The 71,551-nt window shown below is 40.4% G+C and overlaps 6 protein-coding genes across 8 annotated transcripts; all 6 read left to right on the forward strand.

The window, feature by feature from the left end:
- The first annotated feature begins 4,661 nt into the window (after positions 1 to 4,661).
- Positions 4,662 to 8,244, forward strand: LOC307261942 (interleukin-1 beta-like). The gene is made up of 5 exons (XM_080042661.1): positions 4,662 to 4,715; positions 5,140 to 5,383; positions 6,284 to 6,448; positions 7,135 to 7,268; positions 7,694 to 8,244. Exons 2-5 carry the CDS (start codon positions 5,164 to 5,166, stop codon positions 7,964 to 7,966), a joined length of 792 nt encoding a protein of 263 aa, XP_079898787.1. The 5' UTR covers positions 4,662 to 4,715; positions 5,140 to 5,163; the 3' UTR covers positions 7,967 to 8,244.
- A 576-nt stretch (positions 8,245 to 8,820) lies between these two features.
- Positions 8,821 to 11,195, forward strand: LOC307258941 (zinc-binding protein A33-like). The gene has a single exon (XM_080038631.1). The coding sequence runs from the start codon at positions 8,942 to 8,944 to the stop codon at positions 10,370 to 10,372; it is 1,431 nt and encodes a 476-aa protein (XP_079894757.1). The 5' UTR covers positions 8,821 to 8,941; the 3' UTR covers positions 10,373 to 11,195.
- Positions 11,196 to 12,062: 867 nt separating this feature from the next.
- LOC307256725 (interleukin-1 beta-like) lies at positions 12,063 to 14,806 on the forward strand (the record flags this gene model as incomplete). Its single annotated transcript, XM_080035809.1, has 4 exons — positions 12,063 to 12,270; positions 13,170 to 13,334; positions 13,982 to 14,115; positions 14,534 to 14,806. 4 exons carry the CDS (start codon positions 12,063 to 12,065, stop codon positions 14,804 to 14,806), a joined length of 780 nt encoding a protein of 259 aa, XP_079891935.1.
- Positions 14,807 to 16,080: 1,274 nt separating this feature from the next.
- On the forward strand, positions 16,081 to 18,377 carry LOC307266926 (zinc-binding protein A33-like). The gene has a single exon (XM_080049061.1). The coding sequence runs from the start codon at positions 16,202 to 16,204 to the stop codon at positions 17,630 to 17,632; it is 1,431 nt and encodes a 476-aa protein (XP_079905187.1). The 5' UTR covers positions 16,081 to 16,201; the 3' UTR covers positions 17,633 to 18,377.
- A 1,720-nt stretch (positions 18,378 to 20,097) lies between these two features.
- Positions 20,098 to 27,360, forward strand: ckap2l (cytoskeleton associated protein 2-like). Of its 2 annotated transcripts, none has more exons than XM_080042548.1 (9): positions 20,098 to 20,185; positions 22,145 to 22,211; positions 22,309 to 22,363; positions 22,499 to 23,697; positions 24,076 to 24,271; positions 24,859 to 25,017; positions 25,488 to 25,548; positions 26,137 to 26,299; positions 26,833 to 27,360. In XM_080042548.1, the coding sequence occupies exons 1-9, from the start codon at positions 20,146 to 20,148 to the stop codon at positions 27,143 to 27,145; spliced, it is 2,253 nt and encodes a 750-aa protein (XP_079898674.1). In that variant the 5' UTR covers positions 20,098 to 20,145; the 3' UTR covers positions 27,146 to 27,360. The 2 variants fall into 2 exon arrangements, with proteins under 2 accessions (XP_079898674.1, XP_079898673.1); XM_080042547.1 differs by lacking the exon at positions 20,098 to 20,185 and adding an exon at positions 21,716 to 21,807.
- A 5,237-nt stretch (positions 27,361 to 32,597) lies between these two features.
- LOC307258639 (uncharacterized protein) lies at positions 32,598 to 38,362 on the forward strand. 2 transcript variants are annotated; one of them, XM_080038264.1, is made up of 5 exons: positions 32,598 to 32,687; positions 35,814 to 35,945; positions 36,317 to 36,426; positions 36,773 to 37,015; positions 37,761 to 38,362. In XM_080038264.1, exons 2-4 carry the CDS (start codon positions 35,834 to 35,836, stop codon positions 37,010 to 37,012), a joined length of 462 nt encoding a protein of 153 aa, XP_079894390.1. In that variant the 5' UTR covers positions 32,598 to 32,687; positions 35,814 to 35,833; the 3' UTR covers positions 37,013 to 37,015; positions 37,761 to 38,362. The 2 variants fall into 2 exon arrangements, with proteins under 2 accessions (XP_079894390.1, XP_079894391.1); XM_080038265.1 differs by having other exon boundaries at positions 37,764 to 38,362.
- The last annotated feature ends 33,189 nt before the right edge of the window (positions 38,363 to 71,551 follow it).

A 71,551-nucleotide genomic window follows, 5' to 3' on the forward strand; every position in this document is an offset into this window, starting at 1 on the left:
TAGTATTTATGACTTGTTATAAAGTCTTTTCCAGGGACCACTTTTTCAATTTACCTAAACATTAACCTCAACTTTTTCAAATGTATACTTTAATATCTCCCCAAAGTCTGCCAGATAGGCAAGTGCAATGTGATGTGTTTCCATTTCAGAAAACATTATTTTTATTGAATATTTCGATTTGATCAAGATAGAAGAATAATTAGTAAAAATCAAAATAGCTTGTAATATTTAAACTCTTTATTTTGAGTTATTCAGTGTGTCTACAATTGTCCCTGCTTAATGTAATGAGTATTTTTACTTTATCTTTCCTTACCGGCGTGTAGACATTCCTGGATGGAGTATTTACTCGCCTGAGGGCCATTGAAACCAGATAACATCAACCGCCTTTTAGTCAAACACGCAGTAACATGAATGACACGCAATGATGTAATGTCTGCTCTCTGTGTATTGCTGCCAGCGTAGCGTAGCAGGTTAGTGGCACAGACATGTGACGTGGGCCGGATAAGGACGAGGAAGTTAGATGTAACCATTTTGGGAAGAGGGATCAATTGTGAAATCCTAAAAGCTGCTGCTGCTGCTCCTCCTGTTCTGTTACATCACTGGGAATTTTGTTTGTCAAACTGGTTCTGCAGGACTTTAAATGGCTGGGCCCATTTTGCGTCGTGGTACACTTATCAATGTAATATTTGTAATTATTTGATTTATTATCAATAATTATTATTATTACGAATAATCAAAGGCTATGTATGAGCTCATTCATACATAAACACATACATGTATTAGGAGAGAGACTAACAATCTATATCAATTATTAAGTTCACGGAGTACTGTACAGGAAATACATAAAAAAACGGTATTCCATCATCAATGTAAGCCTTACCTCAAAAACTGTCTGTATGCATAGTATAAATTGAAGTCAAATTGATTTGTGAAGCATATGGGTTTTAGACACATTAAGGCAAGTCACCAGACACACATACAGTACATAGGGATAGAACGCTGGTTTGGTCCACGCCAAGGAGAGGTTACATGGGAAAACGATTAAACAATTTTTTGGTATTCACCAAATACACTGAAATAACTATCAATAAAAACATGTTTTACACATATATATATATATATATATATATATATATATATATATATATATATATATATATATATATATATATATATATATATATATAATAAGTTATAGTAAGTTGGTAAGTTCTTGGCCTCCAAATACTATAGGCCCCCATCTATTGGCTGGGCCCTAGAAAGCTTTACAACTTTCTCATCCTCATGGGCGGCCCTACCGAGTTATGAATGGGCAGACTCTGTGTGGGCAAAAAGAACAAGATGGATGAGTAAATAGGATACAGTGTGTGGAATTACCCAGAATCTAATGACAAGGGATCGGATTAAACTTTCTTTTGTCCGTTAAAATAGGGCGTGTACAATGTAGAAACCTGCCGTTAGAAGACAGAGAATAGAGAAGGGTTTTAGATCTTAATCACATGGACATCTGTCAGCACCTTGTTCTTACTGTATGAAATGACATCCGCCACAAAACAACTCCCCCACAGGGCACAGCAGGGGATTTTCAGGTGAACCAACACCCTCTAAAACCTGCCTTTGGCTCACCCACACTGAGGTTTTTACACCAAAGGGTTTTAATATATCATTAGCCTCATAGCATAATTGCCTACATCATATTTACTCTACTCTACTTTTACTCAACATCTACTCTCTTCTACATCTACTCTACTCTACATCTACTTCTCGTTAGCCTAATAGCATAATTGCCTAAGTCATATTTTAAGGGTTATAGAGTAGGGTAAAGTAGATGTAGAGTAGAGTAGATGTAGAAGAGAGTAGATGTAGAGTAAAAGTAGAGTAAAGTAAATATGATTTAGGCAATTATGCTATGAGGCTAACGATATGAAGCTTTCCTCATATCATACATTCATAGAAGAAAAAAAGAAATGGTGGAAAAAATGCTGAGTTGCGTTTATTAAAGCTCCAGTGCGTAACTTTTTCACATAAATGAACGTTGGTCGTAGAATAAAGGCAGTGGCAGAAGAAATACTGAGATGTGTTGATTAAAGCTATAGTATAGTGAGTAACTTTTTCATATAAATGAATGTTGGTTACGTTCAAGCCACCGTCAAAAGGAGTTGACACAAAGTTGATTAAGCTTATCAGCTCCACAAAACTCTCTCTGTATTTTTCAGTATGGCAGCATTTACAAACTGGTGTCGCTCCTCCGACACTGGCGCAGGAGCTCAGAATAATCCCAAGAAATGTTTCAGTTGTTGATTCTACTGCTAAGAAAAAACCTGGACGTACAGCAGAAGGTATAAAATCCATTTACGATCCCCGAATGCTTCACTGATGTAGACGCGCCGACAATGTTGTTGAACTCACGCGCTATGGCTTTAAGTAAAAGCAGCGACATTTCTATAGCCTAATTTAAAAAAAAATTACAAGTAGTAGCTATAATGTAAACTGTAAAGTATGTGTTAAGTCTATACGACCAAAAATAACGTGATTCTGCATCCTTCCGCCTTTCAAGAGGATTACAATGACTTCTATTAACTATGTCCAATCACCTCAAAAATTTATAGTTTTTTATTTTTTTATTTTTTTTTGCCATAGCAGTAAAGTGAGCAGTAAAAGTATAAAATGATGAACCATTTCTTTGTAGCTTAGCATTTCAGCAAGGACAACTTAATATATATTTAAATTTAAATAACTCCATGATGTCCTTTCTGCTTTTATTCAGTTCTTCAAATATAATTTAAAAAGACAACTGTTAAGAGGATGTGAAAACGCTGATTCAACATTGAGATGACCACTTCCTGATTCCAACAGGTGAGGCAATGTTAGTCAGAAGCAATTAAAGGAGAGTGATTCACACAGAGGAAGAGCAACAACGGCCTAGAGTAGTTACAACACACCCTTAGTATCATATTGACACACACACACACACACATACACACACACACACACACACACACACACACACACACACACACAATATCTCAACATTACATTATTATATATTGCCATCAAATTTGCTACAAGCATTTATAACAAAATAACTATAAAACTAACGAGAATTTTTACTTTTTTTTCTTGTCATAAAAATAGAGTAAATTCAATATAATTAAACCTCCAATAACCATATACATAAAAACACAACTTTGAATCAGCCAAACTATATAGGCTAAGCACAGTACATAAACAACTGAGAAGGCTTTTCACATTTAGACATAGGCTACAAAAAAAAGTTTGGCTACACATTATTATATGATATGAATAAAAATCATAAACAGTATATATTGCTGCAGCCCTTCCCTAACCAGACAATCCCCATCAGAATAGGTTGCGTGCAGCTTCCCGCCTGTATCACAGCTCAACAAGGAAGTTGAGAAATGTCAGATTAAGCCGCAGTTAGGCAACTGTATAAACAACAAGTGCGTTTACGTGAGAATGTTGTGAAACAGCAGACCAAGAAAATTTAGCATTTCATATTATGAGCTTGTACCTGTTTACAAGAGGCAGTGTGTATTTTTTGGTATTTGTCAAGGATGAAACATCTTTGAGTAAACTGTGACTAATCAAAATGTTGCTTCAATCATTTTTCCGAGGTTAGTATTATTATCAATTATTATTGCTAATTAAAATACCAGATGTTCTCACTGAAAAACATATTTTTCTTTTAAGAATGAATTTAGAAGTGATTGGCCTAAGAGTAGACTTTACAACTAGTAATGTGAGAAAAGTGCAAACGCCCCAGTGGTTTCCTTTTTGAAATAAGCTAATTAATAAGAGAAGATTGATCTCACTTTTGTATCTGTAGCCTACGTCATATAGCCATATATATAGCAGCACGCAGCTGGGAAGCTTAGCTACCCGATGCTAAAATATTTAAGTCAAGCAATGAGGCAGTACTACCTATCTATCTATCCATCCATCCATCCATCTATCTATCTATCTATCTATCTATCTATCTATCTATCTATCTATCTATCTATCTATCTATCTATCTATCTATCTATCTATCTATCTATCTATCTATCTATCTATCTATCTATCTATCTATCTATCTATCTATCTATCTATCTATCTATCTATCTATCTATCTATCTATCTATCTATCTATCTATCTATCTATCTATCTATCTATCTATCTATCTATCTATCTATCTATCTATCTATCTATCTATCTATCTATCTATCTATCTATCTATCTATCTATCTATCTATATATCCATCCATCCATCCATCCATCCATCCATCCATCCATCCATCCATCCATCCATCCATCCATCCATCCATCCATCCATCCATCCATCCATCCATCTATCTATCCCTAATCTATTTAATATTACCATTTATAATTTGAAAACTCATACGTGATGTTATGTCATTGTGCTTTTCAGGAACATAACCCTACTCATAAAAAAACACAGTCAACATATTTATCAGCGTATGAAATGGTGTAGAGTCCGTGCCCACTTTGCCTCCGCAGTGTGTAAGTACATTATTTCATCATGGCCGTCACAGTGAGCGCAGCAGTGAAGGCCATCCCACTTCCTGTCTGCGAGGGGGAAATTTCCTTTTGACTGTGGCGAGTGTATATAAAGCCTGCAGGTCACAACAGGCAAGGCAGAACAACATTGGATCTTAAACCAAGCATACTTACACAACTTCTAATCTACTGACAGGTAAACTCACCTTTTCTTATCAATCTTCTGCTGCTGTCTTGTGTCATTATAAACTGCTAGAAGACTTATTATGTTGCTGTATTTGTACATTTAGTATTATTGTAGGCTAACAGAGCCTTATATTCAAGTGTTTATATAGTGAGTCATAAATCACGGTAGCAGCAGGCAGAGTTGTAGGCACTGTAGCCTTAACAACAGGGAGTAAAAGGGTAAATAATAGAAGAGAGATAGAAGTAAAGTATTCCTCTTAATACTTTTCTATTTAGTTTATCGAATATGTGTTGTGACATGCTTTTTATTCTTCTTATTTGGGAACTTATTCGAAAAATAAATTGTGCATTTTTTTCTCATTTTTGACATGTCTCAAATAATTGTATACATTCATTCAATGACCCTACAAATTGCTTTTTGTCTTGTCCTGCAGAAAAATCTTAATTCAGAAAAAAAGATGGAATCCGGGATGAAATGCAGCATGAGCAGCCTGTGGAGCGCCCAGATGCCCAAAGGCCTGGAGCTGGAGGTCTGCCATCATCCCCTGACCATGAAGCGCGTGGTCAACCTCATCGTTGCCACGGAGAGGCTGAAGGGCGGCAGGTTCCACTCCGCCATGAGCACCGAGTTCAGGGACGAACACCTGCTGGACATCATGATGGAGGGCATCGTGGAAGGTACAACATCAATCTATTCAGTTTCATTCTTTTTTTGCAATGTACAATCAACATTCATTCTTAGCATTATCCCCTCTCAAGTTAAAACCGCTTCGGAGGGGGTCAGAGCGCAGGGGCAGCTATTAGTACAGTGCACCTGGAGCAGTGCTGGGGTTAAGTGCCTTGCTCAAGGACACAATGGTAGAGATGGTGGGAACCGTAGATGTAATACCAGCCACCACTAGTATTACTACTAACACCCTCCTGTCTGGTTGCCCGGGGATTGAACCAGCGACCTCATGGTAACTGGTTGGCCATCTTTCCTTCAGGCCATCCTACTATTAAAGTACTATTTTTAACTATGTGAATGGAAAACAATACAACTGTATCAACTTTAGTGCCTGTTGCTTTAAGCCCCTTACACATTGTCCGACAGTTTTTTCACCTTATTTGGTCTACTCACAAACTGATCACAACATTAGAGTTTAAACTACTGTAGATGATCTGTTGTGACTGTATAGTTGTAATGTTTATAGTTTTCAATGTGAAAAAGTGATTGGGCTTTCAAGAATCACTTGATCAAGAAGAGACCAGATCTCAGGCCTCCTGATTCAAGATGGTTTATTTGTCACATGCACAACAATTAAAGCAGCAGTCGTTGGCAATGAAATTCTTGAGTCTCAGGCTCCTCTCAACAATGCAATATAAAAGAGGAAATGTATAATAAAAACACACAAGTGAAGAGAGCATCTAAGATCAACTAAACAAAGTAGTGCAAAGACAGTGTAGATACAACTGTATAAGTGAAGAGATAAGGTGCACCATATATCTATAAGTAGAATGCTAAATAATCCTGCTTATTTCCCAATAAAAGAAACAACAGTACTAATCAATTGTGCCTCTTTATGTTATTCTCCTCAGAGCAAGTAGTGTTTGAGCGCGGATCAGCCCCGTCAGTTCAGTACAGCAAAACGGGCGAGCTGCAGTGCAGTGTGGCGGACAGCGAGAAGAGAAGCCTGGTGCTGGTCAGAGACAGCATGGAGCTCCACGCAGTGATGCTGCAGGGAGGAGACGAGGGATGCAAAGGTAACAGCATGTTTTAATATACAGCCTATACATGGGACACAATGGACTAAGTTAGGAAATCACTAAAAGAAGTTTTGAATTTAGGGATTTGGGGGTTTGTTTTTGATCATCTGGCAACTGATGGATGGATATAATATCAGAAGCTGCTTAAAAGTGTGCGCTGAAAGAAAAAACGGTGTTAATACACAGCCTAGTTTCTGTAAACGGGCATGTTGCTACGTCGGGCACCCTTTATTTACATACCCTTTATTGATTTTGACAACAACCGTTCTCCAGAATTTAATTTTTGTTGGCATTTTTATGCTTTATTGATAGTGTAGAGACAGAGTTGAAATGGGGCAGAGAAGGGAGTGACATGCAGAGAACGACCGCGGGCTGGAATCGAACCGCTGCTGGCCGAGGCCCATGGGGGGGGGGGGGGGGGGGGACGCCCTACCAACTGAGCTAAGGGCGCCCCACTGAATGCACCTTTAAATAAATGACCTTTGTTACCTTCCACCATTGCACCAATGTAACTCCTTATTTGATCATATTGATTGGTTACTATCCTCATTGCATACATTTGGATGTGCCTACATGTGTTGAAATGCACAGAAAGTACCTCTTGACTGATCCCAGAGTCTGACATATTCTTCCAGCTTTCATTAAACTAAACTAAACCCGTATCTTCTCTGTTCTCTCCTCAGTTCACCTGAACATGTCGACGTACTTGGACCGTCAACCTCAGGCTGAGGCCAGGACCGTGGCTCTGGGCATCATCGGGACAAACCTCTACCTGTCCTGCCACAAGGACGGGGACGAGCCCAGTCTGCATCTGGAGGTAAAACTCTTTCTACATGAATGAACCTCGCGTAAAGATGACACACCTTGTAGTACATGTTGAAGGGGAGACTTATTATGCATAGTCAGTATCCTCGCCAGGGGATAGTGGCTAGATCTACCTGTTTATCTAAATTGTTCTAATCTTAAAGAGACAGTGCACATGTATAAAGTCAAAGTCAAAAATGATTTCTATAGCATATTTAAAAACAACATCAGTTGACCAAAGTGCTGTACAAGATACAATACAAAATAACATATAAGATACATGAAAAAAAAAGTTAGAAGTGTCACAGTCTCAACTTGTGTTAAAGGCCAATGCAACAAATATATAGTAGCCTATAGATGAATTACTTTTAATATGTCTAACACCTTTTGCCCAGTGTGTTAGTAAAACCTTCTGACATGAATCTTTTCCCTCCTCAGGAAGTGAAGGACAAAAGCAAACTGTCTGGGATCACCTCGGACAGCGACATGGTGCGGTTTCTCTTCTACAAGAAGAACACTGGGGTCAACATCTGTAACCTGGTGTCCGTCCTCTTCAGCGACTGGTACATCAGCAGCGCGGTGGAGAACAACAACCCGCTGGAGATGTGCACGAGTAGCGAGGAGCGCCACCGCATCTTCGACATCCATCAAGTCACATCGCCCGTCTCACTGCCAGTGGAATGCAGATGTGCGTCTGAAAGTCAAGCTTGAAGTTCTTAAGAACATTTTAAAATACACAGCTATTTTGATTTGTGTTTTCTAAACCGCAACCAAGACACACTTCTCTTTTTTTAAAAAGAGAGTGTCTAGTACGAGTGCCTATTTACTGTATGTACCAAGTACAGCAAGTGAAATGCTTATTGTATTGACATAGTCAAGTTTCACCACAAGGTGGCATAGTAATGCCGCCTGGTGAGCACCCAGTGTATTTATTGTGCTGAATGACATGACCAATGTTAATACTGTTATGTATTAATTTATTTATATGTATGCACTATTTAATATGTATTTATTTTGATATCTGCTTACTGATAATTATTTAAATCATGTGCAACAAATCTTTAATAAAATCTTTATAAATCATTCGGATGAGTGTTTGATGTGATCACTCAGGATTTGGTAAATGACACAACTGAAATATAAGTTCAAAAGAAGCTGTTGGAGCCATAGTTCACACAAATACAGTACACATCTGTAATAAGCAATTTTGTTTTGAACACCTTTTTCGCCTGTGTTTTTGTTAGGGAGGCAGCTAGGAGTCCTGTATTTTCTTTTGCTGTATTTTGTTAATAGGCAAGTTAGTCTGTTCAAAAAGAGATATATTTAGTTTGTTGTTTTGGCATTTCTCATTCTGAAGTCAATCCATCTTATTATTAAGAATAAATAGTTTGAGGGCGCTCCCGGTATAGTAGTTATACCACACGCTTAGCTATCCTGACTGACACCGCCATCTGCTGGTGACAACATGACATCGCAGCATTTCCTGGAGTTAATCATTTACCACGTGAACAGAGGTGAATGAAAGTGAAAGTAGATTTTAACATTGTTGTTCGGAGGTTCGGAGCCGGGTCGCCATTACAGGGAGTGACATCTCTGCTGGAAAACACACTTGGAATATATTGAGTTAAATGGTGAAGAGACTGTAATTTGGTGAGTCCTGTTACTGAAAGATAAATCCAATATCAAATGGCTGAGAAAGTTGCTCTCGTGGAAAGTTTCCTGAACTGCCATGTGTGTTCAGAGACGTTCAGAGATCCTGTGTCTCTGAGCTGCAGCCACAACTTCTGTTCAAGCTGTCTGAAAACATTCTGGGAACAAGCTAAGAACAAAAACTGTCCCATTTGTAAAATAAAATCCTCAATAGAAGAACCAAGTGTCAATGTGTCACTGAAGGGACTGGCTGACTCTTTTGCTGGGAGGCTGAATATTGGTTCAACTGAGACTGAACAAGAGAAGCAGAAAGAGGAGGTTGTGTGTGATAAACATCCAGAAGTCCCTTATTGGTTCTGTGAGGACGAGCAGAGAGCTGTGTGTCCTGTCTGTGAGTTTTCTCTCCACCAGAGTCACAAGGTGGTTCCTGTAGAACAAGCAGTCAGTGGCCTGAAGGACCAGCTGAAATCTGACTTAAAGTCTCTACAGGACAAGAGGGACAAATACAAACAAGTGAAGGAATCCTATAATGAAGTGGTTGAACACTCCAAGAAGCAGCTGTTGTCCACAGAGAGGCAGATCAGAGCAGAGTTCAACAAGCTCCAGCAGTTCCTGAAAGAGGAAGAGGAGTCCAGACTGGCAGCTCTGAGGGAGGAAGAGGAGCAGAAGGGGAAGACTCTCGGCAGAGAGATGAAGATGATTGAGGAGCAGATCTCCTCTCTGTCAGACAGTATCTCTGCTGTTGAAGAAGAGCTGCAGAAACACAACGTGCCATTCCTCAGCAGTTATAAAGCCACTCAGACCAGAGCCAGAGTCCAGAGCTCAGTGTCAGATCCACAGCTGGTCTCTGGAGCTCTGATAGATGTGGCCAAACACCTGGGCAACCTGTCCTTCAGAGTCTGGGAGAAGATGAAGGAGAAGGTCCACTTCAGTCCTGTCATTCTGGACCCAAACACTGCACACTCCATTCTCTATCTGTCTGATGATCTGACCAGTGTGAGACAGGGAGACACAGATCAGCAGCTTCCTGACAATCCAGAGAGATGCACTAAGTATCACACTGTCCTTGGCTCTGAAGGCTTCAGCTCAGGGAAACACAGCTGGGAGGTGGAGGTGGGAGACCATCCTTACTGGCTTGTAGGTTTGGCTAAAGAGTCAGTTGACAGGAAGGGGAAGTGCGGTGTTTCACCAAAAAATGGGATCTGGTGTTTTGTGTATTGCAGTGGAAAATACACTAATGGAGCTCGTAAGACCGTCACAGTGAAGAAGAGTCTCCAGAGGATCAGAGTCCAGCTGGACTATGACAGGGGGGAGGTGTCCTTCTACCACCCTGAAGACATGACTCACATCTGCACTCACAGAGACACTTTCACTGAGAAACTCTTCCCTTATTTCAATATTGGAAAGGCTGGTGATGCTAAAACTTCTGACATCTCTGTGATGTTCAGGGAGGATGGTGAGGTCTGAGAGATTCAAGAGGATATTTATAATGGTGATGGTTATCTGTAAGTAGCAGACAATTCCAGTTTGTTCAGAATCTTGTTATTTGATAGCCTGGAAATCCAGACCTGCCGCTAGGCGCTGGCAAATTAAATTTGCTGCACCTGTTGTTCAAGATATGGGTCTGGATTTCCAGGCTAGTAATTTGAAAGAACAGTGTTGAGATCCAAGTTTAAGAAAAAAAAATGTGTATCTCTTTCAGCAAATGTATAAAATATATTCCTTGATTGTTGTATAATATTCAATATATTTCAGAGACACAGAATGAGAAAGTAAAGCTTACATGGAGGCATAATCGGGTGTGGGAGAAGCGTTCTTGTCAAAATGATGTTTGTATTGGTTTTTGATTACAGTTTCAAGGATGAGCAACAACCTTAAGTTTGCATGATCATTCTTTATTTTCAAATTATTTTTATTTATTTTTATAAATCATATAACAACAGAAAGGCTCATCATACCTTGTTTATTTCTGACTTTCAATAATTCAATAGTAAAAGAAAAATGTTAATGTCAATATGTACCTGTTATTTGTTTGCCATTATTATTATTTCAGTTTATTCACACGAACAAACATTCTAACATCTACTTCTCAGTTTTTGCCTTTTTTGAGTTAAGGGAATTCTACAAAATCTAAATTGAAGTTAAATATCATTTAATAAGTTCATCAAACATAAACTTTAGGCTTGTGTGGAGGGCTGCGACGTAGAAGACTATTATAAATCTGTTTTTTTTTTTTATAAACTTTATACCTTCAAATTTAGCAAATGTTTGTAATGTATGTTTCTCATGTCAGGAGATAATCTGTGTTCCAATAATATGTAATAAAAATGTTGACTTGAAAGACGCGTCCTTTGCATTGTGGGTGTTTTTTTTTAATATGGTAAGCAGTGGTCACCCCATCTTAATCTCCGGACTCATGGTGTAGAGTCCGTGCCCACTTTGCCTCCGCAGTGTGTAAGTACATTATTTCATCATCGCCTTCACAGTGAGCGCAGCAGTGAAGGCCATCCCACTTCCTGTCTGCGAGGGGGAAATTTCCTTTTGACTGTGGCGAGTGTATATAAAGCCTGCAGGTCACAACAGGCAAGGCAGAACAACATTGGATCTTAAACCAAGCATACTTACACAACTTCTAATCTACTGACAGGTAAACTCACCTTTTCTTATCAATCTTCTGCTGCTGTCTTGTGTCATTATAAACTGCTAGAAGACTTATTATGTTGCTGTATTTGTACATTTAGTATTATTGTAGGCTAACAGAGCCTTATATTCAAGTGTTTATATAGTGAGTCATAAATCATGGTAGCAGCAGGCAGAGTTGTAGGCACTGTAGCCTTAACAACAGGGAGTAAAAGGGTAAATATACAGGTATAAAAAAATAAATAGAAGAGAGATAGAAGTAAACTTGTAACTTCTGCTTTATTCCTCTTAATACTTTTCTATTTTGTTTTATCGAATATGTGTTGTGACATGCTTTTTATTCTTCTTATTTGGGAACTTATTCGAAAAAAAGAAATTGTGCTTTTTTTTTCTCATTTTTGACATGTCTCAAATAATTGTATACATTCATTCAATGACACTACAAATTGCTTTTTGTCTTGTCCTGCAGAAAAATCTTAATTCATAAAAAAAAAAATTAAAAAAGATGGAATCCGGGATGAAATGCAGCATGAGCAGCCTGTGGAGCGCCCAGATGCCCAAAGGCCTGGAGCTGGAGGTCTGCCATCATCCCCTGACCATGAAGCGCGTGGTCAACCTCATCGTTGCCACGGAGAGGCTGAAGGGCGGCAGGTTCCACTCCGCCATGAGCACCGAGTTCAGGGACGAACACCTGCTGGACATCATGATGGAGGGCATCGTGGAAGGTACAACATCAATCTATTCAGTTTCATTATTTTTTTGCAATGTACAATCAAAATTCATTCTTAGCATATCCCCTCTCAAGTTAAAACCGCTTCGGAGGGGGTCAGAGCGCAGGGGTAGCTATTAGTACAGTGCACCTGGAGCAGTGCTGGGGTTAAGTGCCTTGCTCAAGGACACAATGGTAGAGATGGTGGGAACCGTAGATGTAATACCAGCCACCACTAGTATTACTACTAACACCCTCCTGTCTGGTTGCCCGGGGATTGAACCAGCGACCTCATGGTAACTGGTTGGCCATCTTTCCTTCAGGCCATCCTACTATTAAAGTACTATTTTTAACTATGTGAATGGAAAACAATACAACTGTATCAACTTTAGTGCCCGTTGCTTTGAGCCCCTTACACATTGTCTGACAGTTTTTTCACCTTATTTGGTCTACTCACAAACTGATCACAACATTAGAGTTTAAACTACTGTAGATGATCTGTTGTGACTGTATAGTTGTAATGTTTATAGTTTTCAATGTGAAAAAGTGATTGGGCTTTCAAGAATCACTTGATCAAGAAGAGACCAGATCTCAGGCCTCCTGATTCAAGATGGTTTATTTGTCACATGCACAACAATTAAAGCAGCAGTCGTTGGCAATGAAATTCTTGAGTCTCAGGCTCCTCTCAACAATGCAATATAAAAGAGGAAATGTATAATAAAAACACACAAGTGAAGAGAGCATCTAAGATCATCTAAACAAAGTAGTGCAAAGACAGTGTAGATACAACTGTATAAGTGAAGAGATAAGGTGCACCATATATCTATAAGTAGAATGCTAAATAATCCTGCTTATTTCCCAATAAAAGAAACAACAGAACTAATCAATTGTGCCTCTTTATGTTATTCTCCTCAGAGCAAGTAGTGTTCGAGCGCGGATCAGCCCCGTCAGTTCAGTACAGCAAAACGGGCGAGCTGCAGTGCAGTGTGGCGGACAGCGAGAAGAGAAGCCTGGTGCTGGTCAGAGACAGCATGGAGCTCCACGCAGTGATGCTGCAGGGAGGAGACGAGGGATGCAAAGGTAACGGCATGTTTTAATATACAGCCTATACATGGGACACAATGGACTAAGTTAGGAAATCACTAAAAGAAGTTTTGAATTTAGGGATTTGGGGGTTTGTTTTTGATCATCTGGCAACTGATGGATGGATATAATATCAGAAGCTGCTTAAAAGTGTGCGCTGAAAGAAAAAAACAGTGTTAATACACAGCCTAGTTTCTGTAAACGGGCATGTTGCTACGTCGGGCACCCTTTATTTACATACCCTTTATTGATTTTGACAACAACCGTTCTCCAGAATTTAATTTTTTTGGCATTTTTATGCTTTATTGATAGTGTAGAGACAGTTGAAATGGGGCAGAGAACGGCCGCGGGCTGGAATCGAACCGCTGCTGGCCGAGGCCCATGGGGGGGACGCCCTACCAACTGAGCTAAGGGCGCCCCACTGAATGCACCTTTAAATAAATGACCTTTGTTACCTTCCACCATTGCACCAATGTAACTCCTTATTTGATCATATTGATTGGTTACTATCCTCATTGCATACATTTGGATGTGCCTACATGTGTTGAAATGCTCAGAAAGTACCTCTTGACTGATCCCAGAGTCTGACATATTCTTCCAGCTTTCATTAAACTAAACCTGTATTTTCTCTGTTCTCTCCTCAGTTCACCTGAACATGTCGACGTACTTGGACCGTCAACCTCAGGCTGAGGCCAGGACCGTGGCTCTGGGCATCATCGGGACAAACCTCTACCTGTCCTGCCACAAGGACGGGGACGAGCCCAGTCTGCATCTGGAGGTAAAACTCTTTCTACATGAATGAACCTCGCGTAAAGATGACACACCTTGTAGTACATGTTGAAGGGGAGACTTATTATGCATAGTCAGTATCCTCGCCAGGGGATAGTGGCTAGATCTACCTGTTTATCTAAATTGTTCTAATCTTAAAGAGACAGTGCACATGTATAAAGTCAAAGTCAAAAATGATTTCTATAGCATATTGAAAAATAACATCAGTTGACCAAAGTGCTGTATCAGATACAATAACATATAAGATACATGAAAAAAAAAGTTAGAAGTGTCACAGTCTCAACTTGTGTTAAAGGCCAATGCAACAAATATATAGTAGCCTATAGATGAATTACTTTTAATACGTCTAACTCCTTTTGCCCAGTGTGTTAGTAAAACCTTCTGACATGAATCTTTTCCCTCCTCAGGAAGTGAAGGACAAAAGCAAACTGTCTGGGATCACCTCGGACAGCGACATGGTGCGGTTTCTCTTCTACAAGAAGAACACTGGGGTCAACATCTGTAACCTGGTGTCCGTCCTCTTCAGCGACTGGTACATCAGCAGCGCGGTGGAGAACAACAACCCGCTGGAGATGTGCACGAGTAGCGAGGAGCGCCACCGCATCTTCGACATCCATCAAGTCACATCGCCCGTCTCTCTGCCAGTGGAATGCAGATGTGCGTCTGAAAGTCAAGCTTGAAGCTCTTAAGAACATTTTAAAATACACAGCTATTTTGATTTTTTTTTTCTAAACCGCAACCAAGACACACTTCTCTTTTTTTATAAAAGAGAGTGTCTAGTACGAGTGCCTATTTACTGTATGTACCAAGTACAGAAAGTGAAATGCTTATTGTATTGACATAGTCAAGTTTCACCACAAGGTGGCATAGTAATGCCGCCTGGTGAGCACCCAGTGTATTTATTGTGCTGAATGACATGACCAATGTTAATACTGTTATCTATTAATTTATTTATATGTATGCACTATTTAATATGTATTTATTTTGATATCTGCTTACTGATAATTATTTAAATCATGTGCAACAAATCTTTAATAAAATCTTTATAAATCATTCGGATGAGTGTTTGATGTGATCACTCAGGATTTGGTAAATGACACAACTGAAATATAAGTTCCAAAGAAGCTGTTGGAGCCATAGTTCACACAAATACAGTACACATCTGTAATAAGCAATTTTGTTTTTAACACCTTTTTCGCCTGTGTTTTTGTTAGGGAGGCAGCTAGGAGTCCTGTATTTTCTTTTGCTGTATTTTGTTAATGGGCAAGTTAGTCTGTTCAAAAAGAGATATATTTAGTTTGTTGTTTTGGCATTTCTCATTCTGAAGTCAATCCATCTTATTATTAAGAATAAATAGTTTGAGGGCGCTCCCGGTATAGTAGTTATACCACACGCTTAGCTATCCTGACTGACACCGCCATCTGCTGGTGACAACATGACATCGCAGCATTTCCTGGAGTTAATAATTTACCACGTGAACAGAGGTGAATGAAAGTGAAAGTAGGGTTGCGTTCCGAATCGCATACTTTCTACTATATAGTATGTAGAAAAAAGATTTAGGATGTCCCGATTCTTGTGGCCAGATTTAGGATGGTTAGAATACCCGGATGGTCTACTTCATGCGGCCAAGATTGTTAGTGTTGAAAAGTGCATCCTATTTGGGCGATTCTGACCCACAATCCAGTGCGCACGTGAAGTGACGTAACATCGACGAAGCCTATAGGTCCATGTTATGAAAACAAACGGGGATGCGACGGATATAAAAGCAAGAGGCAAGATCAAGGCGCAATGTTATGATGAAATAAGAGAGAAAAGTATGTCCCAATAGTATGTCTACTGCATCCTAACTAGATTCTTTTTATCGTCGGATGTAGTATGTAGAATAGAAAAAAGAAAGAGTATGCGATTCGGAACGCAACCCATATTTTAACATTGTTGTTCGGAGGTTCGGAGCCGGGTCGCCATTACAGGGAGTGACATCTCTGCTGGAAAACACACTTGGAATATATTGAGTTAAATGGTGAAGAGACTGTAATTTGGTGAGTCCTGTTACTGAAAGATAAATCCAATATCAAATGGCTGAGAAAGTTGCTCTCGTGGAAAGTTTCCTGAACTGCCATGTGTGTTCAGAGACGTTCAGAGATCCTGTGTCTCTGAGCTGCAGCCACAACTTCTGTTCAAGCTGTCTGAAAACATTCTGGGAACAAGCTAAGAACAAAAACTGTCCCATTTGTAAAATAAAATCCTCAATAGAAGAACCAAGTGTCAATGTGTCACTGAAGGGACTGGCTGACTCTTTTGCTGGGAGGCTGAATATTGGTTCAACTGAGACTGAACAAGAGAAGCAGAAAGAGGAGGTTGTGTGTGATAAACATCCAGAAGTCCCTTATTGGTTCTGTGAGGACGAGCAGAGAGCTGTGTGTCCTGTCTGTGAGTTTTCTCTCCACCAGAGTCACAAGGTGGTTCCTGTAGAACAAGCAGTCAGTGGCCTGAAGGACCAGCTGAAATCTGACTTACAGTCTCTACAGGACAAGAGGGACAAATACAAACAAGTGAAGAAAACCTACAATGAAGTGGTTGAACACTCCAAGAAGCAGCTGTTGTCCACAGAGAGGCAGATCAGAGCAGAGTTCAACAAGCTCCAGCAGTTCCTGAAAGAGGAAGAGGAGTCCAGACTGGCAGCTCTGAGGGAGGAAGAGGAGCAGAAGGGGAAGACTCTCGGCAGAGAGATGAAGATGATTGAGGAGCAGATCTCCTCTCTGTCAGACAGTATCTCTGCTGTTGAAGAAGAGCTGCAGAAACACAACGTGCCATTCCTCAGCAGTTATAAAGCCACTCAGACCAGAGCCAGAGTCCAGAGCTCAGTGTCAGATCCACAGCTGGTCTCTGGAGCTCTGATAGATGTGGCCAAACACCTGGGCAACCTGTCCTTCAGGGTCTGGGAGAAGATGAAGGAGAAGGTCCACTTCAGTCCTGTCATTCTGGACCCAAACACTGCACACCTCCGGCTCTATCTGTCTGATGATCTGACCAGTGTGAGACAGGGAGACACATGGCAGCAGCTTCCTGACAATCCAGAGAGACACACTAAGTATCACACTGTTCTTGGCTCTGAAGGCTTCAGCTCAGGGAAACACAGCTGGGAGGTGGAGGTGGGAGACCATCCTTACTGGCTTGTAGGTTTGGCTAAAGAGGCCGTTGACAGGAAGGGGGAGTGCGGTGTTTCACCAAAAGATGGGATCTGGTGTGTTGTGTATTACAGTGGAAAATACACTAATGGAACTGGTCAGACCGTCACAGTGAAGAAGAGTCTCCAGAGGATCAGAGTCCAGCTGGACTATGACAGGGGGGAGGTGTCCTTCTACCACCCTGAAGACATGACTCACATCTGCACTCACAAAGACACTTTCACTGAGAAACTCTTCCCTTATTTCAATATTGGAAAGGCTGGTGATGCTAAAACTTCTGACATCTCTGTGATGTTCAGGGAGGATGGTGAGGTCTGAGAGATTCAAGAGGATATTTATAATGGTGATGGTTATCTGTAAGTAGCAGACAATTCCAGTTTGTTCAGAATCTTGTTATTTGATAGCCTGGAAATCCAGACCTGCCGCTAGGCGCTGGCAAATTAAATTTGCTGCACCTGTTGTTCAAGATATGGGTCTGGATTTCCAGGCTAGTAATTTGAAAGAACAGTGTTGAGATCCAAGTTTAAGAAAAAAAAAATGTGTATCTCTTTCAGCAAATGTATAAAATATATTCCTTGATTGTTGTATAATATTCAATATATTTCAGAGACACAGAATGAGAAAGTAAAGCTTACATGGAGGCATAATCGGGTGTCGGAGAAGCATTCTTGTCAAAATGATGTTTGTATTAGTTTTTGATTACAGTTTCAAGGATGAGCAACAACCTTAAGTTTGCATGATCATTCTTTATTCTCAAATTATTTGTATTTATTTTTATGAATCATATGACAACAGAAAGGCTCATCATACCTTGTTTATTTCTGACTTTCAATAATTCAATAGTAAAAGAAAAATGTTAATGTCAATATGTACCTGTTATTTGTTTGCCATTATTATTATTTCAGTTTATTCACACAAACAAACATTCTAACATCTACTTCTCAGTTTTTGCCTTTTTTGAGTTAAGGGAATTCTACAAAATCTAAATTGAAGTTAAATATCATTTAATAAGTTCATCAAACATAAACTTTAGGCTTGTGTGGAGGGCTGCGACGTAGAAGACTGTCTCTATTATAAATCTGTTAATTTTTTTATAAACTTTATATCTTCAAATTTAGCAAATGTTTGTAACGTATGTTTCTCATGTCAGGAGATAATCTGTGTTCCAATAATATGTAATAAAAATGTTGACTTGAAAGACGTGTCCTTTGCATTGTGGGTGTTTTTTTTTTAAAAATATGGTTAGCAGTGGTCACCCCTATCTTAATCTCTATCTTAATCTCTAACATTAATATCTATCTTTATGATCCCATTGCAGCAATAATTTCACAACTCTTGAACATGTAGGCTATTTAGGTGGAGCTGCTACTTGTTTCTGTTTGTTCATAACTGTCCGATGTGAAACAACCCGTCAGCACAAACAAAAGTTTAATGTATGTCCCCAGTTACTTCTATCAATAATGAATCAGTGCTATTGATAGGCTACATTCCATTTAGTTAAAAATGTTGAAAAGTGTCTGGAACCAGTTTCCGATATAAAGGTGAGGGATTTTTGTTCCCCAGAATCACTGAGGATAACAATAATATATCACCATCTTGATCATGACGTCAAACTGTAAATAATCAAACTGTAGGCTAATCTCAGGATGCTCATTTTGGTCATAATTGTGCAGCTCTCATCAATAATTATAATGGAAGCTACTACTAAAAAACTGCTTTTGTCTCTGAATGGATTGCCTGTTAGATTTCACACTAAAATCAAATTGTGCAGTTGCGTTGCATGCATCAAACTGCCTCCCTCTAAAAGTGTGTGTCTGATCTCTACCTTGTGTGACTGCGCCCCCTGCTGGAGATCGTTCACTCTTTCATTTTTCATTTTCATTTAACTTTTATTTATCCTCGAGAGAATGCCTCTTTAAAATGCCTCTGTCAGCTGCACTGAAAACTATAGAGCCCCATAGAAACATTGTTATATACTATCTATGATAGAAACGCATGCAAAATAATCTTCATCACATCATCATCACCGTCAACATCTTCATAGCGCCACAGGCATTCCTGATCATCTTCATTATATCATCTGGAGACAAAAATAGTTAGATGCACTTAAAAAGCTGAAAATAGAAAGAGTAAGGTGGAGTACACCAGCATTCAGTAGAAAATGAAAAAAAAAACAAAGGAAAAGAGAAACACCAAAAAACAAGTGTCCCGTTGACTGTCATGCAAAGACAATTCTAGCTATGCCTCTAGTTAGTTGCAGTTGTGTAGCCTGATACTGTGTAGGCTACTCCCTCATTTTTGATAGGCCTATGTTTCATAGTATTATAGCCTATTGATAATAAACACACTAAGAACGGAATAACAACACATTTGCAATGTAGCCTACATGCCAAAGTGATTTAGCAATATGAAAACAAAAGGCTTTATCTATCTATCTATCTATCTATCTATCTATCTATCTATCTATCTATCTATCTATCTATCTATCTATCTATCTATCTATCTATCTATCTATCTATCTATCTATCTATCTATCTATCTATCTATCTATCTATCTATCTATCTATCTATCTATCTATCTTCCTTTTGTTTACATTCTCTGCTCCAATCAGCGCAGGGTTTATGCGCATGCGTTCTGTTTTAAAAATTTCAAATCGTCCAATCAGAGAAGAGGAGGCCGTTCAGCGGTAATTTTAAACCCGGATGCGCGAGCGAGCTCAGCAGTTGTTATGGAGTTAACGTATCGTTATTCGTTAACCTAGAAATAACAAGGAATTTATTTCATAACTTGTCTTGATATAGTCGAAAGAACGAATTGAATCCGCGTAGCCATGGACGAAGGAGAAACCGTAACGAAAATGTCCAGAAAAGGTTAGCGAGCTTGTTTAATTCGAATAAACAGCTAGCCATTAAGCTAGCTCATGCTAACGCTACACAGCAAGAATTCACGTTGATAACTGATTAACGGTTTTTCATGTCGAAATCTAATAAATGAACAGATATTAACCGCTTTGTTTGAGTTATATTTGTGACGGACAGCACCACGAGGAAGAGACAGTGATGTTTTTTATGACAAAGAAAAATAAACTATAGAGGGAACAACAACGGCACTACAATCCGTTTCTGTACAGGTGTTGCACCGAAAACTGTGACCAACAGCCTTTTCACTGGTTTTGTGAATGTTCTCAAGCTAAAATAAGCATAACAAACGTTTAGTAATAACTATGAGAGTAAGAATAAACTCCCCAGGCTACCGTCCTCCTGCAGATCTATCTCAAATTATAATTTAAAATGCCAGGACCTGGGTAATGAGATGTTTCCCTTTTTCTGAAGTGAAAATCATAAAAACAAAAAAACTTTCTGTAGGAACCAGGCATGTAAATTAGATGGCACATGAACCAGAAAACAGAAAAAAAAGCAAAATGAGCCCGAGAGACTTGATGTTTTTTAGGCTAATTCAAATGATGTATTATTTATCAAATGTGTTGTTTGTTCTTGTCTTCCAATTACCAACTAATCGTTTGTGCATGCTTTAGTATGCAGCCCCCTTTCCAAATTCCCGATTTTCTACAGTAGTAAAACAATTAAAAGAAAAAAATTCGTCCAGTATAAACTGTTTCACTAACGAGCAGCTAGATGGCAGCACGTTTCTGAGGTTCATGGGTCTTATTCTGGACTGTTGGTGATGATGATGTAATTTATTTTGTGTGACTCAATCGCTGCTGCTACAGTTGGATGATAAAAATCTCGATGTTATATGAAATACTCTGTAACATTTCAAAGTTGTTTTTTCCCCCCACTGAAGTTAACCCAAAGAGAAGATACTAATCTTTTTATGTAAACAGTGCTGAATAAACAATGAATAGATAGATAGATAGATAGCTTTATTGTCATATGCACCGTTACAGCACAATGAAATTTGCCTTTTCAGTACACACCTCTCCAAGAAACATACAAGACAGTGACAATAACATGGGTGGACAGGAGATAGTGTAACTGCAGGGTCGCAGCGGTGCCGCGCCCCTCTTTCATAGGAGGAAAAGGAGAACAACAGGAAAGATAGGTCAAAAAAATGCAAATCTCGAACTACGTTCCTTATGGGAGCGCAGTGCGTGATCAGTGAAAAACCACCTTAGCACAAATAAGCAACATGATAAACACCACAGACAATAAGACTCGTAGACAATGCACATTAAAGGAACGGGTTAGGGCTTTATGGGAAGGTAGGTGTCACAGCCCAGGCACCAGGGGGCGTACGCAGCCGGCAGGCGCCCCGCCCGCAGCTTCCGGTCCGCAACGAGGGAGGGAGAGGGGGACGGATTCAAGAGGGCTTGATTAGTCAGGGTTACTGTGTGCTATGTGTTTACGTGTGTGTGTGTGTTCCATGAAGCTATCTCTGTCCAGACGTAGTGGGAGTCTACAGGCGCCAGGTGTTATGAGACAGCCGTGGAGACGGCCTCGGGGCCCGGTCACAGATAGAGTTCACAGGAGAAGTAGGTGATGGGAGGGTGGGGGTAGAGCGTCTCTCCACGTAAACATCCCGGAGAGAGAAGAGATAGCACCGCGCCAAGGACGGTGTGGGGAGCCGAATCGAGAGATTGTGATTTGTTTTGGTTGAGACTAGTGTATTTACAGTACACACACACACACACACACACACACACACACACACACACATTCATTGGCTGCAGTGCGTTGCTGGATAATAAGCCTTTATGCTTCAATGATTTCAGGCCAGACACTACTTATGAGTCTATGGAATTTACCGTTGAGTATGCTGGGAAGTCATTTGAGTGACATGTGCTTAATTCCTGCGTTTTGTTGTTACAGAGCTGCGTAAACAGAAGTTGATGGAATACCTGGCGGCAAAAGGAAAGCTGAAACAACCCAACCCCAGGTAAGAAAAATACTTTCTCGGTATGACAATTCACAATGTGTTAACATGTTGTTTAGCGTGTCTAGGGTTAATCAATTCTCAAAATCTCACTTCTCAGGCCGTACCTCCGCGATGACTGTCAGAATGAGAAGCCTGTGACATCTGCACTAAAGGTGGGTGTTAACAGAAGAGAATTGGTGTTACTAGGGGTCAGAATGTTATTTTAGTCATCAAACAAGCTGACGTTTAGGTAGTGATTCAGAGGTCTGAGCTACTATTAATCCATTATTTATTTTTATTTTTTACAGAATGTTAAGGAAAAAGAGAACAAGGCCCCAACTGACGGATTCCGATTGGAACGCACAAAAATTCAAACCCTGTTTCCTCATTCCACTAAACAACCGGCCAGAAAAGCATTCGGTGTCACTGACAAAGCAAATGTAAAAGGTAACATCTTGACTGCAACCAATGGCCCGACAAAGCCCAAACCTAATCCAAAACCTTTGCTCGCGAGGACGTACAATGTCGTCTCCTCCAAATCCAACCTGAATTCAGCCAGCAGCCATCTCAAAAAGAAGACCAACACAGGGATACAGTCTTCAAGCAGAGCCTCCTCTTCAAATGCAACTCGCACAGTTGCAACAAAATCAAACAGCAGAGTCAGTAGCGCTGCTAATGCTACCTGGTCCCGTCCCGTAAAGACTTCCAGTATCAGGATGAGTCTGGGCCCCATGGTCAAAACCAAAACGGGACTCATTCCTGCAATGATTCAGCCGAGAGATGAGAGCGGTGAAAACGAAACACAAACCTTTTCTACAACCGCGAACTCCACCACCACTACTGCTTCTGTTATTAACAAGGTGCGATCAAGCTCCTCGTCAACAGTCTCTCTTTCCCAGAAGTTTGCCATGACTCAGAGGAAAACCTTCCCTACGACGTCTCTAAAAAACCCTGTCAAAGAGAAGAGTAGAGTTACGCTTAAAGTTCAAAACTCTAAACCACTTCCGGGAAAACTCTCACAGCCGCCATCTTGTAAGAATCAACCGAGGGCACTGAAATCTACATCCACCTCCTCAAAGTGCACAGCGGCACCTTCTAGTAAGCCAACTGGAAGACTAGGGATGTCAAAAACTAACATGGGTGAAGAGGAGAAAAAACAACAACAACCGTGTAAAGTCACTTCCCGAACATCCTCGGCTCCCGTGAGCAGGTGCACTTCCAGAGCGCTCAGTGCCGGGGTTGCGCGCCCCGCTACGGCTGATCTAGGAGGTAAACCCAAGACTTTTAAAGGGACAGATACCAGGAAGACACACAGTTCAGCGAATGCCCCTCAAGCAGCACAGCCACCGACAGGTTTAAGACGACCAAGCGCTCCAGTGATGATGTCATGGACGGTCCCACAGCCGTCCAGGACCGTCAGCTTCACAGGAAAGACGCCAAAGGTCCCCGTCCGGATCATTCCCCAAACGGAGGTGAAGAAACTCACTGCTGTCCAGGAGGAAAGAATGTAAGTAGAACTGTAACAATGACAGCTTAATGTGTAGCATGAAACTATGATATGGCACAGTGTTAAACCTCCTACAAAGAACCTTCCAATGTTTATGGAAAAGTAATTTTTTTTGTTGGATGATCATAAATGACAACAACAGGTGGGGAAATATGTAAAAGTTTGGTTGAACAAAGATTTACTTTCCCTTCGATCATTAAGTTGGAAACAATAATGGCTTCTCCAGAATAAAATGACAAAGGCATCCTGAGACTTATCCCATATCCCAAGTTTACCCTGCTTTGCTGTCCAATAAATTCCCAGCCGGAAAAAAATAATAAATCAAATAATATCTTGACTTTTTAAACTGTACCTTCCGTTTCATTGTTTGCTTTCAAGGAGAAAATTGCAGGAATGGCGTGAGTCCAGGGGCATCTCCTACAAACGTCCCCCGATGCCGGTGAAAGCTGCGGTGAGGCGCAGTGTGGCCGTGCACCAACCCTGGTGGAGCTCCATGAAGGAGGAGGAGGACGCCCACTCACTCATTTCCGCTGTGGACAGCTCTCTGGCCGACTGCATCAAGCTCATCACAGAGGTATTTGCTTTGGTGTGAGGGGAAATGTGCTATTGTTGTTTCACTGGCCTATTCTGGCCCTTCCCCATTTTACTGGAAGTTATGTGGTGGACATATTTCAAAGGTGAGAAATATGCATGGACATTGTTTAATGGGCGTAAAATAGTAGAGATGCACAGATCCACTATTTTTAAGTTCCCATTCCAATATCTGGGGGTTATAAGGTTATACAAATACGCCTTTGGAATCCTGGAAGTTGGAGGCAAAATAAATAGTTTTACAAAAATTACAAAATGATTTTTGATGTGGGCCATATCAAGTAGCTATGGTCTTAAAATGGGATATTCTTTCATAGGACTATGACATTTGGATCAGTGCAATATCCAAAGATTGGATTGCAGTAATAGCCATGAAAAAAAGCTACACAGAAGTTCAAACCCTGTGTTCTTAGTTGTTGTTTTTTTACTACAACCTATTGTCAGTTTTGGTAAAGAGAGAGAAATCAATGTAAGACACTGTTTTGCCCCTACCAAGAGCTCTTTAGTTGGAGCATACTGATTACCATGTTGTTCAGTGTCTGAGTTGTCCCCTCTGCCTCACTCACACAGGGCTGCCCTTCAGACCAGGTGAGGGAAGTTCTCACCCGGCTGCCCACGGTTTCCAGGAAGTTTGCCAAATACTGGATCTGTCAGGCGCGCCTCATGGAGCAAGAGGGCAACCTGGACGTCCTGCACATGTTTGAGGAGGCTGTTGGTGTTGTGCTGGAGGTAAGATATCCGTCAAATTGAAATTTTAGAAATATTTAATTGAGTCGTTTTGTAAATGTACCCTTTGTGGTTTTTTAACATAGAATATATTGATTCCTCCTTCGCTCGGTTGGTTCAAGTTTTACAGCTCTGGAAAAAAAATTGAGAGACCACTCCAAATGTTCAGTGTCTCTCGTTTTACCTTTTTCTAGGCATATGTTTGAGTAGAATTAACATTTTTGTTTTATAATATAAACTACTGACAACATTTCTACTAAATTCCAATACATTTTTTGTCATTAAGAGAATTTTCAATAAGTTATGTAGAGATAAAGATTTAAGAAAAAGCCAGACTGGTATCTTAACTTTTTCCAGAGCTGTATATTGTCTAAATCGACAGCGCTGTAACTTAATATTGCCTCAAATTTCCCAAGATCTCTATTGTTTAAGTCTATAATGAATCGTTTCCATTCCATTGTGTTTTATTGTAGCCGGTGGACGAGCTGCGGACGGTGGTGTTTGAGATCCTGAAGAAAAGGGACGAGATCCAAGGTATTTGATTATTCATGGTTTGGTAACCACTGTGTTTTTATACCACTAGGTCACGGCGTGAACGTAACTGTATTCCAGTGCTTACATTGCACAGATTTCTATCCTATCAGACATGTCATCGTTCTCTTGTATATCTTTAATATGACTGCTCAAAAAAATGGTATGCTCCATTTAACACGTTTACATGTTAAAATCAGCTAATCATCATTCTATTCTTTATATCAACATTGCGTTAAATGACTATATGTATGTCATGTAAAAGGTTTGAACCCACAGTTATTCAACTCCACACGGCCTGTGATATTTACCGTTGAAGAAGAGTTCATATTGGATGTACATTTACCAGCAGGCCACGGAAAAGATAATAAATAAATGCTAATGTTGCTCAGAATTAGCTTATGTATAGTAAGATTGCTATGGCAAATTGTTTGTTCCAGTTTGTTCCACCCAAACAGTTTACACATTCAGCTTTAAGGTTTACTTGACTTCGTAGTTAGGACAGTGTAATCTAAATAAAGTCCTCATTCTTACACAGATATGTTTTTTTTTTAAATGACTAACTCAGATTATTTTAAATGTTTTTTTCAGCTCAAGAAAAAAATGAGACAGAGGAGGAGGAAATTCCATCAGCAGAAAGCAGCCCCGAGGCCGTCAGCAACCCACTGATGACCCCTAAACCTGTCCGGGCTTTCATCTATGGGGAGAATGGAGACTCATCCGTGGTCAAATACAAGATCACAGCGACGCCTGGGTATGTTTGAGGCACGATTACAACTTCCACCGACTTTATATTTAATGTTTTTAATGCAAAATAGGTTGTTATAGGGGTTTCTGCTACGTTGTTGCTTTTACGTTTGTCCACAAGAGGACGTGTTATGTGATCTTGATATTTCAGTTGGGCTTCCACCTCTTCATTGGAACACATACTGTATGTCAACAAAACATCATTCAAACTTGCCTCATTCCAATGTTGATTCCCAGTGAGCGATGTGGAGTCTCCTTCTACCCACAATGCACTGTTTTACTTTTGGTTCACTTTCTATATTTTGTCTGATTTGCTTTCACACCTCAAATGAACCACACCAGGGTTCACGTGCAAGCAAATCGAGACCCATGTTTGTTTTCAGGCGAACCGTAGGGTCAATAATTGAGCTTTCACACCACCCAAAACCAACCAGACTATCCACAGAAACGAACCAGGGTTTGCTTAAAGCGGACCGTAGAGGCTTGATATACAGTTAAGAATTAAGTCTGATTGATTTTTTCTTTTCTTTTTTCCTTCAGCGGCCCTCCAAGCCAACAGAAGGAACCGAGGCGTGTGAACGGCCAGGAGGTCCGTTTCTTCACGCCGGTGAGACGCTCGGTGAGAATCGAGAGGTCGTCCCTCCGATACCCGACCTCTCTGCAGGACCACGACCTGTGTGTGGCCTCCTACGACGACCTCATCTCAGAGGAGAAGGCAGAGGGAAGCCCAGAGCAGCAGGGCGTAGAAACCAGCCCGTCTGAGGCCGACAACAACACACTGTACGTTTACAGAGAGAACGAGGCCCTTCAGGACAAGGTGTTCGTCAAGCTTTTCTGCGATGAAGACGTTTAGCTGTAGCGGCTAACTTTAGTCTCCATTAGGTTGTAGCAATGGAAACTATTCTGATTCAACGCTTGTCCCTGTCGCCGCAAATGTATTTGATGACTGTTTTGTTACCAGATTTCACCCTTTTCCTTGAAGAGAAGGGGAAATATTTTATACTTGTAAATATGGAACCTGGCATTTTTAGTTATGAGTTTTTTTTTATAAAGTTGGAAAGTAGTTCTTACGCCTGTTTTAAAAAAGGAGTGTTATTGTGTTGATCCTTTCTGTATTATTTTATTCCTTTATAATAATGTACTGTACATAGGAATGTAAAATAAATGCTTTTTGATCCTTTATATTTTATAGACTGTGTATGTACTCGGCATGTTGTCTCCATACACTACAGCTTCAATCAAAAGAAATACACAAACACACATCAGAGCGGTTATAGAAAATAGTCAGAATTATTTTTGTTTAGTTTTTCTCACTGTATTTAAATGCATCACCACTTGATACTGATTGTGACAGCAAACTAGAATTTCATCACAAACAGGGAATTCATAAGAAGCTGGTGAAACATAGAATATGACTTTCACATGAAACTCTGACACACCTATCAAGTGACATGTAGTGATGTGACAATACAAAAAATACTTGTTAATTATAACCTGCTATTGGCTGAGTGTGCATTATGTAATATTGTACAGTATAACACAACTTTATTTATATGGCACCTTTAAAATCAGAGTTTACAAAGTGCTGTCACAGCTAATACATAGTAATCAGAAGGGCCAGGCAGAGGCAAAGTTACATTAAAACAGTTTAAGCAGTGAGAAGGCAAGACATTTGAAAACATTACAGGACTACAATAAATAAAAAGACTAATTGTACTTCAAAAAAGTGGAAAAAAATCAGATAAAACAATAAAAATATGAAAATGGTAATAGCCAACATCACACAAAGCCAGACTAAAAATGGGTTTTAAGAAGAGAAAACCTGCTTTTTTCCCACAATTGTTGTTGCTATACTGTTAATATCTGAGAGCCCTATCTTTAAAGACCTAATCTTAATTTTTATTTTTTGTATTTTTATTTTTTGTGCAGTAATGACTGAGACAATTCTTAACAAAGATCTGTTGTTATAACCATCACTCTATAGCCCAAACTTTGACACACATTCAATTCAGTTCATCCAAAATTGAGGTCAGGGCTCGGTCGTTGCAAGTCAGTGAAGTTCTTCCTCTTTCAACTGGGGAACAATTTATATGGATTCTATTTTAGGTTACAAAAAGTCCCTAAATCTGAATAAGCACTTTTGCCTTTAACAGGGAATTAAATGGCTTTGAGATTTCCCTTAAACAGAAAAGACTAAAAGTGTACAAAGGTTTTAGGGATGGGACATATGTCTGTTACCAAGATCAGAATAGTAATATGAATATTTCTCTGTTATCTTATTTGTAAATTCTATCATCATGTTATGGCAAATGGAGAAATTTTTCGATGTTTAAACAAGTATTTTAAGATCTTAGGTATTCATTGAATTAAGCATTCAGTCATTAAAAGCAATATACTATCATGGATGCATTCATTAAAGAACGTGAACTTAAGAATCAATATAATGGGGGCGCCCTTAGCTCAGTTGGTAGGGCGTCCCCCCCCCCCCCCCCCCGGGCCAGGCCCAGCAGCAGACCCGGGTTCGATTCCTGCCCGCGGTCGTTCTCTGCATGTCACTCACCTCTCTGCCCCATTTCACCTCTGTCTCTCTGCACTATCAATAAAGCATAAAAATGCCCAAAAAATATTTAAAAAAAATAAAAATCAATATAATGCAACCTTATGATAATATTGAAATCTTATATATTACACTATTGATCCCACTTGTAATATATTTATTTTTATAAAACCTGTTCATACAGTATATCCATACAGATGAGAGGTTGTATACTAACAATGCCATAGATCTAGTCAAGTTCCAAGTTCGAGTATCTTTATCATATGCACAACAAATACAGGTGGAGTCTTTGGCAATAAGGCATATGTCGCTGGCACAAAATAAGACAAATACATAAAAAGTGCAAACATTTTATATGTGGGAATCAAGTATAATATAGTGAAATCCAAATATATAAAGGACATTTAGAACATGTATTTATTGAGTATATTTCAATGTATTAATATCTTAGAATAGGCTGTAAAACACTATATTGCACATTAATTGTGCATTTTGAGGGACTTTGTTCAGTAAGAAACATGTCTCTGCCTCCGGACCAACAGAAGTTGCGGATCCACTGCCCCTGTTCGCCACTGGTAGGCCTTTCACACCGCCGCAAAATCGGCGCTAGTTCTGGGCTTGTTCGGAGTTAGAGCCAGTGTTTTGGTTTCACACCGCCAGAGAGCCTGCTCCGGGCCGTAAAAACCGGGGGAACTCATACCCCAGGATTGAGCAGGGTTTGATAAGAACTGCTTGCGCGAACGGTTGGGGGAGGGATTATCCTGACCAACCAGAGCAACTCAAACCTCATGCCCGCCATATTTAAAAACACCGCTACTACGAGACGTAAACATAACATAATTACCGAACGTAGCGATCAAATTGACCGGCGAGAATACGCTGTATGGGTCCTGTTTGCTAAAGAAAGCAAAGCGAGAGCCAACAAGTGTAAAAATAAGACGTATTCGCCGCTGTTGTTGTGCTTAAAGCTAGCGGTAGCTTTAGCGTTAGCCACAAGAGCAGCGGCGTCGGATGACGTACACACACGTTTACAGTGACGTCATGACGTTGCTCTCTGCCGGCTCCATGGCTGTCTCCGGTCGATGTGAAACCAACCGGTTCATAACTGGGATAAGGCTGTAACCAGTTTTGAACTGACCCCAACACCAGCCTGGAACTGACTCTTGGTTCATTTTGGTGTGAAAGGCCTATGGGGGGAGCTTTTTTCTTTCTTTTTCTTTTTAAAGGACTTGTGAGGTTGGTTGTAATACATTCACATATGGAAGCCCTTTAAAGACATGGAAAAATACATTTGTATTCCTGTTTTCCTTGGTACATTTCCTTTTAGATCGATAAGATAGCTTACCTTCTACAGAAAACAAAATCAATGAAGAAATAGGCTGTCCCGTAAACATGTGTTTTAAAGTAATCCAACAACAGTGATTCATTGACAAAACCAGTTAGATTGTGATCTCAAATGATGAAACCCGTTTCATCAGAAAATCAAAGTGTTTGTTATGATGACAATTTTCTATCCTATTTTTCTCTAGTAAACAAAAAGGGGTAGTTTGTTTTGAACTGAGTCAGGAATGTGTGTCTTATCTCACACTGCAGCCTGCATCAGAGGATCCTGATTAACTTATGGTTACGAAATCAGAGATGAATATTACATACAAAAATAAACAGCACAGTGCTGTTTTTTTCCACGGATGTTGCCTTAGCACAAAGATATTTAAAATATGAATTAATAAAAAATGCAAAAACATCAAGTGAGAACATTTTAAACATTGAATTCATGCATCAGGAAGCTGGATTGTCCGCTCACCTGTGAAAAAAATTTAGTTATTGTTTTTAATGTTTTTCCAATTTTTGTTTTAATACATATAGGGGAGAGTGGCCTAAGTTGTGCAACTTTTTACTCAAAGTGACTTTAAAGTGAGGCCTTGACAGTAAAGTCTCCAACTCAAATATGTTCATATATTTCAGGGTGTTGTGCATCCCTGGCAATACAAACTTTGGATCTGGAAAACTGTTGAAGAAATACAGCTTTCGGAAAAAAAGTTGTCTTGTTGCACAACTTGCCCCCGGTGTGGTGTAAGTTGTGCAGTTGGAGAGAATACCATGGGGTAAATTGTGCCATTGCTATATATCTTATAAACTGTAATGCAAGACAAATCCATAAGACAGTTACTTATTTAAGGTGTATTTAAAGTAAATAAAGTAAATAGTTGACAAAGATTGAAGGAAAATTTTCTCAAACAAGGCCTAGCAGATCTAATGGTTTTACCTGCAAAGCTCACAATGACAAAGTCACCATCATCATTTTTCTGGCCATCTGAACTCTCATCAGTGGTGTCGTGAAGTGGAATTGAGATGTCAGTCTCTTCTGAGCTACTGTAGACAATCACTTTCTTTTGGTGACCAGCGTATACAGCCATGCCACTGGCACAACTCTCAGAAATGTACTTTGCACTAGTTGCTCCGTGCTTGTGGAACCAACTGCCACCTGACAAATGTGATTCCCTCTACATTTCTGCCTTTAAAGCAAGGCTCAAAACCCATATGTACAACCTGGTGTTTCCTCCCCATTAACTATCTTACCTCTGCACTACTATCTGTGTTTGTGTGGATCTATGGGCTTTACGTCTTTTATTTTGGTTATTGTTATTTTACCTTCATTGTTTACCTACTGAATGCACTATGTACAGCACTTTGGACAGTGCAAACTGTCATAAATGTGCTTTTATAAATACATTTTACTTACTTACTTACTTATAACTCACCCAGGCCCTCTGGCACAAATCACCCCATCCCCAGAATTTTGGATAATAAGCATGATGCAGCAGTTTAGGGCTGACATCGTGCTAACTGTATAGACTCAAAATGTAGCATACCAAAGCACTAAAACATGTGTCAAATGTTTTCAAACTTGTCTATAATTGTTCAGACACAATAATCAAAAAACCTTGATCATGGAAATTTTACTTTGAAAGGCAAAACACAGTTTTTTGAGCTTAAATGTGCTTATATCTTATTCCTTGTGTCTCCCTTCTTTACAGGATGAGTCAAATGGATGGCTCTTCTTAAATATGTGGTCACATTTCCAATTTCTTCCACGGTTTTCTAGAAACAAGGGGTGGCACAACTTCCAAAATGCACAACTTAGGCCACTCTCCCCTATTATATTTAATTTTTTTTTTAATTTTTTTTATGGACCTGGCCCAAAATGCCGGTACGCCCGATGGCCAGTCCAGCCCTGTTACCCACTGTGAAGTAGGCGAACTGTAAGCTTGCACAACTATGCGTTTAGCCTTCCCTAACACTGCTGCCTAACTTCTAGAAGAAAATATAACGAAGAGGGGTCAACAGTTCATCGTGTGTTAATCTGGTCGTGTCTGTTGAATTTCCAGACAAATTGCAGACTTTCTTTCTTGTACATTTTCAGCGCCTTTATTCTTAACTTTGGCCTCATGCATTTGGCCACACTAAGGTACGATAAGGAAAATTAGTCAAAATGGATATCTTCATGAAAAAGATGAACCAGCATGAGTTTGTGAATTTCCCTCCATGACAGTGTTTTCATATGAAGTGCAGTAACGGGTTATCCATAGGTCAATAAACTCGATCTAAAGTTTTTTCATTCCGGTAATAGTTTATTTCTATATGGTCCATCCCTTTCCCTCCTCGGTCCCATGCACATGGCTCAACGCCCATCCGTAGCGCTACGTAGTTCAGCGTCTCTTTAAATAAGGCTTACCCCCCAGTCACTGCTGCAGTCTGAGGAGCGCACGCACGGCACCATCAGATACTACACAGGCGCCGCTCCAAAAACTTCGCAAGACTTTCTCACTTGCTGCGGGTAAGTCACACTTATTCCAAACCTGCACATTCGCTTTTTGCATTGCACTTCGATGGTAATAGCCAGGATTTGGCATTGTATGGTTTCACCTGTTTATGGCAAATGTAATAATAGTGCACGACTTTATGTGACTCTTTTAACACTAGTATGATGCTTAGGAGTGTAATAGCATATACAGGGAAAGTTTAAGAGAGGAATCTACTTTCCATTCTGTCAATAGTAGCCTATCACTGGAAAACTTGGGGCATTGTCCTGGCCTTATCTCCAAACCTATGATTCATATTCATTCATGGTCCATGTCGAACTTAAAAAATGCTGCCAGGAATATTAACTAACTAACCAGTGTTGATAAGGAGTTTAATTATTGTCTCAAATCACAGTTAACACTATTGCGGTTCTGGACTTACAGGCAGAGAGAACATTTGAAGGTGTAATATTGAGCTGTAATGGTTGTGACGGACATTTCTCACTATTTTATCATGTTTTAGAATGTTTTAAGCGAATAACCAGCAGATCGATTCCTAATTAAAATAGATCTGTTGCATCACAGAGATGTTTTTCTACGGTCAGAGCAGGCTACTAATCTAATATGATTCAAAATATTAAGCACATATTTTCAGTTCAGATGTTAATTATTTGTTGATTTGGTATCTGCAGTATGTTTACCCCTGGGTTCATTGGATAGAGAGCATGCAAAGTTGAAAGATCAGTAACACACAGTTTAAGGAGGAGTTTATGCATCTTCCCACCGCAATCCATCTCTCTGAGCCTTTTTTATGCTCACAGAATCATTGATAAATACATCAGATATTAATGTAAATATAACACACAATCACAAATAATAAATAAAGTAATCAGAAAGTGTAAATTAAGAAATAGAAACTTTAATAATAATAATAATAATAATAATAATTGATAGGTTTTATATAGCGCTTTATTGCCTAGGCACTCAAAGACGCTTTACAGGGTTCCTGGTTCAATTCGTTCACACACAGTCATACCGGTGGTGGTAAACTACGAGAGTAGCCACAGCTGCCCTGGGGCAGACCCTACGGAAAAAAAAATACAGACTTTAAAAAAAAAATCCAAACTGTTTTATACTGTGTGAATCACCTTAGACAGGTGGTGTTGCATGGGCATTGATGCAAGTGTGCTCAAATCCAGTGATACCAGTGTTGTTTTCCTGCCATGGTTCAGGTATTAAGTTAAGTTGCCCAACTTTTGATAGTAGAACACGCCAATAACTGCTTGCTGTGCCGGAACAAACCAAACTGTACCGCTCAGTGGAAACAAGGCTATCGGATCGGTAGCACAATGACGACACTGATGAGAAGCAGAACACAATCCTCTCAGTCCACAGCCACAGGGCCTGAAGGGGTGCCAGGGTCTGAAGGGGTGCCAGGGTCTTCTGGTTGGTTGCATCATGTACTGGTAGAGGTCTACTAGTACATTCTTGCAGGGGCTGGCATGGATCCATGTGGCCCTCTAGGCTGTGTTTACCGCCAACTCCATTTCCAGTTTATCATTTGGTGGCGGTGTGTCTTGCAGGTCTGGCACTGGGGAGCAGACTTCTGTTATTGCAGCAACTTATTCATGTAGGTCACCGTCTGCAGACGTTGGAAGACAAGTAGCTGGGGTTAACACAACAGAGCAGGGCTCCATTGTGCCTATGTTTTGGGTGCACATGCGCCTAAATATCTGTGAAATGTGCCTGGTCGCAGCAGTGCACCTGAAATTTATCACACCTTTTTTTTTTTTTTTTTTTTTCTTTGTGATTCAAACAAACATTGGTCTATGCCATTTAGTCCATAATAAGCATGAAAAACTCTATCAGCCTTATCTGTAACTTGCACTCCTATGGTTTTCATATCACCATTCCTAAACAGCACATTGTTCCTCAAAATGTCACTTTCATTTCCTGTGTGTGTGTGTGTGTGTGTGTGTGTGTGTGTGTGTGTGTGTGTGTGTGTGTGTGTGTGTGTGTGTGTGTGTGTGTGTGTGTGTGTGTGTGTGTGTGTGTGTGTGTCTGCAGTGACGTGCACAGACATGTTGGGGGGCAGGTGCTCAGTGCAAAAAAAGGGCACAATATATTCTATCGTTGAATGACCAAATCATTTTAAGGATACTTGTACAAAACCCCCCCTGGCCTAATGACTTTTAATACCCGGCCACACATACAGTGTTTCTCACAGGAATTTAGGAGACTGTGTTTGGGACCCTGAACCTTCTAGGGGGGTCCCCCGGAAGAAACATTTTAACCTTTTAAAGTAAAATTCATCAATCTGGTGCACTTGAAAAGAAAACTAAGGCTAATCACCTGTGTCAATGTGGGCTATTTAGTACTATTTGCTGGAATAATTTGGAGACACAGAATTACCTAAAAGCAGAAAGAAAAAATGTACATGTTTGGAAAAAAAAATTATTTATTTTTTATTAATCGGGGCATTGTTATAACATGTATTTAATCATCAAGTATTTATAGATGGTCATGTCAGCATGGGCAAGATACACTGCTAAAAAAAAAAAAATGTAAGTACACTTGATTGGTCCAGGGGGCAAAGGGCAGGTGCTCAGGCACCACTTGGTGTCTACATGTGCATGCCACTGTCTGTCTGTCTGTCTGTCTGTCTGTTGCAAGAGCAATCTATAAGCTCTTGGTCGAGTGTCTGTCAGCTCCCCATTCAAAAACACAGCATGAGCATCGTATTTCACAATTTGTCAAATATTTTTTTTCTGCCTGATTATTCCTATCCCTGCTGTGATAGCGACCAAAGTAATGACTCATATACACATCTGATCCAAATCATTAAAACAAATCTAGTTTTAATACACAGCCTAGGCTCTGTAAACGGGTTTGCAAAAAAAAAAAAGGGAAAAAAAGGGACAAACAGTAGTGAGCGACATGCCCATTTACAAAGGCTAGGCTGTATATTAACACCAGAATTTTTGTCAGCACAAACACATACAGTAGTAACCACTCAGGTGTCAGGAAATTTGTTTGGATCCCTGTGACAGTGAGTGTAGAGTTTCACCACAAAATTTCAAATTCAAATTGGACAGTGATGACGTTCATTAAGCCTCCTGTGTATCTTACTCTTTCTATCTGTTCTTCTCTCCTCATGACAGAGAGCCATTGATAAAACAAAATGCTTCCTGCAGATGTCCGTCAACGTGTTCTGAAGGTCAAGGGAGGGAAATATGTGACGGTCAAGAAGTCAAAACTGTGTGCTGTCGATGTGCAAAATGCAAAACAAGAAGGTACAACCGTTTTCTAATGTCCACGACTATTTCACAACAACGGGTTTTGTTTTGCAAAGGTCCCAATTGTAAGCCCCATTGATGTTTATGTCCTAAAGATTAAATACACCTTTATCACACCTTCCCTTATTTAATCAGTTATAGTCTTTATGGGTTCTGACACTTTTCATTCTTTTTTGTGGTTCTCTTATTCTTATATGGCTGTCTTTTATTTCCTTTCTACTGTATGTTATGTTTCAAACGTTCTTTGCTTGTTTTGTGAAGCACTTTGTAACTTTATTTTGATGAGAACTATATAAATAAATATTAGATAAATATATTATAATTATGATTATTCACACAAAGTAAACATGTCTTTCTTGTGTCCTCAGCACCTACGGTGTACATACACACACGTGTACAAGGCCAGAGAACCCAGCTGGCTTTCCAGTTCCATTCCTCTCTTTTCCTAAAGGTGGATGAGGATAAAAAATCTCTGACGGTAAACACCAACCTTTAACTTTACATATGTGTGTGTGTGTGTGTGTGTGTGTGTGTGTGTGTGTGTGTGTGTGTGTGTGTGTGTGTGTGTGTGTGTGTGTGTGTGTGTTCTGTGTTTCTGTGTGTGTGTGTGTGTGTGTGTGTGTGTGTGTGTGTGTGTGTGTGTGTGTGTGTATGTGTGTGTGTGTATACATTACGACAGATTTAAAAGCCAACTACTTCAGTATTGGTTTCACAAATAAGGAAATACTATTTTTCACAAAATTTAAAAAAAAGTTGATAATACAGTTTATTTCTGCCTTAAAATGAGATTAAACCACTTGGCTGAATACTGTGTTTTTCACCAGGTGACAAACATTACCCCCACGACACCTGATATGACACCTGATATGACACCTGATAAGACACCTGAGTGCTGGTTTGTGAAGGAGGACGTGGCGGGGTCTGATCATTATGGCCTGAAGTCTGTGGTCAACATGCAGTACCTCAAAATAGAGACCAGGCCGGGCAGCAAGAAGACACTGGTCTTTGTCCTGGGAGCCAGCATAGAGGAGTGTGCTCATGTGACAGACGTAACAAAAGGATAAGAGGTATGTTTTTTTTTAAATGTATTCTAACTGAAGTTATTTAGCATTTTACCTTACTTTTTACCTCTTCTGAAAATGTTTCCCCATAAAAAGTACAATATGTCTACACTGTGTGGAATAATAGCTCAATACTTTACATTTCTACCTGAGCTATTTTTTAACACGCTACTTTTACTGTATAATGTCAAACGTATAGCCTATCTATTGCTTTGATAGATCATGAACAATTATGAAGGAGATTCAGCTGAACCAAACTGGTTTACTGACAATACATGAAGGAGATTCAGCTGAACCAAACTGGTTTACTGACAATACATGGCAGGCAAAGCCCTGGTACATTTGAAACTTTTTGGCTATTTTCCTTCCATAACATGTCTTCTTTCAGTATAAATACAAAGTCCAAAATGTAAATTTAAGTCTTTATTTTACTAAACCATGTCTGTATATTTCTCCTATACAACCATCTTTAACGGCCATTATCTCAACATTAGTTTTTTTCAATCCTCAAACATCTCAACTTCTCAAACATCAACTATCCACATTCATTCTTAACACTATTCTAAAAGGTTATTACTGAAGGACTTGTTCATAAAATGTGTGATTGAAGATGCATTTTGTTTTCAAAAACATTCAGAAAATGCATTTTAAAGATCTGTACATTGTATTTTTTCTGTGGACTACTCAAGTCTGATTCAATATCATGCCTTTATTAATCTACTGTAACCTTCTCTGTGTTGGTTTCTTTCAGCAGACGTTGTACAAATGCTCAACCCAAGATGTCCGTACTTCCTTCTGCATTCTGCACCAGATCTGCTCCAGCTCTGGACCAATCATATCACTTGGTCATTCTTGGGTTTCTAAGTGTCTTATTGTTGTAGCTGAGGGACTTGGAAAAAGACAATTTATACATAAATATCCCTTACTTTAATGTGATAGTGTCCTGCTGGTGAATACGGTCAAACCTGTCTTTCAAACTCAATGTATCTCTGCAGACCTTCTGAGCCTTAGAATACATTTTACTGTTTCCAAAGGCTGAATAGCTAGGCCTTCTACTCCACATGGTTAACCTTTCTAAACATTTAATGTGACATGTTCCTTAAATGCTTTTGATATTCTAGTATTTAAGTATATATATATATACTGTTTATATATGTATATATACCTATATATTTCTTTTTGTGAAACATTTTGTGAAACTTGTGTATGTATGTTTATGAATCCAATGTATTATTATTATCTTTTTTTGTTTGTTTTACAAACTAATGTATTTAAAGTTTAAAAAAAGTTGAGCTAATGTTGAGATAATGGCGGTTATAGACGGTTTCATAGTCTGAAATATACAGATGCAAACAGACCAGCTTTATAAAAATAAACAAGTGAATGTACATTTTTGACTTTTCATTTATAATACTGTGAAATAAGACATGTTATGGAAGAAAAACAGCCAAAATACGCAAAAGTGATGCTTGAAAAAACAATGTTAAAGCTGGGGTATATGATTTCTGATTGGTCAAAGTTAACATGAGCTGTACACTTTGACCAATCAGAGTGAGTCTCCGATTCTCTGTTCTTATTGGCTGTTGGGACTGTCCATTCACTTTGGCACGACTTTGTTGGTGTAGAGCAGGGGTCCCCAAACTTTTTTCACTGAGGGCCACATACAGAAAAATCTACGAAGGGCCGGGCCACTTTGCAAAAATAACACATTTATCAGGACATGTAGCTGCTCTGATGTTTAGTTTCATAGTGTCTTTGTAAATTGTAATCCTTCTTCACGGCAACACTTTCCTTGCACATTAAACAGACACATTTCCCCTCTTGTTTATATGCCAATGATACACCCAGTGTTTTCTGCCTTTGCGTCCAATGTCCAGCAGGGTGAAGATAGTATCCAGCCGAGGTCCCGACCCTCCTAGGGGGGTCCGGGGGTATGCCCCCCCGGGAGATTTTTTAAAGTTTTTAAAGCGAAATGCATGAATCTGGTGCACTTTGAGAGGGAAATTAAGAGGCTAAATCTGAAGAATTTTGTATGAAAAAAAAATGGAGACACTGTGTCAGATGAATTAGAAGCTATTGGAGAAGGACGCATAGATTTTCCATAATAATATTAATTTAAAATAAAATATTATGCAGGGTCCTCTGGGATGGGCTTGTTGCTCATTTTCTTTTATGGGACATATTTCTCTGTAATATAATGAGTGCATTTAAATTATTTAAAAATTAAAAGCGCCATATTACATTATATTTTTAAAATGTGCCACGGGCCAATCAATCAGTGTTTGACACCCCTGCACTAGTGGGTTAACTAAGAAATGCAAAAAATAAAAAAAATAAAAATTCAAAGGGCCATATTACATTGTCTTTTTAAAATCGGCCGCGGGCCAATAAAAAGCAGGCCGCGGGCCGCATTTGGCCCGCGGGCCGTAGTTTGGGGACCCCTGGTGTAGAGCGTGTCAGGGGAGGGACCATAGGGGAGGGACCAAAGAGAACAAGTGGAGCGGTTGAGGTATTTGAATTCAAATCTCTATCCCAACTGCCATTTTCTCCCCAAATCCTCCACCTCAGCTTTAATTCCTGCAGTGCCAAATTGGGTGAATGTGTTTGGTTGGTTGTGTAGAGGAGTAAGGCATGTTAACATGTGTACAAAGCATCACAAAGGCTTTTTAAGAAAATCTAAAAAATAACTCTGCATCCGTATATTTGGAAATTCTTCTGCTATTCCCTACACTACTCCCACGCTTCCTTCTCTGTCTCCCTCAGCACTTTTATGCTTTATTAGACAGGTTTGAAAAGAGACAGAGATTAAATGGGCCAGAGAGGAAAATGACATGAGAGAGAGAGAGAGAGAGAGAGAACGACTACGTGCCGGATTCGAACCTGCAGTGGTCTGCTGCTACTGAGGGCTTCGGGGTGGACGCTCTGACTACTACACCACAAGACAATTATCAGCTTCTGTTTTGTCACAGAGTTTAAACATGAGTCTCCAGTCTGTAGGAGTCATTGTTTGATTGAGAGTTCTTATCAGTTCTTCTGAAAGGTTGGGTTGATAGCGCTTACAGGAACTGAATATCAGATTCATTGTCACTCTCAACAGCAACTGAAAAGGTTTGTTTTTGCTGGCAAATATCCAAACCATCATTCATCTCCGTGAAGAATGATGCAGTCACAAGATGTATCAATTGTTAAAAATGTTTTCCCTGTTGTAAACACACTGTCAGGCATGCGGCTGGACAAGCGCCAGGCCCTACTGTTCTCTAGTCAAACATTTACTGCAGAAGCAGCTTTTAGTTTTTATGCACCAAATCTCTGGAACAAACTACCAGAAAACTTGATGTCTGCTGCAACTCTCAGCTCTTTTAAATCAAGTCTGAAGACTTTTCTGTTTCCATTTTAAAGGTGAAGTAAGCGGTTTATTTATGTTAAATCGCTCTTTATTCATACAGTGATCACTTACATAATGTGCGCGTTTCATAAAGACGATCTCTCAGTCAGCTGCTTTGCATGTAATCGGCAAATAAACTTATTGTAGTATCCCAACATTTTTATCGAATCAGAAGAGAGAACGCTACAAATCGACATGCGTCTCACTCATATATGCACACCAGAGCATCAGATGGGTGAATGTGTATGCGCCTACAATGTCGGAGCAGGTAAACATCCTTCCCAATGTCTGTTTTGCTGGTTTTTATCATGTTTTATCGCACTTATGGATCTGAGATTATGCTAGATTGTGACAGCTCCTGGCACCTCCTGATTGGCAGGCTGCCAGGAGCTGATTGCCTATCACCAACACCCATGTTGGCTGCTCTCCTGAGCTATAAAAGCGGCAGTAATCAGCCACTTGGGTCTCCCTCCCTTGACGTATGGTTTGTTTTGGTTGGTTTTGGTTTGTTTTAGTTAGTGCTGCTTTACACACCCCATACACTCTTCACTCACACAGACCGCACTCACTACTGATTACTGACATTCACGCACCCTTTAGTAGTTTACTTTAAACTTGGTTAAATAAATTATAATTTGGTAAAACTAACTTTCTTGTGTGGTCTCCTCTTTTGTCCTTCCCTTGAGCCGGGATGTGACAATAACTTGCTGCATGAAGACCGCAGTGCATTAATGTGGTGACGTAGTTATTAGTGCACAGGTGTGCCTTAGACTGTCCACAATAAAAGGCCACCCTGAAATGTGCAGTTTTGTCTCACAGCAAAATGCCACAGATGCCACAAGCATTGAGGGAGCGTGCAATTGGCATGCTGACAGCAGGAATGTCAACCAGATCTGTTGCTCGTGCATTGAATGTTCATTTCTCCACCATAAGCCGTCTCCAGCAACTTCGCACAGCCATTGAAGTGGAGTGGACCAACATTCCACAGGCCACAATTGACAATCTGATAAACTCTATGCGAAGAAGATGTGTTGCACTGCATGAGGCAAATGGTGGTCACACCAGATACTGACTGGTTCTGAGTCCCCAGACCCCCAATAAAGCAAAAAAAGTGGCATCTGTGGCATTTTGCTGTGAGACAAAACTGCACATTTCAGGGTGGCCTTTTATTGTGGACAGTCTAAGGCACACCTGTGCACTAATCATGATGTCAGATCAGCATCTTGATGTGGCACACCTGTGAGGTGGGATGGATTATCTCAGCAAAGCAGAAGTGCTCACTATCACACATTTAGACAAATTTGTGAACAATGTTTGAGAGAAATGGTACAATTGTGTATCTGGAATGAATTTTAGATATTTAAGTCCATCTCATGAAAAATGGGAGCAAAAACAAAAGTGTTGCTTTTGTATTTTTGTTGAGTGTATATTATGTATTTTAATCTTGCCTTGCACAACCAACTCACTGTCATCTTTAAAATTCTTTCAAAGTGTAATTAAGTCTTACAGATGAAACAAACAAAAAATACAGTATGCCGCTTGTCTTGTCCATGCCATTGCCTTTAGCAAATACTGTCTTTTGAAAAGTAAGAGAGAAGGATATCATATAGTTTAGTGTTGTACGAGCTCTTGTGGCATGTGGCAAACGGAAGTGATAAGAAAAAACATGCTCGAGGAGGATAAAGCTGAAATAACTTATTTTTTTTCTAGCATGAACTTGGCAGTGCACATGGAACATTTCTATAGCTTTGTTCCAATCCCCTTACTTCCCTGTTATTTAGTATAGTAGAAAAAGATTTAGCATGTCCCAATACATGTGGTCAAATGCAGCATGCTTAAAAAAAAACCCCAGATGCCCTACTTACAACATCCGATTGTAATTTTAAGTGGGGAAATCAGCATGCTTTTTTGACGATTCTGACCCTCAATCAACTGCGCAGTGGAAGTGATGTCATGTGTAGGGGAGTCTGGCGAAAATGAAGCGTCTCTTCAACACTCCATGTTTTTGAAGCCAGTCGAGGCCAACGAGATAAGGGAGACGCGCTTGGGTTTCACATGAAAGTAATCAAATCAGTGCAAGAAAGTATTATTAAACCCCTAGCACACCTCTTTAACCTATCTTTTCAAACAGGAATTTTTCCTTCTAACATGAAAGTAGCTAAGGTTATACCATTACATAAGAATGGTGATGAACATTCATTTACTAATTATAGACCAGTCTCACTTTTAACACAATTTTCTAAAATTCTGGAAAAGTTATTCAGCAATAGACTTGATGAATTCATTACTAAACATCAACTTCTGTATGACAGTCAATTCGGCTTTAGAAAGAATCATTCCACCGCACTGGCCTTGGCTGAATCGGTAGAAATTATTAGTAATGCTATTGATCACAAATTGTACTCTATAGGAATTTTCTTAGACCTCAAAAAAGCATTCGACACTATTAATCATGACATCCTTCTTAATAAACTGGAGAAATATGGCATTCGAGGTTTGGCACATGACTGGGTCAGAAGTTATTTACATGACAGGAAACAATTTGTGAAATTAGGGGAGTTCACATCGACATGCTTAGATATTGTTTGTGGGGTCCCTCAGGGGTCAATCTTGGGGCCGAAATTATTCCTGCTTTATATAAATGACATATATAAAGTGTCGAAAGTCTTAAGGTTGATTTTATTTGCGGACGACACAAACATCTTCTATTCGGGGAAAGATCTGAATAATATGGTTGAGATCGTAAACAGTGAATTGACTAAGTTACATGGGTGGTTAAACCGAAATAAGTTATCACAAAATTTAGAAAAAACTAAATTCATGATGTTTGGCAGGAGAGCATCAGATGTCGCTGTAAAAATCAAGGTAAATGGGATTGAAATTCAAAGGGTCAAGCAACACAAAGTCCTAGGGGTAATAATTGACGATAAATTAAGCTGGAAACCACAAGTTAGCCATCTCAGGGGCAAAATAGCCAGGAGTATTTCTATACTTTGGAAAGCACAACATTGTTTCAATCAAAAGGCCTTGCTTGTATTATACTGGAGTTTAGTTTCCCCACATCTGCATTACTGTGCTGAAATATGGGGAAACACTTACAAAGGTACATTGCACCCGTTGGAGATTCTTCAAAAGAAAGCAATACGAATTATTTACCAAGCCAATTACAGGGCACACACTAATAACTTTTTTATTGAAGGCAGAATTCTCAAATTACGTGATGTGGTAAATTACCACACAGTACAAATTATTTACAAGGCTTCAAAGAAAAGCCTTCCTAACAGTTTACAAGCAATGTTTGAAGACAGAGAAGTTTCGCATGATTTAAGAAGAAAAGGTAAATTCACTGAGAAAAATATACGGACCACACTTAAATCCTTTTCGATATCTGTAAATGGTATTTAGCTGTGGAATGGACTTGATGAAGTTGTCACAGGGAGTTGCAGCTTGCGCAATTTCAAAGCAAATTATGTTTCAAAAATTATTGAAAATTACAGACTAATAACCTGAGCACAATGTCAATGTCACTTTCATTACAATGTTGTAACAAATAATACAGGCCAGCAGACAGACTTGTTTTGGAATACTTTTGCAGAAGTGTTTAGACTACCAGTTTAGTAATGGAACAGGCCAAATACAAGGCCACTTCACACTTTATACACTTGGCATTGTCACAGAAAAACTGAACTGTGCTGAATTGATTTTAAAAGCTGAAGCAATTAGATTAAAATTGACTGTGTATTGGACTGCAGATTCTTAAAAAAAAAAGTATATGTATATATATATATATATATATATATATATATATATATATATATATATATATATATATATATATATATATATGTGTGTGTGTATATATATACATATATAGCTATATATATATAAAAAATAATGTTTTTTGTTTGTTTTATTTTTATTTTGTAACAGTAATCTGTGTATCTGAATCCGAATTTGATGAAAATGGGGGCGGGACCTGATAAGCCTTTGGCTTCTTCCGTCTCCCTTCGGACAACACAAAGTATGATGTATGAATATTTGCAAGAGAAAATTGTGTATTGTGTGGAATTGTCCGAAAGAATAATAAATAACTAAATAAATAAATAAATAAATATTGACTGAGTGAAACAGCAATGGGAAGGATGAGCAAGAGGCAAGTTAAAGGCGTGATGTTATGATGAAATAGTAAAAAGTAAAAGTATGTCGCAGGGTGTGTTACATATTTTTAATTTCCTTTTAAGTAGTAATTATATGACCTAATGTGGAAAGAGTGAGGGTGAGGCAACAGGGCAGGTGGTGCGGAGGTGTGTGGCATTTCCGCTGACTGCCGACTCATACTTGCATCTGTGCAGAAGAACATTCCCCTGACTGTGAGAGCATAGATATATGACGGAACTAACAATTGAGTTGTAAAGAGGCAAGATCTAAGCCTGTGTTTTTTATAAAAGATTACCAGAATTTATTGTCTCCTTTTTTATAGTTGACAATAAAATTACAAAATTCAGTTCCTCAAAGCAGAATGATTAAACCTTGACATGAAAAAGCTTTAACCGAGTAATTTAAGTTGTTTGATTTATGTATATGTTTAGTTTGAGACAATGTTTTGTCTTTTTCTATGTGAGTATTGATGTTTTCTACGGGTTGTCTGTATTTTGGCATCATTTTAAACTTTACAGAAGGATTGGTTCATAATTTGTTAACTGCATGACTTGTGATACATTTTCTTAAAAGAAGTTGTAAAAAAGACATTTTTAAGACCTGAACATAGTATTTGGTTTTTAAAGAGATGCAAATATACACATAATTGGTAAAATATTCATTCAAACATTTCAGAAAGAAATTGTAATACAACAATGAATGGCTTTCATGGTAACAACAGTAATAAACTGGCAAAGTTTCATGATTAAGTGATTTTTACCCCTTTCACTTTCAGTGTCTATAGTCTTGAGCTGATAAGCATTCCAAAAGAGTGGAAGAGTGGAAAGGTGTTTTTGTGTAATAGTTGAGAGAGGAGGAAGAGTTGTGAGGGCTTGTATTTGCGGTTTATGAGACATCGCTGAAGATACCTGAAATACTTTATCTTTATCATCATTCGAGTGTGTGGGAGGAGAGTGTGTGACTCTGACCGCCATCCAACCTTACACACTTCTCTACATGTGTCTCATACTTCCCAAGGCACCAGGACACCATTCAGCATATATCAACGTTTATTAAATACACTAGCTAACAATTCAGTTACATTATTAGTGTAAAAACAAACAAAAATACATGTATATAAAGATTTTCCAAACCCCCAAACTGCTGATACCTGAACAATATTCACTGTTTAACTAAGTCAAGGGTTTGAATCAGGCTGGTAAACAAATACGTTTTGGATCAAGATGTGTCACTGTTACTTCCAAACAAAGAATTTAGTGGATCGTGAATATTGTTGGGTTAAAGACAAAAAACAGGGGGGCGCTCAGTTGGTAGGGCGTCCCCCCCATGGGCCTCGGCCAGCAGCGGACCCGGGTTCGATTCCAGCCCGCGGCCATTCTCTGCATGTCACTCCCCTCTCTGACCCATTTCAACTCTGTCTCTGCACTATCAATAAAGCATAAAAATGCCAAAAACATATCTTTAAAAAAAACCAAAAAAAAACCAGCCTGTTTCAGTAGAAGTTGGCATGGAACCCAAGGAGCTTTTTGTAAAAGAAAAAAAGAAAAGAAAAGAATAATACATAATTTCCCACTTACATACCAAAACAACAAAAGCATTTAAGGAACATGTCACATTAAAGGTTTAGTAAGGCCAACCTCAGCTTCAACAATAAGACATTAGAAACCCAAGAATGACCAAGTGATATGATTGGTCCAGAGCTGGAGCAGATCTGGTGCAGAATGCAGAAGGTGCGGACATCTTGTGTTTCGTGGTACAAGGTGAAGCAGAGCATTTGTACAACGTCTGCTGAAAGAAACCAACACAGAGAAGGTTACAGTAGATTAATAAAGGCATGATATTGAATCAGACTTGAGAAGTCAGCAGAAAAAATACAATGTACAGATCTTTAAAATGCATTTTCTGAATGTTTTTGACAACAAAATGCATCTTCAATCACACATTTAACAACTTATGAACAAGTCCTTCTGTAATAACCTTTTAGAATAGTGCTAAGAATGAATGTGGATAGTTGATGTTTGAGAAGATGAGATGTTTGTGTAATCGATCGCTGTGATCGCTGTGATCTCTGTGATCTCTTTCGCCTTTTTGCCATCTGGAGTTTTTGCATTTTTGGAGCGAATAAATTACCCTTTAATTTAACTGTCTGTATTTGGGTCCTACTTGCCTGCCTGCACACCAGAACAGGTTTAACACAATTAAAACACAGAAATGTACATTTTGGACCTTTTATTTATACTTTTATGAAAGGAGATGGAATAGCCTGGAAATCCATACCCTGATATCTTGAACGACAGAGGGTCTGGCCACGATCAATAGTAATTTCCAACTCAAGGGGCGGCTCCTACTCGTGCATTTCAAATGCCACTGCACGCAGTTGGATAGCACTACAACCAATCAGAGCGATGCACAAGGTGACGTAAGCCCCGTTCGTTTAGCGAACAGCTGTTAAACTGTTAAATTAAACGTTTGGTTGTCAGTCGGCAAAACAGAACATTCCACTTACTTGCTAATGAAAGATTTGAGTGCCGTGTTCCAAATCGTTAAGGGTCGAGGCCAAAGCAGTCTCAAACTCACACAACATATCCGCAGCTATCTTTGATGTTTACTATCACGGCTTCGACGTCGCATGCACGTCACTGTCGTCATCCGGTTACGTCCTCCCCAGAGTACCATATAAAGGGCTCTGGTGCGCCCATATTAGATAGAACCAATTGAAACGTGAGACCCAGATTTCTGGTCTTCTTGATAAAGCTTCAACGGAGCATGGCCAGACCAACAGGCGCAGCAAATTTAATTTGCCAGCGCCTAGTGGCAGGTCTGGGAATGCCAGGCTAGTTATGGAAGCAAAATGGCCAAAAACCACTAAATGGAGCAGGGCTTGAAAAAAAGCAATGTTTTTTCCTGCCATGTATTGTGTCATTTAACTAGCTTGGGTCAGCTGAATCTCCTTCACTATTGTGGCGATCTATCAAAGCTAGAGATAGGCAATAAGTTTGACATTATACAGTAAAAGTAGCGCATTAAAAAATAGCAATGTAAAGTCTTGAGCTATTATTCCCCAGTGTAGACACATTGTACTTTTTACATGGGGAAACATTATCAGAGGAGGTACGAAGTAGAGTAAAGTACTAAATAACTTCAGTTAGAATTTAATTAAATAAAAAACATACCTCTTATCTATATGTTACGTCTGTCACATGAGCACACTCCTCTTTGCTGGCTCCCAGGCAGAAAATAAATTTCTTCTTGTTGCCCGGTCTGGGCTCTATTTTGACGTACTGCATGTTGATGTTGACCACAGACTTCAGGCAATAATAAGCAGACCCCACGTCCTCCTTCACAAACCAGCAGGCATGTGTCATATCTTCAATGACACAGCTGGGCGTACACTCTGTCACCTGGCAACAAACAAAACACAACATTTAGTAATGTGGCTTGGTCCCATTTTAAGGTAGAAATAAACTGTGTTAACTTTTTTTGTAAAATTTTGCAGAATAGCCATTTGAGGCAATTTTGAGATAATTATGATAACATAGTGCTGATGTGAAACCGATACAGAAGTAGTTGTAGCCGATATAAGTAGGCTACAACTTGACAGGATGCTCCACGTTCCTCATTTTAAGGAAGGGCAAAATACTCTTCAGATAGTTCTTCTCTATAATAAAACCTGTATCCTAAAACTACAACGTAAGTCTTGCAATATTACGACTTTATTCTCGTTATACATTGGCGTGGTCTCAGAATGTTTTTCCCCTCAAGGTGGGCCTTACACACACACACACACACACACACACACACACACACACACACACACACACACACACACACACACACACACACACACACACACACACACACACACACACACACACACACACACACACACACACACACACACACACACACACACACACACACACACACACACAATGAAAAACACACGCATGCGTTAAAGAGGACCTATTATACTTTTAGACTTTTATGACCTATAAACATTGTTATAATGATTTATAGTCATGTTTGACCATACTAAAGTATCAAATAATGACGTACATGCAATTAGACGTATTCCCTGCTGACCGTCTGGGGTGGCTGTGCAGAGCGCTAAACACTAGGACAGCCGGTCGAGAATTCACTTGTTCAAATTTCCGGAATTCGTTACGTAGAGAATGTATGGTAATGCTGCAACGTGCTCAGGCACGCTCCGGCCGTGCCCCCACCTGCCTGCTCAAATCTGCCCGCGCGCCGCTGAAAGTGTTCCGGAAGGTAACCAATCACAACGGAGTGGGGTTGGCAGGAGGGGGGCGAGGGGGCGGAGAAGCACAAAGCCTAGTGTTGACAGAGAATGCTGAAATCGCTGAGATGAGAGGAAGAGCTTCCCGAAAATCTACATGTTTTTTTGTGCTGTGATTCGTGTCAGGTTGCTCTAGAGAAATTAAGAGCAGAAAAGGGATATAATAGGAGATCTTTATGTTAAAGGTTGGTGTTTACCGTCAGAGATCTGTTAACCTCATCCACCTTTAGGAAATGAGAGGAGTTGAACCGGAAAGCCAGCTGGGTTATCTCGGCTATTTTACGCTCGTATATGTCCACCGAAGGTGCTGAGGACACAAGAAAGACATGTTTACTTTGTGTCTGAGTCAATAGATTTGCCATAATTATAATATATTTATATATATATATATATATATATATATATATATATATATATATATATATATATATATATATATATATATATATATTTATTTAATATTTATTTATATAGTTTATCAAAATAAAGTTACAAAGTGCTTCACAAAACAAGCAAAGAACGTTTGAAACATAACATACAGTAGAAAGGAAATAAAAGACAGCCATAAAAGAATAAGAGAACCACAAAAAAGAATGAAAAGTGTCAGAACCCATAAAGACTATAACTGATTAAATCAGGGAAGGTGTGATAAAGGTGTATTTAATCTTTAGGACATAAACATCAATGGGGCTTACAATTGGGACCTTTGCAAAACAAAACCCGTTGTTGTGAAATAGTCGTGGACATTAGAAAACGGTTGTACCTTCTCGTTCTGCATTTTGCACATCACCAGCACACAGGCTCAGTCCCAATTGAGGGAACTTCACGACCCTCACATACTTCCCTCCCTTGAGCTTCAGACCAATTTTTGTAGACATTTTGTTTCATTCGTGGATTTCTCTGTCATGAGGGGAGAGAAAAAGATAGGCATCACTGTCCAATTTGAACACTGAAAAAACGAGTAGAGTCTAGCTGCAGCCCCGGAGAACAATACCCTGGCGGGGGGGAAGTACTGTGGCTGGGCGGAAGTGATGTGACAGACGTGATTTTTGACTATTTAACTTCCATAACATGTCTGCTGCTACGTCTCTAACTTGCCCTAACCCTAACCACCCAGCTGTGATGCCTGAACATAATCGCCAAAACAATATAATTTGTCTAAATAACTCCTGAGGTATTTGTCTAAATAACGTTCAAAATATTTAATTTTTTTGTTACGTTAATTTCAGCGATAAATAGGGGAAAGTGGGGTGAGTTGTGCAACTTTTTGCTCAAAGTGATTTTAAAGTGAGGCCTTGACAGTTATGTCTCCAACTCAAATATGTACATATATTTCAGGATGTTGTGCATCCCTGGCAATAAAAACTTTGGATCTGGAATAAACTGTTTAAGAAATATAGCTTTCGGAAAAAAAGTTGTCTTGTCGCACAAATCGTGCATTTGGAGAAAATAAGATGGGGTGAATTGTGCCAATTTATATATATCTCAAAAACTGTAATGCAAGACAAATCCATTAGACAATCACTTATTTAAGGTGTATTTAAAGTAAATAAAGTAAATAGTTGACAAAGATTGAAGGTACATTTTCTTAAACAAGGCCTAGCAGATTTAGGTGGTTTTGCCTGCAAAGCTCACAATGACAAAGTCACCATCATCATCTTTCTGGCCATCTGAACTCTCATTAGTGGTGTCGTTAAGTGGAATTGAGATGTCACTCTCTTCTGAGCTACTGTAGACAATCACTTTCTTTTGGTGACCAGCGTATACAGCCATGCCACTGGCACAACTCTCAGAAATGTACTTTGCACTAGTTGCTCCGTGCTTGTGGAACCAACTGCCACCTGACAAATGGGATTCCCCCTACATTTCTGCCTTTAAATCAAGGCTCAAAACCCATATGTACACCCTGGTGTTTCCTCCCCATTAACCTCTGCACTACTTACTTACCTCTGCACTACTATCTGTGTTTATGTGGATGTATGGGCTTTACGTCTTTTATTTTGGTTATTGTTATTTTACCTTCATTGTTTACCTACTGAATGCACTATGTACAGCACTTTGGACAGTGCAAACTGTCATAAATGTGCTTTTATAAATACATTTTACTTACTTACTTACTTATAACTCACCTAGGCACTTTGGCACAAATCACCCCATCCCCAGAATTTTGGATAATAGGCATGATGCAGCAATTTAGGGTTGACATTGTGCTAACTATATAGACTCAAAGTGTAGCATACCAAAGCACTAAAACATGTGTCAAATGTTTTCAAACGTGTCTATAATTGTTCAGACACAATAATCAAAAAACCTTGATCATGGAAATTTTACTTTGAAAGGCAAAACACAGTTTTTTGAGCTTAAATGTTCTTATATCTTATTCCTTGTGTCTCCCTTCTTTACAGGATGAGTCAAATGGATGGCTCTTCTTAAATATGTGGTCACATTTCCAATTTCTTCCACGGTTTTCTAGAAACAAGGGGTTTTGCAACTTCCAAAATGCACAACTCACCCCACTTTCCCCTACGTTTATTTGTCAAAAAAAAATTCTTAGGTAACTTCCGCCCAGCCACAGTACTTCCGCCCCGCCAGGGTATTGTTCTCCGGGGATGCAGCTGGATACTATTGGAAAAAACATCGTCTTTGCACACTTTTTTGATTCTGTGAACTTTGAGATGTTTGTGTTGAAACGTTACTGTCACAAGGCTCCAAGTAAATTTCCTTACACCTGAGTGCCTATACTGTGTGTGTTTGCGCTGAAAATAATTCTAGTGTTAATCTACAGCCTAGCCGTTGTAAGTGGGCATGTTGCTAGCTACAGTGGGTCCTTTTTTTTTACATACCATCACCATATCACAAGTCAACTATGTTTCTCTGGCTCAAGCTCCACGTAGAAGCCAGCAGTGCCCTGGGACGATGGATCTAACAATGTATCAAAGACTAATGTGGCATGGAAACAAATGTTTTTAATAATAGATTAAACATATATAGAAATAAGAAGAACTAACATAGTGGACACTGTTGCTCAGACAGCTGATCCAGCATGATGCAACCAACCAGAAGACACTGGCACCCCTTCAGACCCTGTGGCTGTGGACTGAGAGGATTGTGTTCTGCTTCTCATCAGTGTCGTCATCGTGCTACCGATCCGATAGCCTTGTTTCCACTGAGCGGTACAGTTCAGTTCAGTTTGGTCCGGCACAGCAAGCAGTTATTTGCGTGTTCTTCTATCAAAAGTTGGCAGGGGGTTCCAAAATACACTGCGTTCCAAATTATTATGCAAATGATGTTTTCCTCAGATTTTCTTAAATAGTCGATGCAAATGACAGTCAGTATAATTTTCAAGTCATCAACCGTTAAAGTATGATTCAAATTTTATTGAACAAACCTCCAAATGATAACGGTATACTTTTCAAAAATAAAAAACTCAAAATGCACCGTTCCAAATTATTATGCACAACAGAGTTTCAAAACATTGTATAGGTTGTAAAGAAATAAAAATGGTAATTTGTTGAATTTGCAGGATGTGAAGGTCATGTTTAGTGAAATCAAAAGCTATTTCAATCAAAAACATCTTAACAGGCCAAGTTACATGTTAACATAGGACCCCCTCTTTGATATTACCTTCACAATTCTTGCATCCATTGAACTTGTGAGTTTTTGGAGAGTTTCTGCTTGAATATCTTTGCAGGATGCCAGAATAGCCTCCCATATCTGCTGTTTTGATGTGAACTTTCTCCCAACCTCATAGATCTTTTGCCTGAGGATGCTCCAAAGGTTCTCAATAGGGTTGAGGTCAGGGGAAGATGGGGGCCACACCATGAGGTTATCTCCTTTTATGCCCATAGCAGCCAATGACACAGAGGTATTATTTGCAGCATGAAATGGTGCATTGTCATGCATGAAGATGATTTTACTACGGAGGGCACGGCCCTTCTTTTTGTACCACGGAAGAAAGTGGTCAGTCAGAAACTCTACATACTTTGCCGAGGTACTTTTCACACCGTCAGGGACCCTAAAGGGGCCTACCAGCTCTCTCCCCATGATTCCGGCTCAAAACATTACTCCACCACCTCCTGTCTGACGTCGCAGCCTTGTTGGGACATGGTGGCCATTCACCAACCATCCACTACTCCATCCATCTGGACCATCCAGGGTTGCACAGCACTCATCAGTAAACAAGACTGTTTGAAGATGAGTCTTCATGTATTTCTGAGCCCAGTGCAACTGTTTCAGCATGTGGCCTGCTTAATAATGTGGAACATCCTTGTTAAGTAGATTTCCTTGGATTGGGCTTACTTAGCAAACCGATTATCACAGGTGTCTGAGATTGATTTCAATGATCCAAAGCGCCCTGAGACATGTACGATACTATCCATGAGTTTAAATTAAATACAAAAAATAAAATGTTTATGACACTTAATTCCAATTTGCATAATAATTTGGAACACAGTGTAAAGTACCGTACCGTACTTATTTTTTTGTCACCACCCCTTTCGTTGGGTCCCAAGAGGGTGAAGCTACACACAGCTATACACAGTCCATCGACAGAATGTTCATTTCCGTCCCACGGGGATTAAAAGGTAAAACATAACACCCACCAGGTGTAATCTCCTCTTCAATAGTGAGGAATCTTGTGTTCTGAGAAAAATGTCGACGCTCAGCTCTTTGTTGATAGAGTTGTGCACTTCCTCTTTCTTTAATGTATTCGCGGGCTACACCGTGTCCGCCTGCTGTCACACATGACAGTAACGTAACTATTGCAATCCGGTATTTTAACTCGTCTATCAAGTAAGGTTACTGTCGGCAGTGGAAAAGCAAGGTGTGATAGGAAAGCCGACTGTTAAACTATGAGTGGTATTACATCTACGTTTCCCACCATCTCTACCATTGTGTCATTGAGCAAGGCACTTAACCCCAAACTGCTCCAGGGGTGCTGTACTATGGCTGACCCTGTGAGAGGACCCCATCTGGAGTGTGGTGTGAGAGGGGATATGCAAAAAAACACACATTTCAATGTCACCTTGTGTTTATTGACCAATAAAGCAACTTTATATGTCAATAAACAGATAAATAGATGTGACTTTATAATAATTTAATATCCGAACCATGGCAGGAAAACAACACTGGTATCACTGGATTTGAGCACACTTGCATCAATGCCCAACACCCCCTGTTTAACCTATTTCCCACAGTCTTACTCCACAGAAGATGTACAACCTCTGGACAGGGCTAACAACCAGAACACACCAGACCAGCTACATGATGACAGTCCCACGGGAGGCAGTGAATGCAGGCATACCAAATTCAACCATACAGTCTTGTAAAACCTTTGTAAAAGAGAACAATGCAAAAAATAATATCATCCCTTTGCAATGTCTTCGCAGACAACTCAGAAAGCGGTTGGTGACGTGATTTTCCCGCAATTTTTCTGAACTGAACACCTGCACAGTGGGACTACAATACTTGTCAGAACTTCAGCCAGCATTTAGTTTTTTTTCATATGTCTGTTTTCCTGGTTTCCATTCTAGCTCTCATGTCATTTCAGACCCGGAAATGTTAGAATCCTTCATATGTATTTAACACAAAATAACGAAAAAACTCTAAAACAAGATTTTTGGTGTAATCCAACATTAAAGGCCTACTTCATCGGTGGGAATATGAAGGTGTATTGAATTCTGAGATCCTAGTATAAATGTGCAAAAAAAATTGAAATTGGTTCATCCTAGCCTGAGAAAAGGCAGATAGAGTGTTTTATGGTCTCACTGTCTAACCCTACATTTCACTTACTGTGAAGTAGGAAGTAGGCCTTTAAACAATGATCAAGGGTCATTCACACAGTATAAGACAGTCTTGATTTCTGTTTTTAAAGCTTGTATTTCTTAATTTGCACAAATGTACAGAAATGAATCTGCTGGTTATTCGCTTAAAACATTCTAAAAGATAACAAAATAGTGAGAATTGTCCATCATAATCATTACATAGCTCAATGTAACACCTTCAAATGTTCTCTCTTCCTGCAGTCCAGGACCGGAATATCTTTTACTGTGATTTGAGACAATAATTAAACTTCTTATCAGCACCGCGATTAGTAAATACTTCCGGCAGCAATTTTTCAATTCAACATTGAGCATTATGAATCATGGGAACGAGATAAGGCCAGGACAATGCCCCAAGCTTTCCAGTGATAGGCTACTATTTACAGAATTAAAAGTGCATTCCTCTCTTAAACTTTCCCTGTACAGGCTAGAAATTATTACACTCCTAAGCATCATACTAGTGTTAAAAGAGTCACATAAAGTCGTGCACTATTATTACATTTGCCATAAACAGGTGAAACCATACAATGCCAAATCCTGGCTGTTACCATCGAAGTGCAATGCAAAAAGCGAATGTGCAGGTTTGGAATAAGTGTGACTTACCCGCTGCAAGTGAGAAAGTCTTGAGAAGTTTTTGGAGTGGTGCCTGTGTGGTATCTGATGGTGCTGTGCGTGCGCTCCTCAGAATGCAGCAGTGACTGGGGGGAAAGCCTTATTTAAAGAGACGCTGAACTACGTAGCGCTACGGATGGGCGTTGCGTCAGGTGCATGGGACCGAGGAGGGAATGGGATAAGGCTATAGACAGTGTCACACCCCGGCTCCAGGGAAGGACAAGGAGGAAACCACACAAGATAATTAGTTTAACCAAATAATACTTTATTAAAACAAAGTATAAAGTAACCTACTAAATGGTGCATGAATATCAGTAATCAGGAATGGGTGCGGTGTCTGTGTGGGTGAAGAATGTAGTGTATGTGTAAAGCAAAACTAACTAAGCAAATCAAATCCAAAGCAAAGCAAAACAAAGCAAAGCAAAGCAAAGCTAAGCAAACCAAACCAAACCAACCAGCAGGCCAGGGAGAGCCCATGTGGCTGATAACTCCAGCTTATATAGCTGACGAGATCAGCCAGCAGGGGTGCATGCAATTAACAATTAGCTCCTGGAAGCCAGGTGCCAGGAGCTGTCACACCCCCCTCCATAGAAACAGGGTTCAACACTTAACCTGCAAAACAAACACAGTTAGTTACGGGGAACATACAAACATGACCAACAACTAACACGTTGACCAGATATCTCTCTTTTCCCTAACATTTTATTTTCTGGCATCCCCGAGACCCAACAACTAAGACCCTACAGCACGGGGACGAATGTTAAGCGGGAGGATATAGCTAAGGCGATGGCGCCCGGGAAAGAGCATCGGCAGCTACATTATTCTGGCCTCTGATATGTTGAATATCCCGTTTCATACCAGGCCAGAAAAAGTCCTGAAGGACCCGCCCATATGTTCCCCTCAATCCCCCTTGACCAGCTACATGCGCCACTGTGATTACCGGCTGTCTATATTTCACAGGAAGCACAATCTTCCCCACTGCAGTGTTAATTTTGGCAGCAAATTCTGATTTTGTCTTAGTCTTAGTCTTTTGAATATCACACCATTTAGTCTTAGTCCTATTCTAGTCATCTAAAATATTTTAGTCTTAGTCTAGTCTAGTCTACTAAATATAAGCAGATTTTAGTTTGACTAAATCTACAGCGGACTTCGGCGACTAAGTGTTTTTCTTCATTGAATGGTATTAAGGTTTGAATATGCGATACAGACACAGATTTAATGGTTGTAATACAAAACATGTATTCTATTTCATTAGTAATAATCTCACATAAAATCAGTGTACCTGACTGGATAGAGGGGAGGGGGGGCTTTAAGAGCCTGTGCCCGGGGGTCCATTATCTCATGATCTGTCTATGAACCAACTGGATTCCACAATCTTTTTTCTTTTTGCGGGGAGCATGCACAAGCATTATTTATAAAAACAAAAACAAAAAAGAAAATATTTTAAAAAAGTGGGGGGCCCCACACTAGGTCTTGAAACGGGCCCCGAGATCGTTAAGGCCGCCCCTGGGCAGCAGCAGCAGCACGCAGTTGAGGTGCTGATAAATTTGAGCAACTGCGCCTTCCTTTAAGCAACACTGCTGCCGCTGTGTGTGTTCGGACTTCTTTTGCATCAAAGCCTTTTAGATAATACAATTAGAGGTTTTAATTGAACGCTGTCCATGCGTCGGAGTTGATTGTAACTTAAAAACAGAAACTAACGGACAGAGGCGGCAGTTTCACATGGCTCTGTGTATTCAAACTCGAGACACAGCCTACTACAAACGGATCGCGGAACTTAGCCGTTCCCCTAGACATCGTTAACGGGCAGGATATCCCTGACTATCATTTTTGTCCATCATACCGCAGAGTTTTTCAGCACAGCGGCTCACTCCACCCGCTCACACCTGCGCGGTCTCCGTCGATTTTCACTGACACAGGGTTGCATTCGCTGCTTTGCACTGATTGGATTTCTTCCCAACTTGTCCCACAAAAAGAGTAGTTCTGATTGGATCTCTTCTCCATTCGTCCCGCCCTAACAGTTTCGTCTAGTTCCTATTCGTAGACTATAGTGTCAGTTAAATTAGTGTCAGTCTTCGTCATCACATCTGCCTTTTTATTTAGTTTTTATTTAGTTTACGTCCGTGAAAAAGGTTCGTAGACGAATATTTTTCGTCATAGTCTTAGTCTACGAAATTAACACTGCCCCACTGATCCCCCAGCCAAATTTCTCCCATGAAGGACCCACCTCCTCATCAGCAGGCCCTGATGGAGAAAATAACCTCTCGAGTTGTTTCCCCCATTAATAGAGTGCCCGGCCTGCTCAAACAGCTCTCTTAACGAGAGATCCTCTTTCTGGTCCCTCATGAATTCTGCATGAGAAACAGACCCAAGATCAGATATGTAGCGGGTACAGGTGGTTCAGATTAATTCTGCTATTAGAAATTAATCTGATGATTAGTAATACTTTAATAGTTTATTAAAGTTGAAAAGGGGCACCACCATTCATTTTAAGAATGGAAAAATAATAGCAAATTGTCTCGTTTAATCAATGGTTTATTCTTAAATATTGATTACTTTAATGTTCAATTAAAGGAATCAACATTAATAAATCCTAGTCTCAATGATCATTTCCATATAATAATGTAATCAAATAATTACTATTATAAATTTGGTAATATGATCTTAAACTCTGAAGGCTACAGAATCCTTCTACTTGTTGATTGTTGACACTCCAATAATATCCACAATTTGTTGATTGTTGACACTCCAATAATATCCACACAAATAAATCACAAACACTTCTAGTTACAATATAAGAACATTTATTTTAAACACAATGAAACTTAAGGTAACATCCGTTTTATACGCATAAAGCAAATACACTTAATCAAAGAAAACGTCTAGAACATTGTTATTTATACAGCCATGAACCAATATGTGTATGTGTGTGTGTGTGTGTGTGTGTGTGTGTGTGTGTGTGTGTGTGTGTGTGTGAGTGAGTGAGTGAGTGAGTGTGTGTGTGTGTGTGTATATGTGTATGTGAGTGAGTGAGTAAGGGGGGGGTGTGTGTGTGTGTGTGTGTGTGTGACGCGAAGCAAGGAAAAGGGACGGGGGGGAAGCTCCCACGTGACTTAGGACGACAGGCACCAGATGGCGATCGAAAGCAGGTTCTTAATGCCACAAAATGGCTGCCGGCTAGGCTATTCTAATTCCACCCGGTAGGGGGAAGTAGCTACCACGGTTACTCAAAATGGCGTCTATTTCAGAACAAAGGGCCAAGAAGAAGACTGGGGCGGGGGATTTCGAAATCACTCGCTCCTTTAAACGGGATTATATCAAAGATCTTAACACCAATTATGTCCAATAAAGACCACCATAAGGGTTATCTAACGTGTGTGTACGTGCGTGCAGGAGAGGAAGAGGAGGAAAGAACACGCTTGAGCGCGAAGGGGGGAGAAAGAAAGATACAGCAGACTTAAAACCCACACTGCAGCGTTGAATGAAGTGACCAGCTGAACGTCCTGACTCTCCGTTGGTGAGAGGACAAACAGAGATAGATCACAGCTTGTTCAAAAATAGCAAACACAGAATCGAAAATAAACAGTATTGTTCACACTTTAAAAAGTAATACTAAACTAAACATCTGCCCAGGTAATTATTATGCCAAAATCTCACTTGTGGGGAAAGCTAGTTTCCTCTGCTCGTCGTCGTTATGGCGGGCAGCCAATCCTTTCCGGACTGGGCTCACACAACGGAGGCTCCGTGCCTGTGGCGTTCCAGGAGCTGGTGAGGTGATCTCTGCGGTCTTCAGATCGCAGGAAAAAGGCAAAGGGCTCGCTGATTTTGTGCGGGGGGGGTTTCCGATCGTAGACAACTCGGTCGGGTCCAGTCCGCGGTCCGAGAGGCTGAGTTTTTTAGGTAAACTCGCCTGCTTCCCGGGTGTAGTGGTTGCGGTCGGGGACAACTCGACCGGCTTACGTCCTTGGTCCAAAGGCAGGTTTCTCGGTAAACCCGCCTGTTTCCTAGTTCTTCTGGTCGTTCCAAAGGAACAGTTTTAACTCACACTGTTGTTTCAGGTATCACCGCGGCCGCAGGAGATAGTCTTCGTAAAACACGTGGTGGTTAGTTGTGGGCTGAAGAGGGCCCTTGTGGGTCTGTACAGACTTGTTGTTTCTATACGGGTCAGCTAACGCCGCCACCAGAAAGACAGAATAATGCCGCGGGGGTGCTTTTGAAGTCCTGGCGTCATCCGGGGTCATCTGGGGTGGGGCTTCAGGCTAGCGTTTGGGCACACCCACCTGAAAGGTTAGGGTGTACTGCATTGTTTTGGCCGCACGGTGGCGGCATAGGGTTGTCCATAGGTTTGACCCCCTACATCCCCCCATTTTGGTCTCAATGTGGGTTAGGGGGACCTGCGTTGGGATCAAAACAAAAGGGTTAAACAGTTCATAGTTCCTGATGACAACTCGTCTGTTATAATCCATGGTCCACGATGAAGGCAACGTGGAGTGGTATCCTCCTGTTATTTCCTGAAGGTACTTTCACAGTTCTTAGAGATTTTGGCATAAACCTGGGCAGTTCTAAAGATTTTGGCACATCTGGGCAGATGTTAACTGACTATCAAAACAATTCATAATACCACACAAATAAAAGAAAAAGAAAACAAGAAAAACCACTAACACAACAGTCACATCACAGTTCTTTCCTGGGGTGTTCGCTCCTGAGTAGGGAGAAAAAGGGACAGGAAAAGAAAAGAACTGATAGCTTGGGTAGCTGGAATCAGTATGGTGATGGTGTTTGTGTCTTGCTTAAAAAGTGGTTTGATCTGTGTAATATCGTTCAATGTATTGTGTAGTACCTGTATTGGTTGCATGGAAAATGCAAATAATGTCATGATAATACAATCACTAAAACGTGAACCCGAAGGCTGTCTCAAAACTATCTTGGTACATTGACAGGGACTAATTTAGATTAATTTGTAATAATACTAATTTGGTTCCTTCAGCCAAGGGATTCTGGCAAAGGATGTCATCAATAAGGAGGTTTTAACCTCTTAATGCATCCATCATCTCGATCTTAGAGTCTGTCTGGATTGAGATGGTGGAGGACACTAGGCGTACAGTGGCCCTTGGTGGGACAGCTCAAGAACATAGTTTGATAACTTAGTGATGGTATCATGATGTCATATGAAATCAGTATGGAGAGGTTAGTGTATCTGTAGGCAGGGTTATGGATTCTAACATGGAGACCCTGCTACCTAACCAGTGGTGGACATGCTGAGGTGTGTCCTACCCCCCCTTTAATGAGGGTGGACAGTGGTCGGGCGTCCAACGCCACTTTAAAAGGGTTTTAGTAGCTCTACAGTCCTGTGAGTACTTAAAGAAACTACCTGAGACTGCAACACCTGAGACAAAGCGAGGGCACATAAGACCATGTCTGATAGCACTTCCAGTAAAACCTCAGCAAACAATTCACCCTGGAGGGTGATAGAGATGGAGCTAAGGCTCATCCTCCCTGTTAGGGGAGGCGGCTCTCCCAAGAGCCATGCTGCTGGCGTGAAAACAGGGCCGGAGCTGTGGGTTGGCCCACCGAGGGGTCGGCCTGCAGTCCCTGCTGACTTGGCAGTAGTCGGGTTCTGGACCAGCAAGATTGCTGAGCGGTTGCTGAGCTCAACCGGGGGAAAAGAAAAGACTGTCAGGTCTAATCCGACGAAACATGGCAATGGTTGAGACCAAGCCTGTGAGTCAGGTGTTTCCTGGAGAAGAGTCGGGCCTGAAGTAAGAGCGTCTTCCCTCAAGGGAAGTGAGGGGACAAATGCTGGTAGCACGCTTCTGAGGGGCGTGAACCGGTTCTCTCCACTTGGCCAGGGAAGAATGCCCGTTCCGATGGCCTGTAGTGGGCTCTGTGATGATTTCACAGGAAGAAGAGAATAGCCTTTGAGCACAGAGGCTATAAGCTGTGAGTTCTGGAAACGCTGACTGCAGGGCTGAGCGAGTCCAGACTCATCTGGCCACAATACCAAGAGAGGAAAGTACTGAAAGAGTGCCCTTTCCTGGACATTGGTTTTCAGTAAAGCCTGTTTTGTGAAGGCTGCCTCTGAGTGTGAGTGGCTGACCAGGCTCTTATCACAGCTCACGGCCTGCACTGGTGTCCCAGGGTATGGCACTCCCCGGGCCACCGGCCTGATCACTGAGTCCGACTCCAGTAAACTGTGAACCTGCTTACACCCCCCCTTTAATGGTGAAAAGGGGACCTGTTGGTGTAATCCGACGAAACATGGCAATGGCTGAGACAAAGCCTGTGAGTCAGGTGGGTCTTCCCTCAAGGGAAGTGAGGGGACAAATGCTGGTAGCACGCTTCTGAGGGGCGTGAACCGGTTCTCTCCACTTGGCCAGGGAGGAATGCCCGTTCCGATGGCCTGTAGTGGGCTCTGTGATGATTTCACAGGAAGAAGAGAACAGCTTTTGAGCCCAGAGGCTAAAAGCTGTGAGTTCTGGACAAGCTGACTGCAGGGCTGAGCGAGTCCAGACTCATCTGGCCACAATACCAAGAGAGGAAAGTACTGAAAGAGTGCCCTTTCCTGGACACTGGTTTTCAGTAAAGCCTGTTTTGTGAAGGCTGCCTCTGAGTGTGAGTGGCTGACCAGGCTCTTATCACAGCTCACGGCCTGCACTGGTGTCCCAGGGTATGGCACACCCCGGGCCACCGGCCTGATTACTGAGTCTGACTCCAGTAAACTGTGAACCTGCTTACACCCCCCCTTTAATGGTGAAAAGGGGGCCTGTTGGTCCATCGGTATGTCGGTTGTGACCGACTCGGATGGACTGGGGGCTCGGTTCCCTCCTTCTATGAGGTACACTGTAGCTGTAGAGGGACAAGGTGTGAAGTCTAGTCCTGCACTAGCTGGACCCTCTCCAGCAGGCTTAGGGCCTCTGTCTGGGTCACTTGGAGGGGGACGATTCAACTGTTCCATCAACTCTGCAAGGACTTTCCTAATAAGGCGGAGTTCAGTTTTCACCTCCTCCTCTCCAGATGACTTTGAGCGGTCACCTTTCCCCCCTTTATCATGCTGGTGGTTTTTTCTAAAACGCTTGTTAGCAGCATATTGCTTATTGTCCTGGGACTTAAACTTGCCTTGGCGCATATTGTTAGCTGTCGTACGGGCTGAGTATCGATCAGTATATGGCGAGTACTCCTCCAACAGCACCTCACAGGACCTCCTATAGCTCTCTCTAACCCTTGACCGCTGTGCCGTCAGAAAAGCATGAACACTTCGAGAGGTGGTCTTCCAAAGGAGTTTTACCTTCTCTTTTTGGGTTGCGTACGGCCAGTCAGACACACATTGCGCAATCTCACGCAGATAAACTCTAACATCAGCATCTCTCCCCTTTGGGTCAAATCGCTCTAGATCCTTCGCCAGATCATCCAGTTGTTTCCAACGCAGGCCTGGGGCCCTGTGTCTATGGTGGCGGTGGGACCGGGTACCAGAGCGGTTGGAGCGATGCTGGGACCCTCGTTCACGATCAGGTGAACGGGAAGAAGAGTGGTGTTTGGACCTCCGTTTACGACGGTGTGAATAGGTGTACCACTCCCTCTCTGGTGAAGAAGCACAAGAGGAAGACAAAGAAGAAGAAGAGGAACGCTGCTTTGCCCTGGGTCTATGATCAGGTGACCGGGAAGAAGAGTGGTGTTTGGACCTCCGTTTACGACGGTGTGAATAGGTGTACCACTCCCTCTCTGGTGAAGAAGCACGAGAGGAGGACAAAGAAGAAGAAGAGGAACGCTGCTTTGACCTGGGTTTACGATCAGGTGAACGGGGGTCACGCTCCCTGGAGGAGATGGGCTCACCCATATCTCCCTGTTAGGACATATGAGTTTGCAGAAAAGACAACAACAACGTCCCCGGTTAGGGACTGAAGTCACTTCACAAAGTGTTAGTTTTAACACCCTTTTTGGAGTTCCAAGACTCCAGTTATTTTCCAAAGAAAATATCCGTATATCAAGACGCACAGAGGAATTATACCATTTGTGACTTAGAACCAATTTTCTCAACGGAAAAATGTATATACCAACACGCACAGAGGGACACTCCACTCTGTGACTCACCAACAGTTTTTCAACGAAAAACTGTAACGTATATCAAGACGCACAGAGGAATTATACCATTTGTGACTTAGAACCAATTTTCTCAACGGAAAAATGTATATACTAACACGCACAGAGGGACACTCCACTCTGTGACTCACCAACAGTTTTTCAACGAAAAACTGTAACGTATATCAAGACGCACAGAGGAATTATACCATTTGTGACTTAGAACCAATTTTCTCAACGGAAAAATGTATATACCAACACGCACAGAGGAATTACCACCACCTGTGACTCACCAACAGCTTTCCAAAGACAAGCTGTAAATATATATCAAAACGCACAGAGGAATCAACCATTTGTGACTTACAACCACTTTTCTCAGCGGAAAATTGTATATATCAAACGCACAGAGGGACACTCCACTCTGTGACTCACCAACAGTTTTTCAACGAAAAACTGTAACGTATATCAAGACGCACAGAGGAATTATACCATTTGTGACTTATAACCACTTTTCTCAACGGAAAAATGTATATACCAACACGCACAGAGGAATTACCACCGCCTGTGACTCACCAACAGCTTTCCAAAGACAAGCTGTAAATATATATCAAAACGCACACGTCTGTGACTTACTACCAATTTCCCAAAGAAAATTGTATATATCCAACGCACAGAGGAATCAAACCAGTCTGTGACTCACCAACAGCTTTTCAAAGAAACACTGTAAACATATATTAAGACGCACAGAGGAATCAACCATCTGTGACTTACAACCAATTTTCTCAACGGAAAATTGTATATATCAAACGCACAGAGGAATTAACCGCCTGTGACTAACCATCAGCTTTTAGTATTATACTTTTTATTTATTTTGATTCGATATGCTAATTCAGCTTACTGGACAACTGTGTTTTAAATACTGTTATTTAAGCGTTATAGGGGTTAAACAAAACCATTATGAAAAATCTCAATCAATCTGAGGCAGATTTATCAGACCATATAACTCAAAAACTAACACTATCTTAGACACACAACTTAGCACACAGTGTAACAAAAACAACACAACTAGACTTCAGCCTTGGCAGTTCCAATTTCAGACAAAACAGAGTTAAGCTCTATTCTATTTTTCCAAAAATTGTAACCACAAGTTTCACAATCATTTGTAGGAATACTAGTAGGAGAATCAACAATTCAACAAGCCTCACACGGGGCACCAATTATGTAGCGGGTACAGGTGGTTCAGATTAATTCTGCTATTAGAAATTAATCTGATGATTAGTAATACTTTAATAGTTTATTAAAGTTGAAAAGGGGCACCACCATTCATTTTAAGAATGGAAAAATAATAGCAAATTGTCTCGTTTAATCAATGGTTTATTCTTAAATATTGATTACTTTAATGTTCAATTAAAGGAATCAACATTAATAAATCCTAGTCTCAATGATCATTTCCATATAATAATGTAATCAAATAATTACTATTATAAATTTGGTAATATGATCTTAAACTCTGAAGGCTACAGAATCCTTCTACTTGTTGATTGTTGACACTCCAATAATATCCACAATTTGTTGATTGTTGACACTCCAATAATATCCACACAAATAAATCACAAACACTTCTAGTTACAATATAAGAACATTTATTTTAAACACAATGAAACTTAAGGTAACATCCGTTTTATACGCATAAAGCAAATACACTTAATCAAAGAAAACGTCTAGAACATTGTTATTTATACAGCCATGAACCAATATGTGTATGTGTGTGTGTGTGTGTGTGTGTGTGTGTGTGTGTGTGTGTGTGTGTGTGTGAGTGAGTGAGTGAGTGAGTGTGTGTGTGTGTGTGTATATGTGTATGTGAGTGAGTGAGTAAGGGGGGGGTGTGTGTGTGTGTGTGTGTGTGTGACGCGAAGCAAGGAAAAGGGACGGGGGGGAAGCTCCCACGTGACTTAGGACGACAGGCACCAGATGGCGATCGAAAGCAGGTTCTTAATGCCACAAAATGGCTGCCGGCTAGGCTATTCTAATTCCACCCGGTAGGGGGAAGTAGCTACCACGGTTACTCAAAATGGCGTCTATTTCAGAACAAAGGGCCAAGAAGAAGACTGGGGCGGGGGATTTCGAAATCACTCGCTCCTTTAAACGGGATTATATCAAAGATCTTAACACCAATTATGTCCAATAAAGACCACCATAAGGGTTATCTAACGTGTGTGTACGTGCGTGCAGGAGAGGAAGAGGAGGAAAGAACACGCTTGAGCGCGAAGGGGGGAGAAAGAAAGATACAGCAGACTTAAAACCCACACTGCAGCGTTGAATGAAGTGACCAGCTGAACGTCCTGACTCTCCGTTGGTGAGAGGACAAACAGAGATAGATCACAGCTTGTTCAAAAATAGCAAACACAGAATCGAAAATAAACAGTATTGTTCACACTTTAAAAAGTAATACTAAACTAAACATCTGCCCAGGTAATTATTATGCCAAAATCTCACTTGTGGGGAAAGCTAGTTTCCTCTGCTCGTCGTCGTTATGGCGGGCAGCCAATCCTTTCCGGACTGGGCTCACACAACGGAGGCTCCGTGCCTGTGGCGTTCCAGGAGCTGGTGAGGTGATCTCTGCGGTCTTCAGATCGCAGGAAAAAGGCAAAGGGCTCGCTGATTTTGTGCGGGGGGGGTTTCCGATCGTAGACAACTCGGTCGGGTCCAGTCCGCGGTCCGAGAGGCTGAGTTTTTTAGGTAAACTCGCCTGCTTCCCGGGTGTAGTGGTTGCGGTCGGGGACAACTCGACCGGCTTACGTCCTTGGTCCAAAGGCAGGTTTCTCGGTAAACCCGCCTGTTTCCTAGTTCTTCTGGTCGTTCCAAAGGAACAGTTTTAACTCACACTGTTGTTTCAGGTATCACCGCGGCCGCAGGAGATAGTCTTCGTAAAACACGTGGTGGTTAGTTGTGGGCTGAAGAGGGCCCTTGTGGGTCTGTACAGACTTGTTGTTTCTATACGGGTCAGCTAACGCCGCCACCAGAAAGACAGAATAATGCCGCGGGGGTGCTTTTGAAGTCCTGGCGTCATCCGGGGTCATCTGGGGTGGGGCTTCAGGCTAGCGTTTGGGCACACCCACCTGAAAGGTTAGGGTGTACTGCATTGTTTTGGCCGCACGGTGGCGGCATAGGGTTGTCCATAGGTTTGACCCCCTACAGATATCTGTACGTCAACTCTTGGCAGCCATCTGAGATTCTTAGTACAATCCACTCTAGATGAACCAGCAGACCTAGTTATATCAGTTCCTGCCATCTTACCTTCTCTAACTAGATCTAGTTTGTATTGTTCAATGTCCAGTTTTGCCTGCTCTGTTTTTTGTTTCATTGCTTCAAGCGCCAACTCTTTATCCATTTTTGTACGGTCAAGGGCCAATTCTTTATCTATTTTTGCACGTTCAAGGGCCAATTCTTTATCTACCCTTATTTTGTCATGTTCCATTTGTATTAACATCAATTCCTTTTGTTGATCAAAGGTGAGACTCCCCCCTGGTGAAACCACCGTACTTGGTAAACCCTTACCTTCATCAGAAGCCAAAACCCCTTCTTCCATCAAAGTCGCCTTCAGGATACGTTTGATTGTGTCCTTCAGACGTGTAGCTGCAATTTCAACTTTGAAATGATCAGCAATTTTCAACAGTTGGTCCTTTGTACAGCTGTCCAGCAAGGTTTCAGAAGGAGACTGAATAAACGCTTCTACTAAAGAAGCCATGCCAAAACAGCTTTGATCACTGGGATGCAAATAGAACTAGAAATGCAATTCCTGAAGAAATTGCGGTGTGAATGCTGCGCTGCTGAACTGAAGCTGATGCTGAATAAACTTCACTGCTGAATGTTGATGAAGAACGAAGGATGAATGTATCTGAATGAACAGAATGGTTGAAAAATAGAATGTTTGAGAAATGTGGAATATTTGGAAGTTTGAATGGACTTTCTAGCTGAATTGAGGAATTAATTATGACCTTGAACTATGACCTCCAAAATGTAATCAGTTCATCTTTGAGTCAGAATCAACATTTGTACAAAATTTTAAGAAAAACCGTCGAAGCGTTCATGAGATAATGCAGTCACAAAAGGCAATGTCACAGTGACCTTGAAATTTAACCTTTGACCTCTAAACTCTTGTGATGTCATCTCTGAGTCATAATCAACATCTGTGCAAAATTTAAAGAAAATCCGGTGAAGTCTAAAATTTGGTGTTGGAACGGGGAATTGAACCCCCAACCCTGTGTTCAGCTCAATCAGGATACTACCATGTAATGTCCTGAAGGAGCTGAACATGTAGAATGTGGTATGAAGTTTATCGGATGAAAACTGACTGAGTAAACGCAACTTGAATTTTCTCCTTACGCTCTCTCTCTCTCTCTGGTGTGTGTGTGTGTGTGTGTGTGTGTGTGTGTGTGTGTGTGTGTGTGTGTGTGTGTGTGTGTGTGTGTGTGTGTCTGTGTGTGTGTGTTGTATGTGTGTGTGGTGTGAGTGTGTGTGTGTCTGTGTGGTGTGTGTGTGTGTGGTGTGTGGTGTGTGTGTGTGTGTGTGTGTGTGTGTGTCTGTGTGGTGTCTGTGTGTGTCTGTGTGGTGTGTGTGTGAGTGTGTGTGTCTGTGTGGTGTGTGTGTGTGTGTGTGTGTGTGTCTGTGTGTGTGTGTGTGTGTGTGTGTGTGTCCCTCTCTCCCTCTCTATCTCTATGGAGCATAAGGGATTGGAGTTTGACCTACATTAGCCAATAATGTCATCGTTGAGTCAAAGGCAGGTGCACGTTCAGGGGTCACCATGGTAACAGACAGCTAATCAGTGTCAATTGTAAACAGCTGGTAATCTACACACTTACGGCCACTTGTCTCCCCAACCAGATCACACAGACAGAGGTTTTAAATGAGCGCATAAGCCCAAACTGCTTCTCATATCTCGCAAACCGTTTGTCTGACAGAAAAAATTATCGTACTTTGAGAATCAGAAGATTCCAATTAATATTCAGTGTCAAATGTGTTTCTTTAATGTAAAAACTTTTGAGTTGAGAGCAATTTACGTTTAGATTTCTGGTGTTCTTTTTTATTCCCTCTCCTCCACTCTGCCACACTCTAAATATCACTAAAATTGATGTTACATGCGTCAAACATGGCTGAGTAATTTGAAAACTATGCATTTTTTTTAAAAGGTTGAATTTTAACAATGAAAGACGAAAGATAGCTGAACTGTTTCTCGAATAATTTCAGTAATGACTCTGACTTTCATACTTTCATCCAACCTTACACACTTCTCTACTTCTTCTCATACTTCCCAAGGCATCAGGACACCATTCAGTATATCAACTTTTATTAAAATCAACTTCTAAATAACTTAAAATGAAAATTCTATTATCTTTCTGAAGGTACTTACAGAAGGATTTGTTCATATCGAATTAATTTGATTTATGATACATTTTATTCCTATATCCGTGCTGAAAATGCATTTTTAAGACCTGTACAAAGTATTTATACCTATTTTTATTAATGAAAAAAGGCTGTACCCCAAATTTGTTCTTTAAAAACGTTGGACTATGGAATATGCTTATAAAAAATGTTAACTCTGAAACTAAATGGTGGAATTAGCCAGAGACTCTGGCTAATTCCACCATTTAGTTTTAGTCTTTTAAAGATATTTATTTAAGTAATCAACTGGCAGCATTTCATGATGCTATCTGTTACTAGAATTTAATTTGCCTTATGATTGTATAATATTTTAATGCTCAATACATGCTTTCTGCCTGTTGAACTTTGTCCCAGTAAACTAACAGCCCCAAAGTGTTTTTGCTACAAGTTGTTGTTTAGCCTTGAAGAAGAAAACTGCCTAATAAGATTTTGGCACATACAGAGTTATGACACATTCATGTGCACAGTGGTTGAAAGTTGATGGGGGAGTAAAAAAGACTCCCTAAATTTCCCATATTCTGTTATCTGCCTAATTAAAAACATTTCTGCTTTCGCCAGCAAAACAAGGGCTGGACACACCAAACCTAGTGTGTTTGCGCACACACCACCTTCTCTTGCATATAATCCCATGTACACTGTTCATTTTCTCTGTATTCAATCATGTAAGCTACACTTGTGATACATGTTGTTTGACCCTTGCATTTGCTGTTTGCAAGTAAATCACCTGCTTTCAAGAAGGCCTGACTCAGTTTCAATTATTCAAATACTTGGGTAAATGATTCTAGTAACACTATCTCCAACATTCCAAAACCTTTTCCTGGCATTATGTCATGTGTGAAAAGTGATATGGTTGCTTGAATATGTGAACAGTGAAATTCAATAGTGGTGCAGGCAATGTGCAGGAATGTAATACCTGTAATTTGCTGGGAACTATGTGTTAAAGGGGGGTATGATACATTTGTACCATCTTCACAGGCATTTTCTCGTAAATTATTTTTAAATCACTACCATGGAAGAGAGAGTATCTGCCTTCCAAGCAGAATAAACTATAGAACATCTTTTTTAATATACAGTATATATTTCAACTGAAGAATGCAAAAAAGTTGTTAATTATATCATGAAAAATTTGGCTCAACAATATCCTCTGGAATCATCTGAAAAGATTCTACAGAATTCTCACCTTCAGTGGATTCCATCACTGCAGTTGAAATAAACAGGTTGTGCGATGCTAGCTGCCAGTTAGCGCCTCACTTGATCTCTGCTGCTGCTATGTGGCACTAAGGTGTTATTGCCAGTCTGGCTAATGTTTGATGGGCATTAAGAGTGAGTCAGTGCAGCAGGGAAACTAGCAGTACCTGTAAGCTGGTCATCTCAAGGGTTGCAACATTTTTTAGTATACCTACTGGGGTTTTTGGATATTATAGAAGTTAAAATACGATCATGATGTGAAGGGAATGCTGGAAAAATTAGGCAGACTTTTTATTTATTTTGTATGTAAGAGCTGCAATACAGCATTTTTTATTATGTTTTTCCTCACATATTGAGGATGAAATATGACCTATCAGCACATACACACCAATACAAACTCCCACCAACCATATAGAAACATGAATGACCTATACAATCTTAGCATGACTATAGCAATCAGGAAATGCAATAAAAAATAAAGGAAAAAAATAAAATAAAGAAATACGACTTTGACTTGGCTAAATGACTTGCATACATCTCAATAAAACACAATGAATTGAATAAACATTGAGGGCAAGAAAGAGAGGCGACAGATACTAAAGAGTGAGTGATTTGTGTGTGTGCATCAAGCCCTGTTCCTCCTCTCTCTCTCTCTCTCTCTCTCTGATCATTCCCTCCATACATGCATGGGATCGGGGGATTAGGATGTGTGTGTGTGTGTGTGTGTGCCATGCGCGTAGAATAAAATGCAGTTTGCCTGAGCATACGGCATAGAGAGCATTCCTAACACATGGCAACATGGTCTAAAAATAGCCCAGCAGCCCCTCGTTCATTCACCAGTAGGATATTTGCTTGGAAGGCGTGGGATTCCCTGGCACTGCCCTGGTCCAGATTTGATGAATGCAATCCCCACGGTTACCGCACAACTTCCTATCTCCCTCTCCATCTCTATCCTCTCTGTCCTCTTTGACCTATTTATTTTTCTCTTCAGCACTCCCTCTCTTTTGCTAAAGCAGCTGCCCAGAAAGTCACTACCAGTACTGCCATCGGACATTGTGTGTGTGTGTGTGTGTGTGTGTGTGTGTGTGTGCGTGTGTGTGTGTGTGTGTGTGTGTGTGTGTGTGTGTGTGTGTGTGTGTGTGTGTGTGTGTGTGAATAGGTTGATGTGGTAAGAAATGTATAGCGCTTTGGGGCTGAGAAAAAAAGTCTAAAAAAAGTGCTATATTAGTCAAGTCCACTCAGCATGTATTACTCTCCACATAAAGTGGGAGTATTTACCAGTTTGTTGAATCATTGATTTACTCACTAGTCACTATACATCTCAGAAAGTTATTTTGATGATTCATATTCAGCAGAAATAGAGTTCATTTTGTGCGTTGCTGAGTTATGTGAAAAAACAACAACACATCTGTACGTGCAGTCGTGCATGTAACTGTATTTCTGAGCGTCAATCAAGACTGAGTAGAGGAAGTGGAGTAGAGGATTAAGCATCATTCCTGACAGAGCACTGTGGTTACCAGAATGTACCAATGACATTATGGTGACACATCATACAGACAACAGGC

This window comes from Ammodytes marinus (genome assembly GCF_949987685.1).
Source record: "Ammodytes marinus genome assembly, chromosome: 2".
NCBI lineage: Eukaryota > Metazoa > Chordata > Actinopteri > Uranoscopiformes > Ammodytidae > Ammodytes > Ammodytes marinus.

Excerpts from the sequence above, each read along its gene's own strand:
- LOC307261942 (XM_080042661.1), top strand. The coding sequence starts at position 5,164 with ATGGAATCCGGGATGAAATGCAGCATGAGCAGCCTGTGGAGCGCCCAG. Across the intron at positions 5,384-6,283 it reads GATGGAGGGCATCGTGGAAG|AGCAAGTAGTGTTTGAGCGC; the intron begins GTACAACATCAA and ends TATTCTCCTCAG. Across the intron at positions 7,269-7,693 it reads AGCCCAGTCTGCATCTGGAG|GAAGTGAAGGACAAAAGCAA; the intron begins GTAAAACTCTTT and ends TTCCCTCCTCAG.
- ckap2l (XM_080042547.1), top strand. The coding sequence starts at position 21,750 with ATGAGACAGCCGTGGAGACGGCCTCGGGGCCCGGTCACAGATAGAGTT. Across the intron at positions 23,698-24,075 it reads GCTGTCCAGGAGGAAAGAAT|GAGAAAATTGCAGGAATGGC; the intron begins GTAAGTAGAACT and ends TTTGCTTTCAAG. Across the intron at positions 25,018-25,487 it reads CTGTTGGTGTTGTGCTGGAG|CCGGTGGACGAGCTGCGGAC; the intron begins GTAAGATATCCG and ends GTTTTATTGTAG.
- LOC307258639 (XM_080038264.1), top strand. The coding sequence starts at position 35,834 with ATGCTTCCTGCAGATGTCCGTCAACGTGTTCTGAAGGTCAAGGGAGGG. Across the intron at positions 35,946-36,316 it reads GCAAAATGCAAAACAAGAAG|CACCTACGGTGTACATACAC; the intron begins GTACAACCGTTT and ends TTGTGTCCTCAG. Across the intron at positions 36,427-36,772 it reads AGGATAAAAAATCTCTGACG|GTGACAAACATTACCCCCAC; the intron begins GTAAACACCAAC and ends GTTTTTCACCAG.
- LOC307258941 (XM_080038631.1), top strand. The coding sequence starts at position 8,942 with ATGGCTGAGAAAGTTGCTCTCGTGGAAAGTTTCCTGAACTGCCATGTG.
- LOC307266926 (XM_080049061.1), top strand. The coding sequence starts at position 16,202 with ATGGCTGAGAAAGTTGCTCTCGTGGAAAGTTTCCTGAACTGCCATGTG.